This window comes from Gymnodraco acuticeps, unplaced genomic scaffold, assembly GCF_902827175.1.
Source record: "Gymnodraco acuticeps unplaced genomic scaffold, fGymAcu1.1, whole genome shotgun sequence".
Classification (NCBI taxonomy): domain Eukaryota; kingdom Metazoa; phylum Chordata; class Actinopteri; order Perciformes; family Bathydraconidae; genus Gymnodraco; species Gymnodraco acuticeps.
The window spans coordinates 964,072-1,028,041 of NW_022992041.1; the positions used below are offsets into that span (position 1 = coordinate 964,072).

General features: G+C 39.1%; 1 protein-coding gene across 1 annotated transcript; it reads right to left on the reverse strand.

Moving 5' to 3' along the window:
• Positions 1 to 2,326: 2,326 nt before the first annotated feature.
• On the reverse strand, positions 2,327 to 55,984 carry lmbrd1 (LMBR1 domain containing 1). Its single transcript, XM_034201907.1, has 16 exons — positions 55,913 to 55,984; positions 54,280 to 54,456; positions 53,468 to 53,531; positions 42,198 to 42,295; positions 37,671 to 37,738; positions 34,397 to 34,485; positions 29,972 to 30,045; positions 22,244 to 22,369; positions 21,283 to 21,435; positions 18,557 to 18,621; positions 18,329 to 18,431; positions 16,607 to 16,711; positions 16,379 to 16,528; positions 14,783 to 14,849; positions 4,067 to 4,158; positions 2,327 to 3,633 (listed from the first exon to the last, which is right to left on the reverse strand). Exons 1-16 carry the CDS (start codon positions 55,976 to 55,978, stop codon positions 3,523 to 3,525), a joined length of 1,608 nt encoding a protein of 535 aa, XP_034057798.1. The 5' UTR covers positions 55,979 to 55,984; the 3' UTR covers positions 2,327 to 3,522.
• Positions 55,985 to 63,970: the final 7,986 nt, after the last annotated feature.

Here is a 63,970-nt window from a genome sequence, read left to right on the forward strand (position 1 = left end):
GTATTGTAACACAAAGACCTGCACACTGAATAGTTTTGTAGTCTAACAGGAACTTCATTTGTGTTGTTTTGTGTTTTACGTTGCACCTCAGAGACAGTGTGATTATTGTCAGGCCTATAAAGTTTGGCAAAAAAAAAAAGTCAGCTGATCAAATGCATTTGCCTCACTTTGAGCTTCACATCCCTTGTACCGCAGAGTTTGCAACGTCATAAATAAATGGTGCCAATCTTCATTCAGATGTGAATGTGTAATCTAACATTTTCAGCAAGAATAACGGACAAAAGGAGTGCAAATACAATTTATTGAAATGTGAACTAAAAGTTATCAAGCATGAACCATCACCATTTTTTTTAAATAAAAACGAAATAATATACATAAGTTACACTAAATGTTAATCTGTTAATTGACAGGCTAGGCTTGTGCAGGTGGTAACAGCTATGCCCAGCATGGGCTAAGTTCTGTAGGTGGTGCAGGTCCTCCTCCATCAGGTCTGGTCCTCCTCCCTCAGGCCTGCAGGGTCTTTCCCTGCGAGGAGGACTCCTCGCAGGGAAAGACCCTCAGCCCTCTCCGGCCAAAGCAACAGACAGGACGTTCATAAAGCTGAGGTCTCCCCCAAAGTCTCTAATCATCCATCCTGTGAATATGAGAGGGGAACAAATAGTGTAATAGATGCTTTGGACAATAAGAAATATAAAGTTAACTGTTGAGTTGCTCAGTTTTTTAGATTGACAGGGTTTAATAACACAAATAAAAGGAGAGAAATAAAGATTGGTCTTTCAATAAATTGTGTTGATTTTGTCTTTTGAATTGTTTGTCTGAAGTCAAGTAGCTAGAACTGTTACTTATAGTTTGAATGATACAGTCTGGTTATAATGTGTGGAGGAGGCATCACAGGTAAGAGCACCATTTGTTGTGTTCCATCCACAGCAAATTGATGTGTGTGTATTTATTTATCTACTATTTCTTGAATTATTACTGTCAGTCCAAAACAAGAGATTTTGTTTTGGTAACAAAAAACATCTCTTTTTCACTACACTATCTTGAATACTTTAGTTTTTACGTCACTACATTTATCTAACAGCTTTAACATTGTAAATGTGTCACTTCGGACTAATGACAGCATGTCCTACTCAGCCCTAGAGTCTCTAGGGCTCTGGTCCTACTATTTTGAGAGTTTGAACAAACCAGACCTTCATCTATTAATGTAGAAAATAGTTGGCACATTACACCATTATGAAAGTAATGATTAGTTAGCTCATTGTTCAAAATGAGCTCCAACTACAACAGTTAAGTCAACTCGTGCATCGGTAATAACAATAAATCAAATGATATAATATAATAGTATAACTTGTGTCTACTTTAAATACTTCAACAACACTTTCCTAATTATACTAGCATACTTTTACTAAAGTAACATTAACATGTTTAAATGCAGGGCTTTTGTAAGAGAGTATTTCGTATAGTGTAGCATGGTCTACTTGACTTATCTAACCGAAGTGATCGTTACGTTACTTTGCAAACCGTCACCCCCAACCAACCAACCCACACACACACACACACACACACACACACACACGTTGTGATTCACTTCAATTAATGGTAACGGAGTTTGCTAACAGCAAGGCACAAGGCTACTTCACTCATTTAGCTAGCTAATGTAAGATACAAATGCTGTCGAGCCCTCACTGCTTGTAAAATAAAGAGCACAAACTGACTACTTACCCGAGCGGCGAGCCCCGCTGTTCTCCGTCATTTTTCTCCCGGGTTGTTGTGATCACATGACTGACAAAGCCGTGCTCTGATAGGCCAGAAGTCGGAGTTGCATTAGGGCTCGATTGCTTATCCTGTCTGCGTAGCCCGGATGATGCTGCATCGCAATTTTGGACGTCGAATTTTTGGGATCTGAATTTGAACATTCGAATTTTTTTCACTTGAATTTTTACATTTTTATTTCACATAGGTAAATTCGGAGCAAAAACATTTAGATACATGATTTTCAAAGTAATTATTTTCAATGCTATAAATTCGGTGTCTAATACAATTCAAATACTTCCGTCTCTTGTTTGCTTCCATATTGGTTCTAGTAATAAAAGTCATTAGAAATAAGAAGTGTTTTACCAAATCACTCTGAACTAATTAAATGAAATTTTGAATTTAGAACTCTAACAATTAGTACAACAGAAATAACTAATTCTAGAGCACATCAAATTTGGTTTTGATCTACTTGATTAAAACCACATTTGAATTAAACATAGAAACATTGATTTCCCCTGTAAAAACAGAACAATATTATCGTTCAATGACTACTATCTTTTTAAGAAAAGAGTGTTTTTGAAATGATTTTATTCAATATTGACACAAGAGCATTCTTATCACAGGCGAAAACGATAAGTGGTGCAGCTTTTGTCATCATGTAACCACATTTCTAACTGCAGGTAAACATTCTTTACCTCAAAGCAAAAACCAAACTCATCAGATTCAGGCTAGAAGTAGCACGTGCACGTACAGCAGTGTGTGCCCATCATGTTGCTATACATTCACGAGGCACAAGTATTTGGTTTCCATATAAATATGTTCAGATCATTTGTTAATTAAACTGTATTTATTCATGTTCACACTTCTAAATACACAAATAAAAAATAGCTGATAAAAAGCCATTAATAGTTCACAAGCCTGCTGTTTATTATCTCTAAAATAAAGTACTCTCTAATTAAAATAAAATCACATCCATATTAGATTATTCCGTTTCAATTTAGTTTTCACACTTTCCTCATGTTCTTTCAACACAGGCAGCTGTTGAAAGCTGTTGAACCAATTCCATTCAAAGTCAAGAATAACTCAAATCTTTTGCGATTGGTCCTTTACATTTCACAAAGTGCAGGTACAGGTACAGTAACGTTCGTCCAAATAATGGTCTGAGATAGCAAATGACTAAATGCGGAGAAAAAGAAACAGCAAACCATCTAGCACTGTATTTAACCTCAGACAAAACAAGCAAAACAAAGCTTGAATGTTACTTCTGGCAACACCTAGAATGATTTTATTTTGACTAAGAAACAATCTCTTAGTCAAAAGAAACAATCTCACAGAACAATTTGTGGATGTTTAAATGTGTTCTGTCTTAAAAGGTATATTAGAGCCAACTAAAGGTGGGTGAGGGGTAAGGTGGTCAAAAAGTAACCATTTCAAGGGCCTAGAAAGTGCTAAGAGACGGTACAAAGTTAGTTTAAATAATAGTTTCAAATAAAGCTTAAACATGTTTGTCAGTGTTCAAGTCAAGTGAATTCTCAAGGTAAGACTACGTTGGAGGACACTCCCAGAATCCCAAAGTTATTATTAAAATTCACCAAATAAGAAGCAATCATCAGTACCAGTAGTCTCATGTAGGGGAGGGATGAGTCAACTCAGACTAGAATCCACAAGACGCCACGACAATATCTCCTTAAAACCAATACATCACTGACATCCATTTTGAATTGCACCTTCTAGTCCCTTTTAAGTTATGTGGGGAATATAGACTGATTAGTGCACATATTCATCATCACTGAAGTCCGAGTCGTCGGCCTCCACCTCTCCTTCGATCACAGACTTCTTCCCTCTGCAGCACGACACCGCCAGACCGATGAGAAAAGCCTAAAAATATATAAAGGAGAGCACACAGGAAATATTTAATGAGGATCATTTGATCAATAGAATGCATCAACAGCACCAGGAGAGAGGCTATTAAATATTTTGCTGAGGAGATTAGCTGGGCGCAGAAAATCATTTTTCAGTAACCTTTTTTCCTGAGAAGAAATTAAATGATGTGCCTGGGCTCTCACACTGTTCCCCCTGAAGAAAATACTGTTTAACCGCTTTTAAACTTAATTACATTCTTTAATAGATCTTGTTTTTGTAAATGTTTAGTTGCTCAAAAGATAAAAAAACAATAATGTCAATATGTTTAATATCTAAGAGATATTGTCTGAGATTTTTCTCCCCTCAAAAAAAGAAAGAACATTCAACTATGATTCTCACTCAACTTTAAATTAAAGAGATGACATTGTGTATACATCCTTGGACTTACCCCGATAAAGGCCCAGTTACCAAAGTAGTAGATGGTGCTGAAGAACCAGAACTTATGGAGGAACAGATATGATCTTGTCACAGTGCACTGGTCTGAAAGGGACGGAGAAAACAGGAGCATTCAATCATTTCATCTATACAACAGATTTGTACTTGTATTCAACAAAGGGTCCCCTGATTGTTAAACACAGATATTCTAACAGAATATATTTAAATAGGGAAAATGTTAAATTAAGTGGTAAAGAAATGAGTTTCCACCTGTTTTTCTGGTGTAACATTTCTGCATGAAGTCAATGAACACCAATGGAAATACCTTATATGTATCTAACAATAAATACTAGGTAACTAAAGTTTGGCCAATATGTTGTTGGTTAACAAAATAAAAACAAAAAGATTAATTTGTTCATTTAATAGAAACAGATGAAGAAACGGTTTTACAATGATAAAATGTGATCGTCCACAAATCTGAATTAAAAATAATATAGGTTCATTCCTGTCCTTATAAACACTTATCAGAAACTCAAGTTTAAGTTTCTTTGCCATTCCTGAAGAAGGCTGCGATATTGCCAAAACCTTCAGCAGTTTCTTATGAGTGAAGTTACATTTTAAATCAACGATTCTCAGCTCATCAGAATTTGCATTAAAACAGATATAACTGTTATTTTTTAATTGTAAAAACTAAGCTGTTCCAGTTCAAAAGGCCTTTAGGTGAGTCTTAGCCAAGAATCCCATCCTCTTTAAAATGAAAATATTTTATTTAAACGTTTGCTATATCACACCTTGACAACCTCTGCATTTTTCTAGTTTTGATTAATTGATACAGAAACCCTTGAAGGAAGTAGAGGGAATCGTTGCAGAGAGAAGCACAACATAGATTTCTTCTACAGAGTGACTGATGGTTGTCACAGGTAGAGGAAGAGTGACGACAGGACGAAGACAGACAGACAGCCAGAGGAAACAGGGTTTTTGAGGTAACTGGTTCCGGATAAACAGCATGAGTGCAATAAAAGGTGACATATATTGCTAGATGGGGTTTATAAATGCACAAGTGTAGCTCTTGTTATACATCTTTGTTATAAATGGCTCTTCAGTCACTTAAGAGCCAAAAACAGGCTGCTATTACTATGGAGCAGTGCCTCGGGCAGATGTGTCACTATAACTAAAGAAGACAACCGGTCTGCTGAAAAGAGGAAATCCATGTCACTGTCAATGTGGCTTAACCAGTCGATAAAACAGGGATGATCTAACATTTAATAGAGCCTTGCATAAGAAATAACCAGTGTTACACATTTCAGAGGTAAAAGTGTAACACGCGAGGAGACACCAACAAATTGTGAAGACAGTGAACCATAGGTTATGGGTTATGCATGAAACCCCGATTCTCGGAGAGGGGATTAAAATGAATTTGGGACCCTCTCAATCTCTCAAGATTATTATGTGAAATGGAATTTAAGACATACTTGCTATAGTGTCCTCTTTAGGGTGAAACAACATCTATCATAGGGCTGGGCGAAGTGAAAAAAATCTATTATCTATGTTTGACCGAATACCTTCATATCCATATTTTTTACAATATCATAGGGCCGACCATTGAAGCTTTCACAGAATATTCACATAATAAGATCTTTGAGAAATATTCATCAATTATGTGGATTTGTTGACTAAGCAGTTCAAAGTTTATATTAGAATTGTGTAGAAAATGTGAGCATTTAGCTGTAATGCAGCCTTTAAAATCAGGAAAATAAACTTACTATATAACAATATACACAATATAAGTTGATATCAAGTCTCATACGACAACATCAATATAAAAGCCCTATTACATTAGACAGCCGAACTACATTTACAAGAGATCTCAATAGTCAGGATGTTAAATATTCAATAAGCTATAACAAAAATAAAAAAATCGTATTGTTGTATACGTTGGGCTCAATCTAAGTTCAAAATATGTGAAGGATGTCTTATTTTTCCCTTTTCTTTAGGACTACATGCTGATTGATGTCTTGCTGAAGCTGTTTGGATGCACCTTTCATATCCAACAACTACGTGCAGCCACAATCATGAATAAACCAGTCCTGACAACACTTCAGTTTACCTGTGATGTCCTTGCCACACAGTAAATGGAAAAGTTCCCTAGCAAGAAGTATGAAAAGCTTTCTCAGCAAGCTAACCTTGTTTACTAAGCAGACGCTAACTCACTTATTCACCAAAGTAACATTTGTTTGAAAGTGAATGTAATAAGTTAAATCTATTTCATAAACCAATTTGAACCTGACAGGAAGTTTTAAGCCATTTCTCTGAAACCAGCCTTGGTCGAGATAAACAAGCCTTTACTCTGAAATGTGCAATTACCAAGAACAGTTCAATCAATATTGACTAGGCTCTGTGATCATAAATATAAACACATCAAAACCAAAAACTTGTTTATTTCTTATGAAAAAAAACAAATAGCTTTCTGTGTCTGTGGAGCCGCTCTGTGCTTTATTCTCTTGACATCACCTTTGAGTCTCAGCCCTCCAGTTTTTAACAGAACTTGATCCTGCTATTGATCTGTCTGGCATAGACGGCAGGAATAATTTAAGAATTCTTAAGCTGAGTCATTCCCCTTTATGTGCATGCATGGGTATTGGCAGGAATGGGAAATGCTGATGACGGCAAGTGCCAATGATATGCATTCGTCTGTGCTCCAATTGTTTTTGTGTGAAAATACAGGGAAAAAATAACCAAATTGCCTTCAGATCACTTGTATTGATTAACTTACCATGTACACCGAAGCAACAAAAGAAAAAAGTGACTTCAATATACTCCTAATCAGACTTGTATTATTTCAACAGAACAAGGAAAGAGAGACGTTCAACAAAGTGGAGACGAAACGCTCTGTCTGGCTATGTTCGAGAGCCATCTGGAGCATTAACGCTAACCCTGCTATCACACTGTTCCTTCCACAGCTCTTCACACTGCCTTGAACCCCATGAGCAGTACAATCAGACCTCAGTGTGGTTTAGAAATGAGCCATTAAAGTGAGCATTTTCAGTGTTCCTCTTCAGAGTGTTCACCATTAGAGCAAATGACATAGTCACAGCAGCTGAGGATGTACCAACAATCAGCTCGTACTCCACCAAGATCAACACATAATAGAATAAGCTAGTCTAGCTGCATCCCCATGACCCCCTCTCTTTTCCTCTGGTACCTCAGCCATCTGTAGCTCTCCAGCTGCTCGCCTCAATTGCAGGGCTCCGAGTGGGACCTACAGATGGTTCACAACAGTGGTCTGCCTAAATATATTATCATGTACATCACTGACCCACTTCACCTTGAAATCATTACCGTTTCTCCGATAAGAGCACGGGCACGGTGTGCGAGTGCAGGAAATGTCACCTTGACTCATGATACCTGGGTGAGTGCTGCCCTGTGTAGCCTGATGCATAATGTATAACTTTCATCTCATTCAAATACAAACAGAAAACCCTGAACACACACACACACACACACACACACACACACACACACACACACACACACACACACACACACACACACACACACACACACACACACACACACACACACACAACACACACACCACACACACAACACACACACCACACACACACACACAACACACACACACACACACACACACACACACACACACACACACACACACACACACACACACACACACACACACACACACACACACACACACACACACACACACACACACACACACACACACCCACACACACACACACACACACAGTGCTCTTTATGAAAGCATCTCTATCAGCAAGGCCTTGTGTTCCTACACTGTATGCTTTTACTTTCTCTCCGCCTTAAAAGCAATAGAGCACTTTCATCGCAAAGTCCTTTGAGGATGTTGATGTTCCTTCCACTGAACTATTTTCAAATCGCTGGCTTCTCATATTGTCAATACAGTTTACACAAAAGCACATTTTTGCTTGTTCTAACTTGCAGCGAAATCTATTTAAGTAAGACATCCTTATAAGACAGAGATGGCAATAAAAAGAAAAATAATTGCTATTCACAATATGCATCTTGTTTCCTAGAGATACACTGAACAAAAATATAAACGCAACACTTTTGTTTTTGCTCCCATTTTTCATGAGATGAACTCAAAGATCTAAAAAAAATTTCTATATACACAAAATAACCATTTATCTCAAATATTGTTCACAAATCTGAAAGAATCTGTGATAGTGAGCACTTCTCTTTTGCCGAGATAATCCATTCCACCTCACAGGTGTGGCATATCAAGATGCTGATTAGACAGCATGATTATTGCACAGGTGTGCCTTAGGCTGGCCACAATAAAAGGCCACTCTGAAACGTGCAGTTTTGCTTTATTGGGGGGGTCCGAAAACCAGGCAGTATCTGGTGTGAGGGGTAGGGGTAGGGTTAGGGTAATGTTGTGAATGGAGTGGCCCATGGTGGTGGTGGGGTTATGGTATGGGCAGGCATATGTAATGGACGACGAACACAGGCCACTCGTTTCACAACATTACCCTAACCCTACCCCCCCAGACCCCCCCAATAAAGCAAAACTGCACATTTCAGAGTGGCCTTTTATTGTGGCCAGCCTAAGGCACACCTGTGCAATAATCATGCTGTCTAATCAGCATCTTGATATGCCACACCTGTGAGGTGGGATGGATTATCTCGGCAAAGGAGAAGTGCTCACTATCACAGATTGTTTCAGATTTGTGAACAATATTTGAGAGAAATGGTTATTTTGTGTTTATAGAAAATGTTTTAGATCTTTGAGTTCATCTCATAAAAAATGGGAGCAAAAACAAAAGTGTTGCGTTTATATTTTTGTTCAGTGTATATCTCCAAAGCAATTTTACTCTAGCCAATCACACAACTTGCCAACAACCCTTTCATTATTTAGAAGTTTCAAATATTCACTACATTTTTATCTCATTTTTGGTCTCCACAATCTCCTGAGGGAAATACATGGACCATTACGTCACATGCTCCACTATGTGTACCAGCTGCTCCCTAAGGTTTTCTATTTGCTGTTTTGTGCTTGGCAGGTAGTGGGTTTTTCAGAGCTTTTTTTTCAAGGTAAAAACTTGAAAAATACCAATTAGAGCAGCTTTCGGCAAAGAGTATCATTTTAATGACACCTTATTTGTAGCCCTGTTCAGAAAGTGTTTTTATTCTATTAGTTCACAGTAGAGGTCTTTTGTCAGAATACTAATCAAACAGATTTTATTTGAAAGTGTATTTTCCTTCAAAAGGTGTCTGTGGATTACAAGATGCTTAACGAGAATAGCTTTTGATTGACACATTCCATTGTAATCCAAATTGATGATGATCCCCTCGATACAAAGAAAATTACTATTAATTTGTGATGGGGTTCAGGGAGCCTCCTGTTGAAATTGCTTAGGCACCTGACATCTCAGAGGCAACACATACAATTATGACCATCTTCCCCCTGAAGCTCTTTCAAACTGCGCAGCGGAAACTGGCAAGTTGCTAGGAAACCAGCAGCAGTCCACAGTGTAAAAAAAAAAACCCTCCTCTTTATTAGAAAGTTTCTTCACTGGGATTCAAACTAGAAATAATGTGATATATCTTCTAAGCTGAAAACTGGACTTCAGCATAGTTACAATTCAGCTTGAACTTCCAGCGAGACATTTAGAGAATGGCTCGGGCGTGAGGGGTCGAATACCACAATAATTATAATTGTGTAACTGAAAGTGTCGACCTTAATGGTGGAAAAGAGCAAGAAAATCATTAGCAGGAAAAGTGGAATGATGACCCAGAGGGCATTTCTTGGTAAATGTAGTTACTGTGTCAAAAACAAAAACATGTGGTTGGATCTATTGATATGAAGGGTGAAATAAACTCTGCTGCAAAGTGTCGGAGCCGCTATTCCATTAGGAATTAAGTTGTTGTTGACATACTCAGGTTTTAAAATGTGCATTTTAATGTAAACAAGATGCACAGGGTTTATTAAAGAGTGTAACACAATCGACCTAAGATAATTGTTATGGGAAGACATTTTGTCAGGAGTGGTAGACAGAATGTCATTAAAATCATTAGTCAGAGACACATCATGTGATCATTAAAATGGACATAAAGACAGATAAATCTATAATGAAAGTGGTCATAATGATGTCAAATCAAATGCATCAATTACTGACATTAGAACTTCTTTAAATTCGTAATGGTCCATTAACATTTAAAATCCTCAACTTTAAAATAAGATCATTTGCAGCCAAAAAAAATACAACATAAATGGAAATCATCAAGTACAAGTATGTAAGGTGGTAGATGTTGAAGAACTTTGATGCCAGTCACAGTCTGCGATCAAAGCGCTTCGCCCACCATGAGAAGCAGCGGGAGCATCATGGTAGAAAGAATCATTTGAAAGAGCAGCCTTGTCTAATGCTGAGAAGTTTTCAGCAAGACTCCACGAAGACATACATCTTTCGGGGATTCATTAATAAAATGACTTGAAATAGAGTGATTTACTAAAACCACATTTGGACTAAGTGCAGCATGGGTTGAAGTGTGTGTCAATGGCACGAGTGAAAATGAGTGGATATAAAATGAATGGATTAAGATTGAACTTTTCCCTGTCTGGAATTAACAGTTGATTAAATAAGGAGGAAAGCAGTATCACTACTGTGCCGATACTCTGATTCTTCTTTTGCTTAAAATCCGTTTTATACCCCGTGCTAAATCACATAGTAGACTTCAGAGTTCAGGTTGTCTGGGGCCATAGCAACTAATTCCTAAGGATTCATTTCCATTTGAGTACATACTCCAAATGAGTAATGGTGTGGTAATGACCTTAGAGAAGATAATGGAGAGCTTGGCAGCGAGCACCTGCTCATCAAGATGTTGGCGTCATTACATCACTGTGACCAACCGGCCAATCAGTCAGCAGCTTGACTTATACCCTCTTTTGCCTTAGCTGTGGTTTGATCCAGTGCCACACTAAGGGTTATTACAAAGTGATGCTCTCCAGAGCCTCTTCTCAATCTGAGGCCATTTTCTACCCATTCTTATTTTAACATCTACAGCAATGTGTCAATGCATATCTAAGTTTGTGAATCTCTTGGTCATGCCAAATACAAAAAAGAAATCTCACAGGAGAGGGAGCATGGCATGGAGTATACTATTTCAATTTTTTCCAAAGCATACAGATAGAGTACGCTGCCTAATGCTTTGCTGTTATGGCTCTACATTTAAAATAGCAAAAGATGAATACAAGGAAACTGAATTTGAATATTATAATACATTATGTTACAGATTTCAACATGATAAGGATTAGAGAATCTGAATGTAGGTATTATAGGGTAAGGTTTTTGAACAGTAAGGTATGTGACCATACTGTACATACTGTACTCTTCTATGTATTTTGTATTGTACATTATTTTTATAATAACATGTACATAACCTGCATTGAACCACGTGAATGCCTTTTTCCTATCAGTGGAACAGCATCAGTTTAGGTCCTTAATAATGGGCCATGCAAACAGGAATTTAAGTATACATTATTTAAAGAGCACAGATTATTGATAGACATTCAGATGAGATGAATGGACTGACTGGCACATAGCCATTAAGTCTTCGCCCCTTAATCCCTCTCCGTGCCTTTATACCGCTACAGATAAATAAATAAAAAACGAATTTCACCACAGCATGATGAGGTGCTCTCTACTTTATGTAAGAAAGAGTTGCAGGAATGAAATATTTCACCTGTTACTTTCTACAGTGTATGAATCGGTTAGCTTCTGATTATATTCCCTTGCAGTCACATGTGTTGTCTCTGCATGACACTTCCTCCTCCTCATGGTAGGAGGTGCAACGGCTGTTATGAAAGCAGGAGCCATTTCCAAGATGGCAAAAATATGAACCTTTTTCCTAAACTGAGAGCAGAAATACTCGTGGCCATTGCCTGAGGGATCCTGGCACCTACTTATACTTTGACATGTGCTCTCAGTAATTAACACTGCTAGGGCAAACAAAAAAAAACTCATTCTTACTAATTGAGCATCCTTTGGTGCCAACAACAAATGATTATTATAAATGTTGTAATTTTCTTAAATCTAGCTCAACCTTTACAGCTTTTTTGGCTTCTCTTCTAGTGAAATACTCTACAATACAACTTCCAGAGAGCAATAAACAACACGACAGAGCGGTGCAGAATCATGGATGAATCTGTCGGGTTGGTTGTAATCGTTGTGGGACGAGAAACAAATTATTTGTTTGCGAAAAACAAACACCCAAATCAATTCATTTCCACAATTCTGTGTGAATAGTGATGTAAACAAGAGCATTATGGGGGATTGTCATTTCTGTAATTAATGTATGTTGGCAGCTTTGGCATTAGTGTACCAAGTAAACATAGCTGGATTAATTGAAAGCAAATGTATGTATCAACAAAAAGTATTTTATTTGCATTTCCTTTATAGTTTTAGTTGTTATTATATATATAATTATATGAGTTGTCTATTGTCTAGATAGGTAAATTATCCACAGTTTAAGGGCAACGTAGTGCCAAATGTTTTGATTTGAAAGAAACATTCATTTAAAACTAAATACCGTCTAGCCTTGGAATAGCGACGACCACCTTTTGTGAAAGGTGCCATATATTCATGAGAACTTGGTCCAAAGAGGTAAGCTTCTTTCAAATGCCAAATACATTAGTCCATTAGCACCTCCATGTTGTATAACCCTGATATCGTCGCCAACCATTAATTACAGCCTCTTCTGAAAGACCAAGAAAACATGCTAATGGCTTCTGGTTCTTTCTTCGTTTTGTCTGTAGTTTAGTTAATTGTCTGAAGTTATTCCTATTTAGTTTTGTTTAGTTTATTTGTTTATAGTGTCGTGGACAGTCCCCATTGATCAACTGTCACAAAAACAGTAAATGGAGCTTTAGCCAACATGGCTAATTTCCAGCTGTTGTCCCTGGCCAGATGATAATAGTCACCCTTAAAATCACAATATATCAACAGCATTAGTTATATGCAGCATTAGTTATATGCAGCATTAGTTATATGCAGCATTAGTTATATGCAACATTAGTTATATGCAGCATTAGTTATATGCAGCATTAGTTATATGCAGCATTAGTTATATGCAGCATTAGTTATATGCAGCATTAGTTATGTGTTTGTTAGACGAGCAAGTTTTTTAAAGTGCTGCATACATTTTATTTTTTTAAATAATTGTATCCACACTTCAAAAGGGAAGAACCTTGTGCCCACTAACAAATGGCATGTCATACAATGTGGCTTTGAATATGCATTACAGTGTTCTGAATTGAGGTAGATTCAGTTCAATCTATTCCGTATGAAGTATTTTTTAGCCTTGAAGACTTGTGAACAAATGCAGCAGCATCAGTACGCCACTACTCCCTATACTTTAACTTCAATATAACTAATACGAGCAGTAGCAACAACTTTTAAATAGTCCGGCGATTTAACATCCATTTGAAATTGAAGACAGCTATAGGCTAATGGCATATTTGGTAAAACGTTTTTTAAGCAGTTCTGCCAACCAACACTCACATCCTTCTCTTAATGTTAATGGGAGCTATTAGAGGGAACATCTTTAAGGGGAACTCTTCAGCAATAAATGAATTACTGGTGGGATTTGCCAGCTGTTGCTTTTAGCTTACAGTAGAACAAAACTCAAACCTCTATGTAAACAAATAAAATGGAAACTTAATCAAAACGTAAGAGTCCGGAGAAGGAAAGTATTTGTAAAATGACCAAACAATATTTATTTACACAAATATATAACTGTTATACAATACTTAAGGGCTGGTACAGCCAAAATAAGTATATAGGAAATATCATATATGCTTAATATTTGTGAGAATCCACCACTTTTATTTAACTGTTTTAATGTGACCTTTACTCAAAATATGAATTAAATATTTGACATTTAAACCCATCATCACTCATTAGCTACTCTAATTGCAATGCATTTCCGTGTCTTCTGGGAGAGCATTTATGGACCAACACCTAGTTTCATTTCAATGAAAAAAGAATGACTCCCCACACTAATAGACCTCCCTTACAAAAACAAACATGCAAAACAGTCAAAACACTAACAGGTTGAAGATAGAGTGGGGACTGGGGTAAACTGATGGGGGGGGGGTTATATGTGTTTACCAAGGTGCAACAATCTATGCACGAATAATTGATATCATAGGCTGGACTTATAAGTGAAAGTGATTCTATTCATTACATTTTTTGACAGACAGACTGCCACACAGACATAATTAAAACTATCTCTGGCTTTATAACCGAATATGGCAATTCAAACTTATCAGCTCCCGCACTGACAAGAGCCTTATTTTAGCTTTCTGGCAAATTAATAAATGATTGTGATAAAGCTAACTGGTAGGATGTACATTCACACAAAATCTTATAATAATGTTTTTCATGGCTGATTTACTCTAATAAGCGTTGGCATGGAGACGGCAGGAGTACAGCATTAGTAAATATTTGTCCTTGGTATTATTCCCTCTTCTGAATAATGAATGGTATTAAGACAACTGAGCTGTGTTCTATACGGAGAGGCCGGGTTGAACACTGTCCTTTGCTTCTTCTGGTATAGACTTGACTTGTGAGCGATACATCTTTGATGCTGTGTTGTAAGTTCTTCCAACATCTTACTGTTGGGCCACGCTACCTTGCTGTGCTAGCAGTGAGGACACACTTACCCTCAGGCGCATCAGCATCACAGATCCTTGTGGTGCTGTTCCCTGATGCAGGACCTGCTGACGGCATCTGAGAAAAAACACAGAAGGCACCAGCCTGTTTAGAAAAGAATCACTTCCAACTACTTGATGCCGTACTTACATATTGTTGCTTTGAAAGAAGCGTCAAAAGTATAATATCTTGAAGTCTATAACACTACAATAATACATAAACATAAATGAAAGAATGAGACAATAACAGAAAACCACCCGAAAGTTTGAAAAATTCACACATTTTACATGTATATTCAATTTAATATTGAATAATCAATTTCTTGCACAATTAATGTATATATAATACCCTGCATTATATTTGTTACTGGAAATGTGTATTTCCACATGTATATTTTCCACATTTACACACATCTTTTTTTACTTTTTAATGCTATTTTATTTCTATTTCAGAAATATTTTTGTACTGTTTATTTCTAGTGTCTTGATTTCTCTTATGTACATTGTCTTGTTTTGTATGCTGCTGCAACACAAACATGTCCCAAATTGGGATCAATAAAGTACTTATCTATCTATCTCTCCATATCTATCTATCTATCTATCTATCTCTATCTCTCCATATCTCTATCTCTCCATATCTCTCTATATCACTCTTATCTATCTATATCACTATATCACTCTATCTATCTATATCTCTCTATCTCTCCATATCTATCTATCTATATCTCTCTATCTATACCTCTCTATCTATCTATACCTCCATATCTATCTATCTATCTATACCTCCATATCTATCTATCTAACTATCTATCTATCTAACTAACTATCTATACTGTATCTCCATATCTATATATCTATCTATCTATCTATCTATCTATCTATCTATCTATATCTCCATATCTATCTATCTATCTATATCTCCATATCTATCTATCTAATTGAGATCTAACAGAGGAAAATAAGCCTTTAAGTTTACATTTAACTATAAACTGTTAATTAGGGTGTACTTTAAAGAGGACATCACATGATAAAGATAACCTAAAAATTAATTTAAAAAAAAATCTCCCTGTGCACAATTCTTATTTCCCACTGCATACAAGCAACATTGTACAAGCTAGCAAATTATGCATAATGTATTCAGATACTGTAGGTAAAAAGACTGCAGCCGAAAAGGCATGTTTACTTTGAGTCATACAGAAAAGGTTTTTCTCTCTCATTTAAAAAGAGTTTGTTTCAGAAAAAACAACACTGTGGTTCCTTTTAATTATGCTGTCTAAAGGATTTTTGAGACACACAAGGGTGGATCTAAAGCACATGCAAACACACCCACACAGAGAATGCAGAGCGACATCAGTTCACACAGAGGCTATACTTTCGTTCTACAGATCCACACAGTAAGAGCCCAGTATCCTAACACAGACAGACAAAACACAAGAAGAACAAGAGTCTGAAAGCCCTGCTACCAGCCTGCAGAGACCATGCTGCTGGATCAAAGTGCTTTCAACCCGCCGACTGACCGACACTGACGTCGTTAGAGCCTCAGAGTTGGCAATTATTGATGACACTAAAAAACCATAAATAAGGGGAATTGACTTCACTTTTGCTCACCTGTACGAGATATTTCTGGCTGCCATACATGACATACTGTGGAGCCAGGCTGTAGATCATGTAGCTGGTGTGAAGGACGATCAAGAGAAGAATCATACAGAGGAAGAGGAGAGCCTGGGGGCGAGTTTTCTTGGGTCGGATTTTGTACAGCTGAAAAACAAGAACATATTGTTAATGTTGATATGGTGGTACGTTTATAGGCTAATACACAATAAGGCCTTTGCTTACCCTTATCCAGAAGAACCAGATGCCCATGTTGCGAATGCCAGCCATGGAGGTCACTACAAAGTACATGGTGATGACTGTGATCAGGATGTAGTCCAGCGGAAAAACCTATGACCACAAGGACAGAAGGTCAGCTATATCTCTCACAAAGTAAACATTATTGCTGTTAATGGCTGGTTTCCTCCCAGGGACGCTTGGAGCTGTTAAAGAGCAACTTACACCAATTACACTTTCTCCAGGCAAATTAGTCTAAAGCACATCGAGCTGGTCCAAGCACCTGTTGGTTATTTTACCTAACCTTAGAATTAGCACAGTGCGTGTGAGTATTACACCAATTATGTTCTCTCATGTTCTGATTTAACCTCAAACCTGATCCCTATGCAGTTTTCCATTCTTCTTGTTATGGGGCACTTATTTCTTAGATATCAAGGTCATACTTCTAAACACTGGCCGTAGACATTTAATCAATGCCACTATCTATGAGGCCATTCTTTAATGTCTGAGCTGTCAGTCAATTTTTCCTCTAAACTCGGCAGTGGAATACTAAGTTTAACAGATCGTCTGATGTCTTGCAGCAGACCAGGAGGAAAGAAGAAAAGGTCCTGATGTAATGTTGTCTCAAAAGTTCACATTTTAAAAACTCTAAGGCAATGCTAAAATCAAAACTTTATAGAGAAATAAACAAGATTATAACATTTCACTGGAGAGAACACAACAGTCAAGAAAAGAGAAGGAATACATTGTGGTTCATTCATCAGACATCCATGCAAAACGTTGAGGCCGTACATATCATTTAATGAAAATTACACAAATATTGTAAATGGCAAAACAGAATATTTATGGGCGATGCAAAGATTTGTTGTACCTTATTAACATTCATCTTTGTTATACTCCACTATACTTTTACACCTTTTATTTCCAATTGTGGTTTACAGAGAAATGTAAATGATGAAACGTTATTGATTGACCCTTTGACTGCAAAGCGCACAGTGGTTTTAGATGAGTTAAAACAGACAGCCTGGTGATGTTAGGGAAAGTATGTCATCATCATTATTATTTATAAAATATAAGGAGGCAAGGTTGTTGTATAACACTGTATTGTACTGTAGGGTTTTACTATTATTTGTATCCTTTGTGGAAGTTACAATGACAATAGGTTTTTTAAATACTAACTTCTGCATCACTGAATAAGTGGTTTCAGAATCAGATCAACAGCTTGTTTATGAAAACAGTCTTTCTGTAGTAACTATCCTGCTATCTCTCTATCGCTGCCATTTAACATTTAACATGCTCCGACTTATAGCTGTGTTATTAATGGTGTTTTCATTTCCCTCAGCCTTCCTCCCGTGGAACATTACATTATTTTGAATTGATATCAGAATGCAAAATCAATAGTGAGTTAATATGGGTATCATTTCCCTGTCTGTAATGTTGCTACCTTATGATTGCTGGACTAAGTGGTGACTGTAAGAGCATATTTAGGAGTGACAAACTGCTAATTGTTTCATAAAGCCATGACTCATTGAATGTATGGAGCCACTTTTGCTGTTGAGATTTTGTTATTTTAAAAGATCACCTGCACTACATTAAAGCAAATACACTTTTGAACAGATGGAATTATGCTTAATTGAGGAAGATGATGATGGAAACAAAAAAATATGTTTTTAAGCACATCTTAATTGAGGATAATCATCATTGTGACATGACAGATGAGAGGATACTTACCGGCTGTAATACTAATAGTAGTTCATTCAGAGGGTTGGTGATGTTGGTGCCAAAGATTATGAACCCAGAGCTGATGCCAGCAGAGTGGAGAGCTTTATCCAAACTGAAACACAAGGAAATACTTAAACACGTGTACTTGGGTCCAGATTTACACATAGCAGAACAGAAAAATGCTGGTTGATTTTGTGCCGTACTGCCTGCCTTTTGATTTGTTGTGTTATGACTTACTTTGAAATGAACAGGGCAACAGTGAACAGCAGTGCAACCAGAATAAAGAAAATGCCCAGCGTTATCTGCAGAAAAAACAATCCATTATAGCAGTGATTATGTTCCCCCAACAAACGAACAGGGATCACAATGAGCCCAATGACTGAAGAACAGGGATAAAGGAAGAGGTAGGGCTGCTCAATTAATCCTATTTTAATCGCAATTACGATTTTGGCTTGCAACGATTATGAAAACAACATAATCGAAATAAAACAATTATTTTCTTTTTTTTAATACATTTTTTATTTTATTTTATTGTTTTTTCAGTTGAATTATACTTAAAGTTAATGGTAATCAACTGTGAAAAACATACTGTTCACATTTTTGTCTTCAATAAATGGATGTTTTCAAAGTAAATGGATAATCGTGATATCAATTATTGACCCAAATAATCGAGATTATGATTTTTGCCATAACCCGAGCAGCCCTAGGAAGAGGTATGTTTACAAAGGCATCTACAGGGTCAGCAAATATAACCTTTCTTCCATGTCTTTTGTCAAGGAGAGACCATATGGCACAGTTTGGCACTGCTAACTGAAGGGACGGGGGGGGTGGGGGGGCAATGGCACGGTCCACACAGAGCAGGGAGGGGGACACCAGGAGGCGCAAGGTGGATGGCAGCCAAAAATCAACTGCTCGCCTTCAGGGGGGGCTTCATAGCTAAAAAAATACATTATATTTTATCCTGTACCAGCCATAGGGAACTTAAAAACAGGTGAACAGAATATGTAGTACAATTAAAATATATGTTTCAGTGACATATAGCACAATGTCTAAAGAGATTATAATAAAAAACTATCTTTCAAACAAATTAGCTAAGAACAAACATTACTTAATGATTGTAGTTAAGCATCAATTACAATCAAGGAACGGATAATCAACACACACTTTGTTTTAATTTTGATATTGCCTCGATATAAACACAATTTAAAAAGTAATTTGGCTAGACAAAGGAAAATATAGTAATTCAATGTACTGATTAAACTGGCCTCATCTTCTTAATCCAAAAAACAAATGTAAAAAGAAGAGATATCTTTGTCATGCAAAAACAGTTTGGCTATTAAATTGGAAAATGCAAAGACGAAAGCATTTTGTTATGATCCCATCCAAAACACAGTAGCTATTTTTCTGGGGTCCAAGCTGTTTTGAACTGTAGATATCTGCATGTTCAAGAAGTCCTTTTCGCCCACCACCAGAGTTGATATGAAAAGGACAGCATGTGTCGGAGGAATGGTGGTGCAACTGCTCTGGAGAAATCACAATCATTTGGCTTATCACTCTACACCAGTGCCTGAGTATACAGTAAATACATCTCCCAACTCATTACTGTTCACATTTGGGTCTGGGGACTGTCATTAGCAGCAACCCCTCGGTTAGAGACAAACTGTTACAGACACTGGTTTAAAATGTTTGTGCATACCTGCAGTGCAGTCAAATACTGGGAAATGAATAGCAGTGGGAGGGAAATGTGAACCAGGAGCATGATGTTACAATTGTTCCTGTCCATAACACAGATAAATCACAAAAATAGTTTTAAAATGAATAGTTTGGCTTTGCAATGCCTTTACTTCATGTATGAACGGACAAAAAGAACGCATGCTATTCTGCTCAGATAGTTGCAATGCACCTAAATGTGAATGAGCGCTGGGTGTTGTGTGGTGAGTCATTAAAGTAGCATGTCGTCCCAATACCCTTTTTATACGAATTTAACAGCTAAAGCAGGAAGTGTGTGAGGAGAAAAATATTATTGTTGTCAGAAAGATCCAAACAGGTAAGATACAGTACAACACATTAAAGGAAAAATAAATAACTGACCCACCGACATCACATTCAAGCAGATATGATCAGCCTTTATTCTGTTATTCAAAGATTGGTCAAGACAGTCTCTGGGTTATTTAAAAATAAAATTGGGTATTTTTTGTTAAATAAAAAATTCTAATCTGTTGTTTACGCCTAAACTACTACAAAGATGCTAATAATCACAGCTGGTGCATCATGGTAACCAGGTGGTTAGGGATGAGGATACAGATGTATTCTGCCTGGACTAGGCCAGTAGATATAGATATGAAGGTAGTACTGCTTTTTAACTTTAAAGCAAGTGTTGTTATAAACCAGCTCCTATCCCACCCCCTTTTGCAACTTTTAAATATGGGCACAATGATATTAAATTGCATTTATAAAAAGGTCCAAGTTTGGGTTAGCCCAACCCAAAAAAGTTGTTTTGGATGATCCCAGGGGAACCGTGAGATCTCGCCTGTGAAATGTGAGACTCCCTGAGAGACTTCAGAGTAAATTAGGTGAGGAGACTACCCGTGGGAATCGTGTAAATATGCGGTTGTGTAAAGTAGAACTAAAAGTAAATCTAGAGCAGTCCAGGTTAGAACTTGAGCACCAAGAAGAAGTTAAGGAGAAAGATTTTGAAGTTGTCGAAAAACGAACAACGGCATGATACGTGGCTTAACATGAATCCTTAAATTACACAACTATAGTGAAGAAACACAACATTAGCTTTGGTTTATTGTGTAGCCTTAACCTACCTCTGATCAATAACACAACAGTGCCACTTAAAACAAGGCAACAACACATAAAGTCCATCCAATAATCATGTGCAGACAATAAAATACAGTTCATATAAGAAATATATTTCACTTCTGTTAAATGGACCCAATTTCACTATGTAGACTCACCTTTAAAGGTCTGAGAGCACTGCCCACTTTAGTGCAGCAGTTCCTCTCTGCGATGTCAAGGTGTCTCCCCCTGCGCCGGAGGACCTGCAGTTTGCCCTCCAGCTCCTGCAGGTTCGCTCTGTCCCTTGAGGAGAGAGGACGTCCGTCTTCACACTGACAAAACACAGACACACAACCAAACATGTCAATTCATACATATTTAAAGGAAAACCAATGGGTTGTATGTATGGTATTATCTGTTGTAGTTGGAGTGTCTGGTGTGGATAATGTTGAACTGTACAAGAAATGTTCAATACATTTCAATAAGAAATATATAATCAATACAAAATAATAAGGTATAAAGGTTCAGTTATAACAAATCTCATTTTCACCTTATTTATCATTTCAGAAAATAAAATCATCAAGTAAGAATGTCGGCTTTTGAAATTCAAATAATTTAAGCAAAATATGTTGTGTATGTTCTATGTTGGACTTTGTCCTTTTTGTATTTACTATGCAATTGATCTGTAAAACAACCATTCCTGTGTTCACTAAATATATATAGCGAAGGAATGACGATTGCATTGTGACAAATGTTGTTTTGCGTTTAGCTTCACGTTGACCCTGGCAACTAATAGCAACACATAGACCTGTGTACATGTGTTTCCCTGTTTGTGCTGCCTTCATTTGAGGGGGGGGGGGGGGGGGGTTGATAAGCACAATGCAAAGCATCTGTGAGTGCACGCAAGACAGGGACACTGCAGACGGATGAAGTAGAGGGAATGGTGCATGTTTACCTCTATAAACGCATGACTAGACACCCATCATACACAGTGCAGAGGAGAATCAGCAAGCATTGTTCAAATATTTTTGGAATATTTGCTATTAATAAATCTGTTAATCTTCACTTCTAGGTTTTGTTCAATTAAGTGATCGCATGACTTATGTCACTATTGCAGTATGTGCCATCTGAGATACCAACCTTGGATTTCAGCTTTTCTATCTGATGCTCGACATCATCAATGTCCTCTGTGTTCTCCAGGCGTTCGTACACCACACTCCGTGTGCCTTTTATCAGATTCAAAGGCAGTACAGACATACCGTATGCCTGAAAACAAGAGCAAAAGTACTATTATAATCACACAGTATTGTCAGAGTGGAATGGCACATATGGCACATGCACCCACCCACACATATTTACGCCTGTTTGATGACAAACCATCACAATGCAAGAAACACGTCAAATGTGTAAGCAAACAAACACAGGGTATCGTACAGTTACTGGGCCATGTCATTTTTGGTTGAGGAAAAAGGATTAAAATGGTGGAATCTATAATTGTGCTGAGGTTTATTGGTGAATTTGCTGCAACCATTTTGTGTGGAAGTCACTGCCTCATATCGCTGTGATGCAATTTACAGCTTAACAGTGCCCCCATGTGACAGCACTATCCTCTATCCAGGATTTGATCACATTTTTATAAGTGGAATTTTAGAGAGAGGTATCTGGGTTAAAGGAGGGGCATCCAGGGGTCATCAATGTTGAATGGTTACCAGGCATACACAGAACATCAAAACAGTGGCAGCAAAGAGAGACACAGAGAGAATATGTGCACGAAAGTAAAAAGACATGTTCAGCTTTCAGTGGGAGGGATGTTGAACTTCAATTCAAATGAGGGAAACAGTATAATGAATCAAAATGAAAATAAAAGCAACAGGCCTGTGCTTTCTTGCTCTCCCTGCGCTGCCTTGCCTTAACCAACTTCAAGAAGTGCCATTTTATGGCTTGATAATAAAACAAAGTGGCCCTCTGTGCAGAGACACTTCAAGCCCTGTCACTGTCCTCTTTATTCTATTTTCCAAGTGCTGTAATGGCAGAGCCTATATTTTTCTAAAACAACTTTTACTAGTTTCTGAGTGTTAGGAAGCATTAAGAGAGTCGCATGGGATACTAAGTCAGGCTTTACTATTATTAGTCTCTGCAGTGGATCTCTGCTACGGGCGAGTGTCGCCTCCTGCAATGAATCATGGAGCTCTTAAGGCCGGAGCATGTCCCGAATATCAAACACACTCATAAAAGGAAAACCTGTCCCAGATCCCAAGAGAAACATTTCCCTTTGCTCAAATTTGCAACTACATGGGAGAAATATAAAAGAAAACCCACGGGTGTCCCTATGCTGGGGTGCACATTGTTAGTTGACATATAATCATGCTTGGACATTTAAAGTTATTTTAAAACCCACTGTAGTCAATAATTACCAGATATAGCTTGTATTGGAGTAAAGTGTGTGTGACTCGACGAGTGTGTAGGTTGAGAGTGGATATAGTGGCTGAAATCACTCAGTGAGAGTCATGTGACTGCTGAGTGGGAAGAGGGAAGACTAGATGGACATAGGTCTCTTACACAAGCCTCCTCAGTGTTGCTCTTTATTCTAGTGGGGGTGGAGTCAAAAGGGAAGAGGACGGAGAGAGAAGAGGCTTTCCCAACGTTATCAAAACCTTTAGCTTAAGAGGTCATTCTAGTATTATGTACTAAGTATGTTAATAGAGATAACAATGGAGGCTTTATTAGTGTGTATTCTTGTATGACTGAGCTTCAAACTTGTGTTTCCTGCCGTATCCTTCCAGCAGCTGTGTCACTAAATCTCATCTGCCTATACAGTATAACCTTTGAGACATAGTGTAGTCAGTTTAGTAATAAGGAATACTCTGGTTTGTCAGTGACCAATGAAGAGACTGCCACACATTTTTAGTCAGTAAATAACTTGCCCTATGTTGATCCCCCCCCCCTTTCACATGGGTTGGCTGTGTGTAAATGAAAGGTTTTAATTAACGGAAGCAATTTTACCAATTTCTCTACAGCTGAAAAATCAAACTATGTCGCAGTTCTGACAAGGCCTTCCATGCTTCTCGAACCTTAAGTGCGCTCTTTTGGGTTTCTAAAGACATTGTACCACCTATGACCTCTTCTTTAATTACAGTAATTGCAGTAAGCTTAATGATCCATTACAATCAGTGGTGTGCTAATCATAAAGTAATTGCACATGTGAGCCTTTGACAAAAAAACAAAACAAGAAACCTTCCAGAAAACCATGGATTTGGACACACCGAAATACATCACTACAGGTACGGTCACTTCACAAGTGCCTTGGTAAAGCACTTCCAAGAAAAACAGCATGGTGTGCCTGTGGAGTGGGACTGCGTGCGCAACCAGGCAATCAAATGTGTGATAACAATTTATTGAAGCAGTTGTCAAGCTCCAACTTGTATTTTAATAATAGGGTGACCTAGTAGATCATTTTAATTCAAAAATTAAAAATGTTATAGATGCCATTGCTCCAACTAAGGTAAAGGAAGTGTCTGGCAAGAAAATATCTCCATGGAGAAAGGCCATGACCGTGAAAACAGAAAAAAGAGAATGTCGAAAAGCTGAACGCAGGTGGCGAAAAAAAAATCTCCAGGTTCACTTTGAAATCTATAAAGAGAGACTTGGCCTTTATAATTTGGAATTGAAAAACACACGACAATCGTTCTTCTCTGACATCATTACCAAAAACAAAAGCAACGCACGTGCCTTGTTTGCTACCGTCAACAGACTAACTAACCCCCCAGTGTCAGTAGCCTCTGAATTTCTATCCACCAGGGCCTGCAATGATTTTGCCTCCTTTTTCACTGACAAAATTCAGAAAATCAGACAAGCAGTCAGTGCCTCTGCATCAGGAACAGCACATGTGTTGTCTCTGTGTCCACTTAAAATCAATTCAAACACCATGACACAATTCCATCAGATTAATGATAAAAACCTAGAGGACATTATACAACTTCTGAAATCCTCCTCCTGCTGCCTTGATATTATTCCAACAGGATTTTTCAAAGATGTTTTGCCTTGCATGGCCTCACATCTACTTCATATAGTAAACAAATCTCTTCACTCAGGTATTTTTCCACAGGCCCTGAAAACTGCAGTCATTAAACCGCTCTTAAAAAAGAATAATCTAGATGCTTCAGTAATGAACAATTACAGGCCCATATCAAACCTCCCATTTCTAGGTAAAATCATTGAAAAAGTTGTTTTTCAACAGTTGAGTAATTTCTTGCATTTAAATAACTGTTTCGATGTGTTCCAGTCAGGCTTTCGTCCAAACCACAGCACTGAGACTGCTCTTGTAAAGGTCTTTAATGACATCCACTTAAACACAGACAGTGGCAGAACTTCAGTGTTAGTATTATTAGATCTCAGTGCTGCGTTTGACACTGTTGACCACAGCATATTACTAGACCGACTGGAAAACTGGGTGGGACTTTCGGAAACAGTTCTAAATTGGTTTGAATCCTACTTAAAGGACAGAAACAACTTTGTTTCTATCGGTAAATACACATCTGAGTTGACAAATATGACATGTGGGGTTCCTCAAGGCTCCATCTTGGGGCCTCTTCTCTTTAACATCTACATGCTACCACTGGCTCAGATAATGAAGAACAACAAAATAAGTTACCATAGCTATGCAGATGACACAAATGTACATAACAATTTCACCAGGAGACTACGCTCCAATTCAAACACTGAGTAAGTGCATTGAACAAATCAATGACTGGATGTGTCAGAACTTTCTCCAATTAAACAAAGATAAAACTGAGGTAATGGTTTTTGGAGCCAAGTCAGAACGTATAAAAGTTAGCGTTGAGCTTCAGCCTGCAATGTTCAAAACAACAGATAGAGCCAGAAATCTAGGTGTAGTCATGGACTCTGACCTGAGTTTCAACAGTCACATTAAAACAGTTACTAAATCAGCCTACTATCACCTAAAGAATATATCTAGGATTAAAAGACTAATGTCACAGCAGGATTTGGAAAAACTTGTCCATGCTTTTATCTTCAGTAGACTCGACTACTGCAATGGTGTCTTCACAGGTCTCACTAAAAAATCTATTAGAAAGCTGCAGCTGATTCAGAACGCTGCTGCTCGAGTCCTCACTAACACTAAGAAAGTGGATCACATCACTCCTGTTCTGAAGTCTTTACACTGGCTTCCTGTGTGTCAAAGAATAGATTTCAAAAATACTGCTGCTGGTTTATAAAGCACTGAATGGTTTAGGCCCAAAATACATTTCTGACCTCCTGCTAAATTATGAACCATCCAGATCTCTCAGGTCTTCAGGGACTGGTCAGCTTTCTGTCCCCAGAGTCAGAACTAAACATGGTAAAGCAGCGTTCAGTTATTATGCTCCAAATATCTGGAACAAACTCCCAGAAACCTGCAGGTCCGCTGCAACTCTGACTACTTTTAAATCCAGGCTGAAGACTTTTCTTTTTGTCGCTGCTTTTAATTGAACTATTCATATCTTAGACTGCACTGTAACTTTTATCCATGTATTTTTTCTTTTAATGTTTATTTTATTAGCTTTTCTTTTTAATGACTGATTTTAAATGCCATTTTCTTAATGTCTTTCATTTTTTGTAAAGCACTTTGAATTGCCTTGTGTTGAAAAGTGCTATATAAATAAACTTGCCTTGCCTTGCCTTGACCTAGTGTTTTGTAGTTGCATTTTCCACTGTCCAACTGTTCAAACCACATATTTTAGCATCAAAACAGTAAGGAGGTAGGAAAATAGTAAAGGCTAACTTCTACTTGATATGATTGGATGCCTGGAACAAGAGTAATACTAACGTGCTGTGTGACTTGACGCATTGCGCTGAATGGTTTTAGAACATTTAAGGTTTGTTTGTGTCTTAAAAACATTCCAAAAACAAGACACGCGGCACAAGAAAGGAGCGCATGCCATATACGCTCTACCATGAAAATTGTTTTTATGAATCCTGAATGACCTCAATTTGACCACATATCAAAAGTTGGGGATTTTTAGCCACCTCAGAATGTTATTGTGATTGTCATGTTCATTTTTTTTTAAACCTTCCCTTTTAGGCAATTGTATTTTGCTTTTTGAAAGTTTTGAAAACTAGAGATGAAACAATTATACTGCAGTGAAACTTTCATGCCATGTTTCATTTGAAATCCAATGTCTAACATCAGTTGAAAAGTGCTAAAGAAATATAAATTATATAAACGAAGCATCAAAGGATTTGATAGTTCTAAAGTAATACGTTTTAATGACACCCTCTGATTCATTCAGAGACAACATCTTCCCAGGTCAGTCTCAGGGCCTCTGATTAGATCTACAGACATTCATCTTCCCAACTTCAGATCAGCATCTGCCGGCTGGCAATTTAAGAGAAAGAGACAGGTAGGCCCACGGGAGAGAGAGATGTGAGAGTCATACGCTGACCTAGCTTTTAAATAAAGTCAAAGGACTTCACATAATGCACCACCTTTATGTCTCAGGTCAAATCTGATCACAATACAGAAGGAATATGCACGTAAACATCCCAGGTGATAGGAAATAAATGTACTATTATTATAGATAGGCATTGTCAAGTTACTTACTCATCACCATTAAAAAATGACAGCCTCATTATTAAGTGACAAAGGCTTTCATCACAAATCCAATACAAAGCGTATAACTATTCAAATTATTTAAGGGACAACCTATTCATTTATGTTACCTGCTATTGCTCAAAGTGATTGACAGGTGCTAAACAATTAGTTATAAAACCACACACCAACTGTAACAGTTTAGTGACTAAACAGGACTTTATTTTTAAGTCACAATCAGATAATGCTTTTGAAATTTGTTATATTTCTGTGTACTTTAATTCACTTTTATTCCTTATCTATTATAAGTTGAAAGTGCAGGGATGAAAACTCTGATGATTAACACAGTATGTTAATTATATAGCGTGGAAAAATAAATCTATGTATTTTATCTGGAGTTAGAGTATAATTATAGTATTATCTCCTCTAAGGCTGAGCTCTAATTGATGAACTGTAATAACAGTATGCCACTGTAACAGACAACAAGCTAATTGTATTATTAGTGGTGAATTGATTATCTATGATACTTTTCCCAATAGAAACATTTAGTATTCAAACTATTAAAATAATGTGTTAAGTTTAGCAAAAGGATGGATAGACATACACCAAGCCTAGTCAAATCAAAAACAGTGTCACATTTCTTTTACAACAGGATATCTCTGTTTGATCAAATATGTATTACACAAATATGTTTCCCTTATGCTCCTTCTTTCTCATAAGAGAACATGGCATAAAAAGTTCAAAAGGATGTCAAAGTTGTTTCACTTTGTATTCATTTTAAGTGCACTGGGCTGCACTGATATATACTGTTTACATCACTGAGTTTTTTACATTAGGTGAAGATGGCAAGTTCTGTACGCAGAGTCGTGATAAATTAGCACAGGAGTAATGGACAACATTTCCGCTGCTTATAGTACCTGTCACTAAGATTCCATTTAATCAGGCTTAATAGTAACACATAATAAAAAATAATAAATCAAACAGCTCTTTGCAAATATGGGTAGGCTGCAACTAAAAAGACTTTCGCCGCTTGAAGAAAGAGGAGAGAGGAAAAAAGCGAGATAGTGAGATCTCGTGAGATAAAGAGAGATTCTGCACTTGTTTCTGTGAGAATAAGGGAGTGGCAGACGCTGTTGTCGCCCAAAGGCTTGATTTATTCGACTGACTTCATCAAAACAAGAAAAAACAAAGTCGCACTGGGTGTTTTGACTTCTACAGGGCTTTTGCAGAGTCAACATCAACAAGGGGTCAGTGCAAATCTGAGAACACTTCCAACATGCACTGGGTAATTATGCACCCTTTAGAGAACAGTGGACACACTCCCAATGGAGATGGATTGCATGTCCTTAAGCGAGACTCGTTCTACAACCTCCTTGTCTCGGTTGCGTATTATTCATTAGGAGTTCCACACTCAATTGTTGTGTGATTTGTCAAATAGGACTCCTTGAGCTCCACAGAAACTGGAAAGATTGGGGTTGGCTGTTACTTTTACTCTCACTCTCTGGGTTTATACAGGAACACTTTTTTTTTTAATATTTCTACCCAGTAGGCACTTTTCTGTGTAACTCTCACAATGGCACCAGTGCCCCCACCCACAGGGAATATTCACAGTGTATTCACCAAGATAACAGCTATGAAAAATGGACAGCATTAAGAAGTGTTACAGCAGTCAATTTTTCTGATATAGGAAAAAAATTGAAAAAGTGCAGAATGCTGAGGGAATCAAAATATAGGCATATATTAATGGCCACTGAGGTGGATCTATATATATATATATTTATATATTTATAAATAGACGGCTGATAAGTGGTAGATAAGCCGGTGAAGGGTGCACAACATTCATCATGCAAAAGTCTCAGGCGCTCAGGTGAAAGACAGCGGTCTGAGTAGTTTGAGCAATTGAATGCCAGAGCTCTAACATCACAAGGCATTACAAATACTGAAAGGCCACTCCATCACCAGGTACATCTCAACTCAGAAGGTGAGAAACCAATTGTACAGGAAAAACTTTAAGAAACTGCACTGCACCTTAAGTACATTTGTGGCAAAAACATGCTTTTTTAGCCCTGACAGCTCCACTTCGGAAAATATAAGTTAAATGAATCTTTCTTAATACTTTAAACATTTGATGAGTCTTGATACGCAGATGTTCTATTGAGCTACTGGGCTGGCAACGTTTTTGGAAAACATCCCATTGGATGATTTGACTTCACCACTGAGTAGATATAGCTCCATTAAAACACATGAAACAACATCAACACTTGTCTCAGGTCCCAACTCACCGTGTAAGTGATCACTGCCAACATGCCAATCAAGGTCAAGGAGCTGATGGAGAAAGAGAGAGCGGGTAGACCATCTGCAGGTAAAAGAACGACAGGAAAGCCATTAGAGATGTGTCCTTGGCCTCTGAAAGAAATATCAAAGGACTCTTTGCTGAATGCATAATCTATCAAGAGCCATTTGTACTGTGTACACTTTGGCCGTATGTCAGTCAGGTGTGGGTTTGTTGTCAGTTCTAAAGATGCTTCTGAAATAACATTGACGCACTTCTGTACAGTGCAATGGGACAATTCTGGTGGAAATCATTTAGATAGATAATTTAGGTAGGTTGATTCTGATATATTTTTTTATAAAATACTAATTAAAATCCTTAGAAAAGTCTTTGAGATATCCTAAAATATTGTGTGTGAGTTTAGGTGGACACTCCACTGTGAAGAAGGTCCTTTTAGTGTTCATGTGAGGTGGTACTCAGCATGTGAACAGTTGTATGTTCTCTGTGGCCCTGGAGAGGCTTTGTCTTAGGAGAAGACCTTGATGATGTCATAGTGATATTATTGGGGCCATCCCAGTGCGAGTATGATGTACGAATTTACTAGATGAGGAGGATCTTTTGGGGCATTGTTAACCATGTAGGATCCAGGGAGGAGAGCAGGGTATCATTTTATCTGCTGCTTACATTTTAATGATTCTTTTTTAAACCTCTCTGTTGGTAGTCCCTGGGTTACCTCTTTAAATTGTTGCAGAATTCATTAAACATCTGCAAAGGCAGTAATGGTAGCTAGATATCCTTGAGGTAGGAGCGAAAAGTATTTTTTTTGTTATTTGGGTTTACTGATCTCTGAAATGATGTCTTGAATGTAATTACGGAGCCCCAAGAATTGTGAAAGAAAATGCATTTCCTTAAAGTAACAAGAAATTAAAAATGTAATAGTTTTGCATCTTTTCTTGCCAAGAAAACAACCCATCTGGAACTGCAAAGAAATCACCTTCCTGCTAATGTTCTTTCAGTGAAAACTCCTGGGATTGGCTTACTTGAAGGCAATTGGGAGGAATATTATTCACAAGGACAAAGAGAAGGCATCGTCTTGGTATTCTGCCCTTGGGTTTTAAATCCGCCGTTAATGAAAGCACAGTAGCAAAGTCTTCCTCTGGAGACACATATGGTTCACTTTTTTGTCATCATTGCCATTTCATACATTGATCATGATGGGTAACAGCTGGGTCTTTCAATGTATATAGGCGGAGATGATGTGTGTCACCTTTGATTGAGGCAGAAAGGGGACCACCCATCAGGCAAGGGCAACAGTAGGTGTCACACCAGCTGTCAGAGTTGGAGTTGTAGGACAGGGATTGATGGAGGGACTGATTGCTTCAATCCCCTGTCAAGCTCCCACCTGTTATAGGGCTCCACGCAAAAGATACACAGTTGTCCCTTTATAGATATCCTGCATCCTCACAGCAGCATCTTTATCGCGCCCGGGCCACCTGTCAGCACGGCCATAGGTGGCTCCCTGCTTGCCTTTCTCCTTGACAGCGGCGTTTGATTGAAAATATTAAGTCCGTATTCAGGGCTTGTATACTTTGTGTTGTTTATAACATTTATCACTTTCTTTTAGAGGCATTTACACGCAGCGGAACAAAGAGGTGGAAAATGGAGATAAATTATATGCCTGCTTCCTATTGTATTGTATGCAAAAAGGAAAACTTTTAAGTCTGACAGCTGGGCTGAACATTACAATTTGAATACATTTCCTATTCCCGAGTGTTTCACTGCGATTTTGTTGCCATTGTTTAGTCGTGAGCTTTGTAAAATAGACAATAGCTCCTTATTCTGCATGGAGGACATTTTGTTCGTGAACTCCGCACAAAGCAAAGGATAGATGTTTGCTGCCACTCTTCTTGGTCGCCTTGAGCAGATTTTCCGGGGATTATACAGAGGGAATATGGTCTATTATCGGTGGGGCTTCCACATTTGAACAGCTTTGAATCCAGCAGCAAAGAGGTGCTCTTATCTGAAGCTGCGTATAGCCCTTCAGGCTTGTGTGCATGCTTGTACAAATAGGTGTTAATTAAGGAGCTCCTTTAGCACGGGCCCATACTGTGTAATGATAGAATTATCAAAACAAGTCAAATGAAGCTTTACGATCATGGGATGCGATAACATGTACTGCAGAAATGACCACATATTGCCAAAAAACAGCATGTGGAGGCCTTTAGCAAAGTTGAGAAAGTTGAGAGCCATAATTCGTTGTTCCCTGTGTGGGTAAAGATGTCAAATCATTTTAAAAAAAATAGGGTCAGATACTAGCTTGTATTTAAGAACATAGTTTGGACATATTTTAGCTTTAATCCCACAGTTGAGGGACAGCAGGAATTGTCAAACGATCCATCAAGATGAGATCAGCAGCGTCACGTCAGCCCCCTCACTAGGCATCTGTCAACTGAAGCCTCAAATGCATTTAAAATAAACGAATGGCCTCTATTTTTACCCATGCTATTTTAAAACACGAGTGAGCAAAACACAACTGTGTATGGCATGCCAGGTTTTGTAAATGTATTCATGTACCATTCATAATTTATGATTAGAACTATAGTTCATTTCCAAACTAAATTTCAACCCCAATTCTCAACATGGACTACAAACTCCAGGACCCCACCAGAGAAGGTTGGATACTCTTTGTGGCATGGGAGCTGTCTTCTTCAAACCAAGAAGAGCTCATACAGGAAAACACAGAATAACTTGGGGCTTATATTGCATTCCTATGGTTATCTTCTGTATGGTGGTTGAGGAGAGAAAGAAACACTGCTAGAAATAATTGATGTGTTTAAGAATTGCTCAAACACATAGGATATACAGTACACGTTGATATTTCACGGTCAGTGTGAGTTTATGTGTTCTTTTCTCACTGATAATGAGCATACGCAGTCATTCTTGCCCAAGTACGTTTACAAGTTAAAGTTGGACTCCCACCCACTCTACTCCAACCTTGAGGCATGGCCCGGAAAATGCAAGAGTCTGCTGTTGAATACCAACAATAACAGCTACTGATGTAAAGAACATCTAGGCTTCATTGGACCATTGTGTATAAAAAAGGTAACGCACACCAGTGAATCACACTGCCGCTCCATATGCATGTATTTTTTTATTCGGATGATGTTCCGGCCCCAAGGCCTCTTTCAAAAATGATAGTTGATCCTGAAGAAAGCCCGAGGGCCGAGACATCGTCTGAATAAAAGAGACCTGCCAGTACGGAGTGTGCATCACCGGAACAGTGTAATGTTGGAGCCATTAAAGAAAGAGATGTAAGGGTCTTAATGAACCAGCGTTGCAAAGCAGTCAGCAGGGTTACGGGGCAAAAGTGCCTTTCCTTTACTCAATTAACCCCCCCATCTGGAGAGGGGAAAGGATGAGGAATTAGAAAGGGGGATGATCCTCACATTTCCTCCTCAGCACCCAAGCTATTTCCCCCCGTGCCAAGGGAGGAAGGTTAGGGAGAGCATGCAGGGGTCCACTATTGAGCCGAGGACAGGCAGATGGTTCAACTTCCTCCTTGATCCCCAGATGGCAAAAGGCCAGAAGACTGTTAGGAGTCCATATTTGGCAATGCTCCGTTTAACTAGTGAAGATGCTCAAGGAGGGTCTTTCCGCAGTGTTGGGATCACACAGTCAACCATCATTACCAGATGATTATAACTGGCAAATTGAATTTCTTACTGCACTTTGAAATTGAGGCTATAAAGTCACTTTTTATTGCTGGTAAAGTGAATTGATGGAGGAATCCAAAGCATGTAATTGACAATAACATTTGTGAGTCTCATGTTCGGTAGTTTCTTAAATAGACTACGAGTTGTTAAGCCCAAACGTATTGTTGACATCAGTATCACGCCCTGTGATGTTTGACAAATAAAATCCAGCAAGATGAATGCTTAAATAATTACCAATCAACGTAAGAAGTGTGGTGGTGAACATGAATAAATAAACGCATGATGTAACAAGTTTCTTTTATCTAACATGCAGTTAGCTGACAGTTGACACGTTGAAGAATAAGATTAATTAGGGTCATAAAGCTGTGGGATGAGTTTAATTTTTTTGCATGAGTTGAAGTTTTTTCAAATTCAACACACCTCACCCAATATGCCCTTTCTTTTGACAACTTGTTTTTTTTCGTCTGCTATGTCAACCCATCTCAAATATGCTCCCCATTAAAACTGTAGACTTTACACAGGTCAATGTTGCTGGAATAAAATATGAAAAAGAAAAAGAAGCAAGAAAGTATACGGTTAGAAGAATAGTGGGATCGCTAAATGTTACTTTGAACTAATAAATGTATCTGATAACACAATAAATAAAGGAAAGACAATCTGATGAAGTCGCTGTAACAACAACTGTAAAAGGGTGAAGAATTCCAAAAAGAGGCTGTACTTACGGCTACTCCCAAGCTCTTCAAAAAGGTATTGTACTTTCTCCCATTGGGTGGAATTCTGACCAGGTGGGGGCTCAAGTGGAATGAAGGCTCTGAAAGCAACAAAAGAATAATTTAGCAGAAGTAACGACCAGTGCATAAGAGTAACTCCTTGGATGTGTATTATGTAATTTTCTGTGCCAAATACAATGATACTGCCCCTGGTACAATATGTTTACAGCAGACAAATACAAATATATAAAAAGGATAGCATCCACTTTGATACTGCACTTGAAAACAAGATGAACCTCTTTTCTTCATTTTATTGTGAAAATAAGATCCATGTTTGTTCCTATTACTATTTACTATGTATTAAGAGTCTTCAATATTTAGCACAACCAAACATGATTGACATGGTTTGTTTAAAGTCAGCAATTCATTTACCCATTTATTCAAAGAGGTAGATGATTTTGTGTTTGTTTTTTTGAGAGAAACATATTTAGTACATTTTTAAACAGACCTTCTCAAGATTCCCAGTATTAATTTATTCAAGCAAAAAGAGGGAAAGGTTCACCAGTATTGATACAGAATTTTATATATATATTTATTTATATTTGATTCTGAAATGGTTTTCCTTTAATCATGAATCCTTCTTGACAGACAGCAGAGACAGATTCTTTGAGGAAATTCAAAAACTGGTCCTTCAAAAAATAAAAAGCCTTCACCAGGGGAGGTCAAATACATGAAATTACCATCTCTAAGACTTCTCTTTGCCTTACATGCAAAAAGAAAAAGGTCTGAGGTCTCAATAGCTTTTATCTGCCCCACTATCATGTTGCTACCCTCAGGGCTCCACACTTAAGGCCATGCCATGTGTCATTTTTCATTCTAGGAAAGCACACCTCATAAAAGTGACCTAAGCTGTGACAAAACTCTCTACAACTTTTTCTGCAGTGAAATGTAACTTTTGCAAACTCTAAGGGGTATTTTCTTAGAATAACAAACATAAATGCTTTTGTCTATTCATCATGCATAATGTTCGAGCATTCTGAAATGCTCCTAGCCTCCTCACTCTAAGACCTTGAAACAATAACATTATGTAATGATTTTGATTCTTTATGTATTTATTTTGTTTCAGTTGAAGCAGAAAAGAAAATCATTCTAATTTAAAGCCAATTTAAAGGCGCGCGGCTCGTTTATATGTAGGTAATAGAGGCATTGGTATTACATTGAAAATGTTTCATAACAAATTTAAAGTGTCTTGTAGTAACTTTAACACCAATAACAAGAGAGGGTAGGGTCCTAATGTTAAACAAAGTTACTTGCAGTGGCAATATTACAATTAAAATTAGCATTAAAATATAAATAATACAATGAGGTATACACCTTGCAAGGTAAAAAAGACAAAATATAAATCGCATGAAGAAAAGACCAAATGAATTAACAGAAACCTACTTCAACCATGATTTCTCCTAGTATGAGAAAAGCAGGCCAGTATAAAAGCCATTATTGTGTTACCACAGAAACAATAGCCAGAACAAAGCCTTCTAGTTCTAGTTTCCAGTTCATGAGGTAAAAGAGGAGCATAATTGCTTTAGTCTCAAATAAATCCTAACTTCCAAACACTAACTGTGAAAAAGTATAGTCATTAGGGGTGTTGAAAATAATCGTTTCTACGATGCATTGCGATGCGTACGTGGACGATTCGGTCTCGATGCAGTGACGGAAGATAATCGGTTATAGCGTAGTAACGTTGCTTCCTGATTTTCCGGCCGCGGCTTTACTATAACGTTTTTTTTTTCTGTCACTTTAATATCAAATCGGTCGGTGACGCAGAGATCAGGGAACAGACGTGACAGCGGCACAGCAACACCAAACACGGAGCAGTCTGCTTTATCCACCAACACAAGAACACCAGTCCAGAACCAACAGCAGAAGGACCCGCTCTGAATCACTCCGTGTCGCTGCGGCTCAGAGATTTATGTTTTTCAAAAAATAATCGCGTTACAATCATGTCAGGTTTTTGGTGGATTTAATTAAGTCTTGGATTGCAGAGTATGAATGTCCTCTAGCAATTTTCAGACGATAAATACGTGTGTAAAGTTTGTGAAGGCAGGAGGAAAAAAGCTTCCGCGATCACCGTCTCCTCTCCGTTCCTCCAAGCCCCGCCCCCTCCCTGAAAATAATGAGTGACAGGCTGATAGTGACCCGATAGAAACTTTATTATTCACTTAATCACTGAGATATAATGAAGCTAATTTAATCTCATGGCATTTATGTAACAGTAAGACAGAGAATGTAAGTGTGCACCCACATGCAGTATTTTAGTTGTTATATGCTGTTAAATACTCCTGTTGTCTGCTGTGTTCAGACTCAAGTCATGTGTGTGATGCCACATTCAGGACATTCAGTGTCCTTTTTTAACAGAAGACCGTTGCTAGAAGCTGCAGCTAGACTGCAGAAGCATTATTTTTAGTTTTTGAGGATGGAACAACTTCACACACAGATATAGGGAGGCTAGACCTATACAATTAATTTATTTTGGTTTATAAATGAATGTCAAGACATTTATGTTATTGATTTCTGAAGCACTTTCTAAATAATAAAAAGAGAGTTCATATGTATTTACTGCATGTATGCATTGATGAAAAATAAGCCATGTGCAGTAATATAGAAAATTGAGGATGCAACGCATTGGTATGAATCGTGATGCATCGGGATATCGAATTGAATCGAATCGTTGACAGGATAATCGTAATCGAATCGAATCGTGAGACCAGTGAAGATGCCCTAATAGTCATGGGTCCTTTATTTTTCTAAAACCAAGTAAACCTCCAATGTATCATTTAACGGCTGAGAGAGCACATTGCTTAGTTTAGGTAGCACTCGTGGCATGTTGCTGTCACGGCTGCAGAGAAGTCTATTATGTACTGCAGGTACAGGAACAAAACTAGTAGAAAATTGCGGGATAAATGGGACATGGCTGAGAAGGTACATCAATATAGATTTGTAGATATAACACACAACATCACAGAAAAGCCTCAATATTCCCTCCACATGAGCTTTGTACATAGATGACACATGCTGGTTTGGAATCAGATTGACAAGAACACCACTTTTATTTAGACAGAGGACGTCTATAGTTTTTTTATTTTAATGGCTTATCATGGCAAGGCAAATGATATGGTGGCTGTTTGAAGGGGCCTTCCTCTCATTAACTCCACGCAATGACAAATCCACGCCCTCTTCCACCTATCGTGTACTGAAGCCAAAGAAACCAGCCATTTCTCCAACTTACCCAATTAAAAGGAGCACAACGCAGACAATGGCAAACCCAACTGTGTACTTCAGAGCGTTTTTCACTTGCTGGAAAAGAAGAACATTTTACTGGTCAATCACAGGCATGACATTTTATTATTCATTTTTAATGAGGGAACGGGGTCATATACTCCATTTAGATAAGGACAATAGTGAGTGACAGCTATTCAGAGTCAGTGTAGATCCAGTTTGACCAGGCAGAGATAAGGTGTCACTACCAGCGCTATTCAAGGTGCTTCTAAAGTTACAATACAAAAGACTTCATTGTCTGTAAGAGAAAATGCCTCTGTCAGCTCAAAACTAACACATTGAAATTAGAAAAGGGCACTTTGTGATCACTGGTTTGGTACAATACTCACTAAAACAAATTTTAAAAATCATGCTCTTTTTAGGCAATAGCATAGGTCTCAGATATATAAATATATATAAAACATGTCTATGGTGACATTGGTGAGAAAAATATTAATACGTGGCCACGAATTAGTTATTACGTTCCCACGCATTAGTAATTCGTGGGAACACAATAATTATTACGCAATAACTAAATCCAGATAGTCTATAGAAACTGATGACTGAGTGACAACCATAGACAACACTAGCTAAACTCTGTACCGTAGCATGGATCATTTTGATTTGATTTTCATTTGGGTATGAATTATAAGGATATTCTGCAATCCCTTGCAGTTAAGCACAGTGTCATCCTTAGCAAAAGGCACTTGATTCGGCTGCTGAAAATGCATGGTTTGAAATCTTTCAAAAAAAAATATTTTAACGCAATTAATTCAAAAAATGAATTACCGCCGTGAACGCGATAATTTTGACAGCACTACTAATTTGTGGCCACGCATTATTAACTCGTGGCCACGCATTATTAACACGTGGCCACGTATTATTAATTCGTGGCCACGCATTATTAATTCGTGGCCACGCATTATTAACTCGTGGCCACGCATTATTAACACGTGGCCACGCATTATTAACACGTGGCCACGTATTATTAACTCGTGGCCACGCATTATTAATTCGTGGCCACGCATTATTAACACGTGGCCACGTATTATTAACTCGTGGCCACGCATTATTAACTCGTGGCCACGCATTATTAATTCGTGGCCACGCATTATTAACTCGTGGCCACGCATTATTAACACGTGGCCACGCATTATTAACACGTGGCCACGTATTATTAACTCGTGGCCACGCATTATTAATTCGTGGCCACGCATTATTAACACGTGGCCACGTATTATTAACTCGTGGCCACGCATTATTAATTCGTGGCCACGCATTATTAACTCGTGGCCACGCATTATTAACACGTGGCCATGCATTATTAACACGTGGCCACGTATTATTAACTCGTGGCCACGCATTATTAATTCGTGGCCACGCATTATTAACACGTGGCCACGCATTATTAACACGTGGCCACGTATTATTAACTCGTGGCCACGCATTATTAATTCGTGGCCACGCATTATTAATTCGTGGCCACGCATTATTAATACGTGGCCACGCATTATTAATACGTGGCCACGCATTATTAATACGTGGCCACGTATTAATATTTTTCTCACCAATGTCACCAGGGGGGCTCCGTATCTATGAAGTGTTTTGCTCAAAATACCAAACAGATCACCCATTCTAGCCATGCCTCATATCCCTCTATTTCACTTCCTGTTTCAAAAGTGCTGATTTTGGGTATAAAGCATTAAAAAAAAAAGAAAAGATTGATAACAATTTTTAAAAAAGGAGGGGGCTGAGCTCATGCGGGACCCGGCAGCTACTGTCTAAACCAGGGGTCACCAACCTTTTTTAGGATGAGAGCTACTTTAAAAAAATAAAACAAGTCTGAGGCTACTTTTACTCCTCTTTTTTTGTTTTTTGCAGTGTATATATTTAGCACATTTTAACATTATTATATGCTTACCTTTAACCTGTGTGTGCTGTTTGGGTCTGTGGGACCCGTTTTCAGTGTTTACTAAAAGAACATGTATGCAATTTAATTATTTTAACCTGCTTTATTTGGGGGTGGTCCTCACCTCTTCTAGGGGGGTCTGGGGGCATGCACCCCCGGGAAGATGTTTTTTAAAATGTTGAAGTGAAATGCATCAATCTGGTGCACTTTGAGCACAAAATGAATTTATGGATACAGCTCTCAACACTCATATGAAAGAGAGCTGTATACTTTTCAATAATCCAATCATCTTTAGAATATTATCACAACCAATAACAAATCATTTAAACTTGTTTATTCTTATAAATATCTCTCTCTCTCTCTCCCTCTCTCTCTCTCTCTCTCCCTCTCCCTCTCTCTCTCTCTCCCTCCCTCTCTCCCTGTCTCGCTCGCGTGCTCCTCCGTGGCGATGACGGCTTGCCTTAAAAAAAATAAAACATATTTGTAAAGTGGGGGGACACAAACGGGATTTCGAAAAGTGCGGGGGACATGTCCTCCCCCCCTGTCCCCAGTGGAGATTACGCCATGCGTGTGTGTGTGTCAAGTGGAATAAATATATATGCATGTTACAACACACAGAGTAAAACTCTGCCCCTCATGTGCAGTATAGGCTGGCATGACTAGGCTGTGTTCAATGGGGCTGATGTGTTGTGTATATTCTGCCAGAAGGAAAATCAGCGGGGAGGTGCCACATTGCTTTTCTTCCCGACTGCAACGCTGGTCCCGCAAATCAAGCAAGAACGTGATTGGTCGATATTCATTGTCGGGGTGGGGGGAGGAGGGGTGTTAGATAGATATAGAGTTGTAGTAAGTAGGCTAGATAGAGTTCGCTATGATTTAGGTTTTGTTTATGCATAGGGTAGATTATTTTAATTACATTTCCTTTTTTGTTTTGTGTATTTTATACATTTTGGATTTGCTTGGCGAGCTATTTTTAGAACATGCCCCGCGGGCGACTTACGTTGCCCCTGCGGGCGACTGAGTGCCCGCGGGCACCGTGTTGGCTACCCCTGGTCTAAACTAAATACTGCCGTGATGAAACCCCATATCATGGATTATCAAGGATTATTTCTGAAACAGTACGGAGCTCAAAGGCTTTCTCTCTTGCCGGTTATACCACAAGGTGAGTTCCTTTTTATTTCCTGCTTCTTCACACACATGCTCTGTGCAATACAGGTTAGCTCTGAGTGTTAGCGATGCTAATGTAAACATGAACCGACCATATTACGTCCAAAACAGTCGGGCATTGTTTCTGATAGGGCCGTGGGTGTAAAGCCAGCCTACATTTCCGATATTACGTTATATCGGACGCAAATCTGGATCAGCTCCGTTGTAGCCCCATTTTTAGATTTGGAGATATTTGGGTACGGAGGAAAAGAGAGAGGGTTTTATTTTCTGACGCTGCGTGAGTTCCCTGACACACCGGGGACACATATTTATGTATAAAAGACATCAAAAAGTGCATTTTGCATGATAGGTCCCCTTTAAGTTATAATGTGGGGTCTATGACTTACAGTATGAATGCAATAGTATATATGTATTCTTACATATATAAAGATTGTTTAGCCAGTTGTGTTGGTTTTGGTAAACAAACACACATTAAGTGCGTTATCTGTATCTTCATGGCCCTTAAAAACATTCTGACTGAATATCCTAAGCAAACATGGCATTATACCATAGAGAGTAATATTTATAAAGATTTTTTTTTTAAAAATTAATAATACTGATTAGCCTGTTAAAGGTGGGGTAGGTAAGTTTGAGAAACCGGCTCGAGATACACTTTTTGTTATATTCCATGGAATGCTCTTAACATCCCGATAGCAATGAATATTTTAAGTGCTTTGACAAAAAATCCATAAAAAAATGTCATCTGTGGAAGCCGTAGTACTGTAAAAAGCACGACCAATCATTTTAGCCGGCCCGGCTAAAATAAGTGGATGGCCTACCTGCCCGTCAGCCTTCCATCTGTGCACAAACTTATCTCGTGCCCTCATTGGTCATGTGCACGTTTGTGTGTGTTGGAGGAGGGGCTCTGTAAGGAAGTGGCAGATTTTTTCCGGCTGTGTATTTTCAAATTCTAGCGCACTCGAGCTGGTTTCTCCAAAATGACCTACCCCACCTTTAAGGTTTCAATTTTATGTATGTCATTTAGCATGTACAAACATAGGTCCAATACAATGTGGTTTCCTCAGTGCCAGGCCCCCAAATATTAAACAAAACCATAAAAGAAACATTACAGCAAAATGACCAGTTTGACTTCAAATCTGTCATGCTCTGTGTTATGACAAACCTGATTTGACAAAGGAGTAAACAGAAGATTGGAGTAAAGACTTTGGTATTTGGAAAGATGGAAATCATCTCTTAGTGTTTGTCATATAAAATGGGTGGAAGCGAATGGTTTCATGTTGCCTTAAACTACAACAACAAGACATTTTGCATTTACCATATTGGTAAGCTGCACCTGAATCATTTGAATGAATTTGGATCCTTCAGAACCAAATCTAAGCAGATTGCAGTGCTGTGTGTATAAGAAGAAATGTGAGTTCTTACCGAGCATTTGTTCATGTTGTCGTCATCCCTTTCTTCATAGTAGAAATAAACAAAGGGGATCCATAGGAAGACGCAGAATAGTATGATGGAGTATAGTGCTATATGTCAAGAAAAGAAGAATTGAAATCCAAGATTAGTCACAGACATCTACAAATCTATAACCCCTTATGAGCACACAGTAGGGCAATGTGTTTTATCATGACGTCAAAATGTAAAAGCATTGCAGAGCATGTATGACAAGTATGGTACATACATAAATGTAATGTGTTATATTCAGATTTGAAGTTGGTATTGCAGTGTTAATTATTTACCTTGATCATCTTAAAGGCAAAGTATATTAAAAAACTATTTCTGTAAAATAAATCTCCCTTCTCAGGTCTTACTACAGTCATAAACTAATATAATTCCCCCTGTCAGTAACACCATTTCCTCAACTCAAACACTTCAGTCATCAGAATTTCTGAGACGGCATGACCCCATTTCTTAAAAGTCTTCTAATGACAAATCTAGGGCAGGGATCAGTTATTCACATACCAAGAAACATTGAGACCAGAGAGAAACCTTAAATAACTTAAATGCAGTCATCCTTAAAAAAACACCTCTCATTTAACTTTCCCCACAGAGCAAATGTATCTCTTTTCCTTAACCTTGAACCAGTTGTGTTGCTTTTCTCTTTTGTCAGTACTTCCCTAATTCCCCCTTGAAAACAGACTGCATAGTATATCAATGGCTGCTCAATGTCATATGTTGCATCACTTTTACGCTGCTATGGACAATTTTGCACTCCCATTTGCACTATGTACATCATCTTTTATATATATATCCTGCTTACTTGAAGTAGACAGTTATATTGTGTTTTTTTGTATATTATTGAGTGTTCTTGCATCTTAATGTGTGAGTTTTTTGTTATACCTCAGGACAGTGGGGAACAATATTTCGATCTTTCTGTGTGTACAAACATATTTTGAGATTGACAATAAAGTTGACTTGACTTGATGTGTGACTATTGGGCATTGTCTTAGGTTGTCAATGTAACCCCTTTGGACATTGCATACAATACTGTAGAATTAATCAATCAATGTAAAACATTGTTACCAATAATACAAATGCATACTCTTTTAGGCAGCCTTATACTCTTCCATTATAAGGAAAACACATGGGGTATGGGTATGATACATATGTTACACAACCCAGCTGTTGCTGCAATTCCCTTAGCTCAAAATATCTAGAGATCCAGTAGGGTCAAAGCAAAATGGGCATTGAAAAAACACAACAACTCATATCTCATAATTTAGGATAGCGACATATCTAGAGAAAGGGTCATGAGATTGAGGGAGCAATAATCTTTATGAACTAATTATTTTGGTTGAAAGCGTGAGTTTCAAAGAAATGTTCCCTAAAACAGCTTAGGGGAAGCTTCCATCAGAGTAAATGCACTGTAGACATTTTGGGCCAGCAGCAGGTAATATGTTTTTGAAATGAATGTTTTCAGTGAACGCTTCATTTAGCAGTCACTGACCACCCTGTAGAGCTTTTTGTATGCATTTAAAAGTTTCTGGGTTGGTTTGCAAAGAAAAGTATTACATCCCTTCATTGGATGTTCTGATATTGTACAACAACAGGAGCATCTTATTTTATTGAGGAGGTATGGTTATCTAAATAAACATACAGCAATTCCATAGCACAATAGCAAAAAGCAATCTTCGTTAGAAAATAATTTCATAGATCTTCTGTATGAATTGGACACAGTGAATGCAATAAAGCTGTTATTGGTTTAAAGAACTCGCTCTTCTGTGATCCAAGTTGTTTGTTTAGTTCTTCCTGAACAATACACTTTTTAAGAGAAAGACCAACAGTCGAAAACATTAGGAATTCATAGAGTGGAGGCGAGTCAAAAACACTAATAGAGAGATGCTATTTCAAGCTAGGGGCTTTTCTTTCTGCGGCAAATGCATGCCAGTGAAGACAGCCCAGACAAACCCAAAATAACTCAAAGGAAAGCATGTAACAAACACGAAGGCACCCAGCAGCATGGTTGGCATAGCCCAACGCCTCTTTGAGGTGATAATGTGAATCATTAGCACAAGTCACATTGTGATGCCAAGTAAAACATGTGCAGAAAGACAAACAGCTAACCACAACAAGTCCCTTTTTCCTACATGTTGAATAGAGATTTGGTTTGACCGTAGCGATTTTCAATACAGGAGTAGTCTTTGTTGGAAGACAGAAACAAAATAATGGATAAAATATTAAGACCAACACAAAACAACATCTTATTATTTGCCCTAAGCAGTGCCATACTAGCATATTATAGCAAAACAATTGTGAAGCTGCTCCTGATAACATTTAATCCAGAACATCAGTACCGTCCCTTCCCTACAGGCCGATCACGCAGACTGCATGGGGCCTCACCTTGCGGAGGGGACCTCACCTTGCGGAGGGGGCCTCAACTGAGCCGCAAATGCGGCACACTTATGCGGCGCAATTTGTGTGGCGCGGCGTGGTTTCGCCGCTGCGAGGCTCCACTAGCACACCCCCCCGTCGACGCTCGCGAAACAGAGGGCCTCATCATATAAGGGACTTTCAGTACCACACTTCAGTGTACATGTGGAAAACAACTGCTTTATATCAGTCAATAGTGCATGGCCTCAGGCAAGTATAAACATGCTTCCCTGTGAAATGGACTACATTTCACAAAATGCTCTCTCTGCTTCAGACAAATGAATGTCATTGTTACAGTGGCTTTCGTTTTGCCAGCTGTGGTTGTGACAGGGCATTACTTCCAATAAACACGTATTCATAGCGCCACTAACATATCCATTTACACTCATTTACAGCCAGACAAAGTGAGTCTAGGATGATGCCAGAAGCCAATAAATGCAAGCCATGCACTGTGTGCAGCCGCTGACATATGCTTGCGGGTTAAGGCAATGGGTAAAATGAATCAAAACACCGGGAATATTAACATACTGAGAGAATAGAGAATGGATGATACATGGTAACTGCATTACCATTGTATCATCCATTACTCTAAGCACATCTTCTACCTGACCAGGGATACAAGTTTAGCACACTTATCCTCCTGACAGAGTAGAGAATAAATAATACATGTCCTTCCTTCACCCTTTATACATGTTTGTCTTCATAGTACTCCCCTTACTGAAAGGAAAGCAACAACATTTTGGAAAATTGGTTGAAGAGATGGCTGAAAAGAAACCTTCATTTACCAACAGCTGGGGAAACAATGTGAGTAAATCAACACAGGCAATAGTCAAAACCTCATTATATTTTAATCATCATTTGCAGAAATGTACAACAATTATAAATATTCCAACATATCAATCAAAGAAAGTAGCTTCACTCTAAATGAGGAACATTAGAGCCTTGTCTTCACCTTGCTATGGCTCTCCACAGGGGCATTAGCACCTGGACTCTTGGCACCAGCAGACAGGCAGCATTACAGTATTACATTTGAAGTGAAAATGAAATGCCATGGGAGATTTCTCTCTGAAACAGTCTCTGACAAAGGACTCCAGAGACATATGAAAATATCTGTCTACAGACACTCGCTGAAAGGTATGACACTGAGCTTGCACTCTTATTTCCAGTAAACATCAGGGACGTATCCATTTTTAGGGGGTCGAACCTGGAATAAACACTAGTAAATATTCAAGTTCAATTTGACAGGTAGCATTCTTCTGAACGTATGAATAAACAGATGTTTGCTAACATACAAGACAAAGGAACTTGATAAGCTAACGGCGTATCACGGCTTTCTGCTGTCAGTTTGTTTTGATTCATTCTTTGGAGTTGATCAAGTTTTACAACTATTTTCAGTTCAAAGATGATAAGAAGTGTGTAACCCCTGTTTTGAATAACAGTATGAATATAAAATATTCAGATAGCTCACCACTATACAAAGAAGAAAGCCTTGTTTATCTGGCTGGCAAACTCTATCATAGCTTTGAATACAAAAGAATAGATTATATCATATAGTAACCTAATACCTAAAGAAAAAGCACTTTGAGAATGAATGTTTGTGAAGTGCATTATTAGCATTAGCATTGACTGACATGTCCTCTTGGTCTATCAAAGTCACTCAAGTGATTTTGACTGTCATTTGCTTGGCACACCTTTCCCTCACCGACCTTCCACAACACTGACACCAAAATGTAGATTTATTGACTCCAAGCTGACGAGATGGCAGCAAGCAGTAACGCCGACTGCAGACTTTAAATGGACTCTGTGGAAACCTACAGGTTGTGTTGCAGAGGCTGGTCTGAATGTAAACATCGTCCAACCGCGTCTTTATATAGTTTTTACCATCTGCCTGAAAATGGACTGTCACAACATGGAACATCCTGTTAAATATGCCATTTTGATTCACTTCATAGCTCAATGGCATGTTTTGTCTGGTTGTAAAGAAGTCGTCATATCCCAAATGGACTCCACAGGGCCCCTTATGCATTGTTACAGGAAGTAGGGACCATCAATTTCAGTAGCCATGAAGGACATGAATAGTGAACTGAATTTCTTAAATGGAGGAAAAATATCTTTGCACTGCATTATCAAATGGTTTCTGAACCAGAAGACCTGTGTGCTAAAAAACATTTCTAAAGCTTCATTGAGCAAAACCAACATTACCAAAAGGAGTTCTCTCAGAATATATTTGATAGAATACAACTAAATTATATTACAACAAAGGCTGAAGTAAAATTGGTATTTGAAAATGTAGCTTGTTAGCAAAGGTCATGCACCTTTTTTACAATAAAATTGGGTCTTTTATTTTAGCAGAGTTACAAACTTGATTTTTTCATTTAAAAAAGATTGAAAATAAAACGCATGGTAATATCTCAACGCAGAAAAAAACCTATATTATATTATGTATTATATTATTACTAATTTCAAAAGATGAATTGCGAATATTGCTATTGGGATGTATTCTGGAAACAATTACAATATAGTAAAATATGACCTATGGCCAATATTATATTAATATTATAACTTATAACAGAAATATGGGTGTTTGTCTATTTCTGCACCAATAACAAGAAATGACATGACAAAAATACCATAGATATGATTAGCCTTATTAGGAATTAATGCAGAAATAACCTAGTTAGTCTGGTTTATATTCCAAATGTAAAATGTCCCGCTCACTATATTATTTTCCAAAATGAATGAACCTCATCATAGTAACTTGATAGTCACAGAATCAGCCTCAGAAATCCAGCATTTGTGGTGCTAAAAACAACAACAAATGAACAAATGGTTAAAGAGGTAACTACAGGCTTAAAATACTGTCCACTGTCTAAATGTCTGAATCCCTGTTTTGTATGTTTGGAGTTAGATTCAGGAAGTAGAAGTGAAGCACTATGGGTTTTAGTTTTTGCAAATGGTGGCAAAACAAGTACCCATTGTTCTTATTCACACTGGACAATGTTCTTATCGTTGAAGGCCCCTCTGGATCACACAGAGCTGCTCTCAAAAATCAAACTGCAATTTGTCAATGTTTTCAAAACAGTCTTAAAGAAGCACTTGGCTACCACTTTCCTCCAAAATCCAGTCAGCACATCAGGGTGGAAAAGAATCACAGTCAGAAGAAAGTACTTGCAGAGTATTTACTAGATGATCCCTTCCTCTACAACTTCTCCTCTACAAATGGCATTAAAAAGGGCAGTGAGAAAGCAAATGATTTATTCAGAGGTCCCAGGGGTATTTTGCACTGTTGCTTAAGGGTCTCATGCACCAGTGCTTCGAAGTACTGAGCAGTCCAAGGAAATGTATAAATGGACAGAGGCTGGAGATTGAGAGGCTTTCAAACTTAGGGTTCATCAAAGATCACAGAATGCTATTTGGGCTCTAAAAGGAAGTGGGTGTTTCGGTTGCAGGCATCCATCCTCTGTCAATTTGAAGATACATTTGATTGAATACAACACTGTGTAGGTTAAAAAAACTCTGCAGTGCTCTCTACAGGAAATAACGTTTCACTATAACAGAATATTTTCATATCCGTTTTTTTGACATTACAGTCGATTTTTGAATATCTGTTTCTCAGAGATTTGTTGTTCAGCCTTGAAATGAGCCCAAAAGTAAATGACTATACTCATGCACACATAAATGAATTGCCCTTACCCATCTAGGTTTTGACTAAATGCATTTATTTGACCTAAATATGATGCCATTGTTGATGCAGCCATTATAGAAATAGCAGAATGTGAAGAAATTAGAGATTTCACATACATTTGGTGTGCTTTAACAGAAGCACACATGCAGTTTAACAAATAATAGGGCGAGATAATCTATAAATATCTCACTTCAAAAGCAGTGTTGTGCTAGTTACTGAAAACCAGTAACTAGTTACCATTACTAGTTACTTCATTTCAAAAGTAACTCAGTTACTTTACCGATTACTTACACATAAAAGTAATGCGTTACTGTGAAAAGTAACTTTTTAGTTACTTAGAAAAAGGGCTCCCATTAATGCCCTTATAGCCTTCATTTCAGTACTGTTATTGCATTGGAGAATAATACAATCTGTTGATCAACTTGACATGCATTATATGCAATCTGGATTGCATCGATATTAGCTGGCTTTCCATTTTTGTATATTCTTTCTCCAGGTAGTTGGAAAAAGTTTTCCGTCCCATATGCCGTGTGCCGCCTGGACATGCTATCATGCTAACTAGCTCCCTGAAAGCGGGTGACTCCACTGTAGCAATAGCCTGCATGTGTTCTACAACATACCGTGCAATGGCTTTATCGACTTTTCCCTGGCTAGCAGTCCCTTGGTTAAAATCCAGCCGCTGTTGCTTAGGTGGAGGTGGAGTGGCGTCGGCTGAGTCTCTGTGGTCTTAGCTACTAGCTTCGTCCCAGCATGTTGTTTTTGCAGATGTTTTAAGAGATTTGAATGACTGGTTTGGGCAGTAGATAAGATCTTTGACCCGCCAGGACACAACTTACATTGAACTAAAACGTTCTTTTCTTTGTGCTCGACAAAAGTGAAATAGTGAGAATATCTCCAGGTGGAGAAACTAGACTTGAGCTCCACCGCCGCCGCCATGATAGTCTTGTTAGTAAACAACACAAACACGCCCACAGCGCGTCTCCGCATGTGACACAGGAAGTATCTAAGTACATTTACTCAAGTACTGTACTTAAGTACAGTTATCATCTCTGTTCGCCTGGCTGTTGACTATATAACAAAAAACTAACGGAGTAACGCACCATGTAGTAACGGTAACTGAGTTACTGAATTAAAAAAGTAATGCTTTAGAGTACTAGTTACTGCCAAAAATAACGGCGTTACAGTAACGCGTTACTTTGTAGCGCGTTAGTCCCAACACTGTTCAAAAGTAACAAATCCATAAAAAATAACAATGTAGAGGTGTTGCAATTTCTCGACTATATACAGTATTTCTCCACTGTGACCTGACTGTGCATGTAAAACCTTTCAGGGTAATCATTATAAAACAGAAACATTGTGTTGTGGAATATTTTCCAAGGCCCATAACTTTGACCCAGTGTATCAGTTCAAACTGTCCTGACTGAGCACAGGCACCTGTAACCTTGGCTGCTGTGCTCTCAGTGTTTTGTCTCCCTGTTCCTGCCTGTTGGCGTCAGCTGATAGAGGTGTTATCATTCTATCTTGTTATGCAGCATGTTGATGATGCTCTCGGAACTAGCTAAATACATGGGTCTGGGGTAGAGTTCTTCAGAATTGACGTGGCAACTCTACCGTGAAGTCAGAACCTCTGACTCTTGGACTTGTGATGTGAATCCTCCGGCCGTTAACTCCAAATAAACCATCATGTGTTTGACATCAAAGCTACTGCTCTTCCCGTGTCTCCTTCCTGAGTCGGTGACTCCCACTGCATTGCTACACAGAAGTTTCCTCTACACATTGATTCAAGCGGCTGCAGAAATGTTAACAGTGTCAACTTTAGGTTTGATTAAACATGTGGCATATACCCACGCTTATTAACTGTGATCGCTACTGAATGCAAGTCAGTCACCTGGAAGAAAAAGCATGCGTCAGTGGAGGAAATAGGAACAGGGATCAAGCCTATAATTATTGTATTTGTGAAGAGACATATGGACAATGCTGTCAAATAAGGTTGTGAGAAAAAAAATCCACTTTAAAGGTTAGATTTGTGAGCACACTGTTCATACAGCACACATGGAGCTTGGTCTCCACCTACTGGCAAATAAAAAAGCAATGCCTTTAGAAAGAATGGGGGAAAGAGTCTCTAGTTTGTCAAAAACATCGACAACAGGATAGTAAAATAGACTTTGTAGCCAAAATTGAATTAATCACATTTTCAATTTTGGCGTATTACTTTAGCCTGCAGTAAAATATGACTTTGCTTAGACTCAGCACACAAGCCACTTCAAATGTCATCTTCACAAACATCTCTTCACTGCAGTGACACACATCACATAGAGACGCATCATGATCCCATTTTACTTTGTAATTAAAAGGTTTAAATCTCACTGAATATATAACAACTACTTTCAGAATAGTTTGGGCATAAAAGAAAGGAACTCTGAATCTTATCATAAAAACAGTGCACTGACCTCAGGAACATGTCTTGTGTTAAATGATTTCTTCTCTCTCAGAATGCATTCACACATTTCTCTCACCTTGAACACCACAATACCAATCAGAGGGAGAGGTTGGGAAATGCAGGGATTGTTTTTATTTTAGGAAGGTTTAACAAGCAATCAGCCTTGCTTATCAACAGCCTGAGGTTACAAGACAACAACAGATTTCAAGCAGATCTTTCACACCACACTCCCAGGGCTACGACCACATAAGAAAATATATATGGGAATACAAATCCCTTATGGTCTGCGAATGGCATGAACAGAACTACTTTTCCTTTATGAACTAGCATAGCACAAGTGCCACAGTATGTAGTCCTGCATTGTTCCCAGCAGCTCTAGCAGCCATTATAGAAATGTTCACACAAAATCGTTCTACTTTACCAACTACCTGACCTTTTCCTTTGACGTGTGACACATTTCTTTAAGTGTAACTGTTGTACCATGACAACGGTTTCTAGGCATTTTGGCCATAAAATAAATGAAATACCTAGCGGGACATGTCAATGCATACATAACGATACCTAAGCAATTATGTTTTCATTGTATAAGACTATATAAAGAAAATGTACCACTAAACAGGATGTCATATCCAAACTATAGATAGTGACAGAGAAAATCAATCTTGTGTATAAAATCATCTTAGCCAGTCCAGAGACAGCATACTAAGGGCTTTGAATGCTGGATTCAGGTGCAGTGTTCATAGTAAGCACATTTTCTTATGTCATTTTACCAGTGGAAGAGATTTCTTTGATTGGGCTGTCTGGGCAAGTAAACAGCTTGTCTTCTTTGCATTTGGCATTTCTGAACAGACGGTACATAACAGTGTTGCTGACAGGCACTTTAAGCCAGCATCTGTTGGAAAACGCGTGATCTAGCGTCTTTGGCATGACTGAATTAGAAATCGTAAAAGACAACAAACTCATATTATCCTTTAATATGACAATCATGAAGAAATGTCAGAGGCACTAATAGCTTTCAGCTAGGAATAGAACAGCCAAACGGGCCTGGATACAATCCGTCCGCATTAATTGCAACTGAATTTTCGATGGGGGATGGACATGCCCACCCTCATAGCAAGAGAATCAGGCAAGAGAGTCCAAGATGCCTGACTGGACGCTCAACAAACCTACTAATGATACAACTAAGTATGCTAAAAACCAACTGTCACAGACTTAAGGGAAATGTGCATGTTGGCTCGATGGCAAAGCTTCAGAGACACAGCCATAATTAAGATTATCAATATCACCTGGGCTTTATCCTACTATGACAAGGTCCATCAACGTGTTGTCATGCTTGAAAGGCCCTGTACACCGACACAGGTGTTTTTACTTATTCTGGCTTATTGGAATTGGCTTAGGTTGAAGTTAGGCTGAGATATGCCTGAATTACCAGGGGCCACCACATTTTTTGAAAAATGATAAAAGGTGTAATTCAAAACTATTAGCAGGATTAGGCCGATGTCACTCAAGCACTGTTGGCACGTTCCAGCGGCACACTCGTTAGACAACGGCTGAGTTAAGTGGAAGCACCTGTGCTCAATCAGAGCTCAACACAAACCACACCAACATGTTACAATCACTCACAATGAAAAATGCTGTTTTCATCACTGCTAGAGTAACTAAAAAGTTATATTAACATGGTTATTTACTTGATCTGTAAGCTCAGTATTGTCCTATCTTGTTAGCTACTTCACATGAGTTTATTGCCAGGCACAAACAGCATCAATATACACAGCAGCATACTTGATATATGGGTAAACAAAATAGTAAAGAGCAGCAAAGAAAATATAATACATGCCTGTTTAAATATGGTAAGTTATATATAATAAAATAATTGCAAGGTTATGAAAGCATGGAACCAAGCAAGGCATGTCAATATTCGCATTATTAAAACATATATACAGTATATAACCAGTTCAGGAAGAGACCATATTAGCAAAAGTGAACAAGACTGCATCTACAAGAAAGGCATTACATAAACCAAACAAAGATCTGAGTGAATCATCATCACTCTCTCAAGAACAGTGTTAAAAGTATTAATGATATCAACATGTCTGAATATGAGTGTCATGAAAACCATTCACCTCGTGTTCTCCAGTGATATAGCGTGTGCTGCACAAGTCACATCCAACGTTAAACTTTCAGCATAATTATGCAACACTAAATGTAATTTATTATTGTCAGCTTCAGTTGACTAATGTAACCTGCCTGCTATTTGACAAATTACATTCATTTTTATGCTCATCCTTGACATTTTGCCAGGAAACACTAACTGTTTGATATCTCTGATATATGACATCATCGTGGAAAACATGACCGGTCAGTCTATAAAGATTACCCAGTTAAAAGGGCTTTTGACTATCTATTATTTTAACAGTACTGCCTAATATGGATTATTGTATTATGACTGTCTTTATTTTAATCATACGTGCAAACCTGAGCTAGACTGCTCCAGGGAGAATAAGATGTACTACAAAAGTTGCTTTATAGATTCCATGTGTAAGAATGACTTGCAAAACAGCTTAACTTGATGAACATTTTTTTAAACAAAAGAGAAAAATTAGGGAATTATAGATGCATTTTCCTTTCAATTCTGCAATAAATAAACCTGATTCTATTTGTTTTATGTGAACACACAATGAGATATAAAGAAAATGCACTTACTGTAATATCCATACAGCACAGTGTCTTCAATGTGCCCTCTTGTCTCATTGTTAGCCGCCCAATCCTAAATGTTACCAAAGAAGGACCATGGTGAAAAATTAAAATCAAGTTAAAAAGTAAAAGGAATGAAGTAGGTATAATACTCAATGACATCAAGCTTACATTTAAAAAATTAAAAAAGAGTACAACAATGACTATAAGAAATAGTGTTATTTGAACACAAATACAGAAGGTGTGTTGTATTTTCATATATAACCCTTCAAGATAGAGGTATAAAACAAATAATGCATTACAAGACCCCTTTTCAGCGTCTTGGGTTCATTCAAAAATGTATTTATTGTCGAGAAACTCAAAGGACATACATGAATGCATACACAGACTTTTCCCTATTTTGTTAGATTGCAACATTTTAAATCCAATAGATTATGTTTGTAATTTAAGGATTGAGTCCCTGGTGAGCTAACATGTGCATCTTATGTTAGGTCGCCGTGACTGAATTGTACAAAAAACCATTAACAGCTAAAAGTAGAAAGCACCTCCCAACCCACTGAAAGAAACAATTACCTGCTCTTCAAATGAAGATGCCAATACACACTTTGCTATATCTTCTAGTAGATTGAAACAAATCCAATGATTTTGCACAAAATTGATGAGCCAAGAAATGAATTCAGCTTTTAGATTGGACTAAAACAACGTCCACTTTGTCTAATTCTAAGAAGATTACATAGCAACGTTAAAAGCTGCCTCAGGGAAACTCGTTAGCATTTCACAAATTGATTTTTACTGGCGCAGTTAGAAGAAAAGAGACTTACCTTATAGGTACCATTGGGAAACTTCATAAATGAAACAAGGAATATGTCCACGGGGAGAAGTGCAGAGGTTATCAAAGCAATGGCCAGTGCACATATTGCTGTGATAGTTGAAACAACTTCACTCTCCTGACGACTTTGAAATTTCCGAATGTAGAACCAACAAAAAGTCAGGATTACCTAAACAAGGGAAAACACATTATGTTAAATCAAGTTAAAATGATACCATCAGGAGGGATAGTAAATACAATATAAATACACTTTCCTTTTCGATTGGCAACACACTTAATAATGTATCAGTGTTGTGTAGTGCTATATTTCTATTGAACTTCATTATACTGTTTTCACAATATTGTGGCGTCTTCTGCCTGTTCAACAGTGCTTGGAAGCGATTACCTCCATGTGTGTCTTGATGATTGCCAAAAAGGAAATACTCAAACCAAGGTGTTAACACAACACTGGGGGATTATAAACCAGAATAGCCCGACTGCAGGTGATAGAAAAAACGATGATCTGATTATATCATAATCTCTTATCCTTTCAGCACAAGTGTGAATGTAAACTCACAATAATTGTAAGGACTTACAAGAAATAACACAAAGTTAACTTTTCATAGTTAGTTTTTTTAAACTTTGAATGAATGAATGAATTTGCTCATGTATTCTGTTGCAGTTCATTGGAACAAAGGGGGGAAGAAGAGGGGAAAGGGATTGTCCTAGTAACATGTAGGCAACTCAATAGGGACACAAATAAGGGTCTTCGAAATGACAAGGTCATATTCAAGGCACACAAGCTGTAGGAAGTGAGGACACTGCTAAAACTAGTCCCTTTAGATCAGGGGCTGCCATTCACAGACAGGATCAATTAAAGTCCAGCAGCCTTAAGCCTCTGGCTGCTTGTTTTGCCAGGCTTTGCATCCAAATAAGATCCACTGAAAGGTGTGTTCTAATAAAAAGGGCTGTAAGTAGGGGTGGGGACGCAGTATTGGCATCCGGGCATTCTCCTGGACGTCTTCTGATTAAGTCACGTGACTCTGAGTGACAGCTGAGATAATGGGTGCTAATTTGGGCAGCAGATTACTGAGACCAAGTTCAAATAAATCAGTTAAGTAACGCTAACGTTTAAAGTAGAGTGGGTCAAAATCTGTTTACATAAACGGAAAGGTTGTATGTGTTTGAAGAATATGTGGTTACAGCAGCCTTATTAGCTTTTCAAGCAGCACCGCCATGACATATGTGAAGCGCATTTTAAAACCATGTGGTGAAAACTAACTACGCATTAGAGCAGGTAGAAGCTGTCACCCAGAAAAGTTAAAAGGAGATTAATGTTGTGTACATTAGAACATAGTTGACAGCTATTTTCAAAATACTGCTGATTAACACTACCCCTGCTTTTAGTATGCAATTTAAGCGAATATAATTCTACATTGAGCACAACACAGCCTGTATGCTAAAGTGTGTCATGGCTAATGTTAGCTAAAATCAATCCCAAGCCAATATTGACGTTGATACACTGTAGCCTTTTCGTTTCGTAACCCCTTAACCACGCCAGTTCTTGACCTGCTAAAACATCTCAAAGTATTTTTATGACAGCTCACAACTTAATGAAAACACTACACGACTGAAAATATGCTTACCATAAGTATAAAAGTGAAAATAGACCACCCGAGCATAGACTCGGAGAGAAACGACTGACCCGCCATCTTCACTTCCTGCAATAACAAACCCACGTGATCCCGCTGACGTCATCACAGTGGAGGGCGAGCAGCAGTCGTGACGTGTCCGCAGAAAGTGCACAACGTCTGTATATACTATACCTCGATTCTCCACATGTATGCGAATGATTTTTACAGTAGTTTTATTGGTATCACACAGCTTCACCGGTGGTGGGACAGGACGGCAAAACAGAGGAGCTGACAACTTTAAAGACCAGAAGCTGTCGATAGCAACAGTACCATACAAAATACCATCTTTTGCATAAAACCAAAGATCTGGGTCAGCAATCCTCGAAGTTGTCGTTTTATTAAAAAAAAACACCATCAGTGACAGATGAAATAAAATAAAAGTAGTCATGCCATCACTAAAAATATCAGTTTTATAAGTTAAAGTTTGACTTTTAGAACTACAGAAGTATGATCAGAACATTTTTCTTAAATATGTCATATATTTCAAATTGATTATATCTATTTTTATAGCATATAATATTATAAACAAGTTTGGTCATTATAATGTCTAAACATAATGTGCAGAATAACACAGTGTAAGGTATTCCCTAAGGCTAAGCAATAGTTCTGCTGGTTCAATTTGTATGTGAAAGAGTTACCCCACTTTAGCTTATCTGAAAGGCTTTTTTTGAAAATGTTAATATCGATTTGGCATATGGTCCGACCGGTCAGCACCTAAGCAAACATTCAGTAATCATCCAGTCTATCCAGAAAACTAATGTGTTTTATTTCAGTTTTCAATTTGCTGAAAAGCTAGAAGTAGGTCGCTGTAAACTAGGTGCAGTGCACCTGTAGTTGCATTCCCATGTGTAGAGCAGATCATTGGGGTAATACTTGTCATCAATTATCCACCGCAGTGGCCCACACCAGTCAACAGCCACTGTTTATGGGGCTGAAGCTAATCCCCATATGATATTGTATTCCTCGTAAAAATTATATTGTTAACATGCCAAACTTTTCCATATTAGAACAGCTGTCCAAGCAGTGGCTGCCTAGAAGCCTGTCTACGCTTTCTATACAATTGACTTTTTCAGATGACTTTGTCTTCATACAATACGTATTTACATTAGGGTTATGGTTAATTTTCTTTTGGTCTCTCCTCTTTAGTTTGTCATTTTAATATTCTCTGTGATGTATTGCTTACATTTCCAATAATAAATATGCATAACCAATGTTTATTTTCTTGTACCTCATACTGAAAACAATGTTTTGGGCATTTCTTCTATATTCTGTATCTCGACAACAAGAGAGTAGATGAAAGTCTAAACTCAACTTGAAATATCTATTTGAAGTGTAAAAAAGTTATCCATAACTAGACCACATTTGACATTTTTCAGTGTAACATACTTAAAAGAAATAGAAATGACACTTTAGAGTCATGATATTATGTTTCATTCAGCAGGGGATCCAGACTTATTCAGCAATGGGATTATATAAACTTTTCAAGACTCTATGAGAAGTGTATCAATCAGCTTGGGTTTTTTGTGCATGCTGAGTTTCTACCCATTTGCCAGGCACATTCACCATTTCTTCCATTTCTTATCCAATTTATCTTGCATTCATACCCCATGGTATCTAAATATAAGGATTTTTTTTCTGGCTTTATATTCCACCTCTCACTTCACAGTTTTAAGTATGCACTTTCAGGAGAAGCCTACTTCATTCATGAAGTATGTTGTCCCTTAAATTACAACAGTATTAGAGTGTGCAGTCATGCTTCACCATGTCTGGAATTATTGAGACCAAATTAAATTATTACTCGAGTAATTACTTTTGCAAGTGACATTGAGGCTTCAAAGTTTCTGAAAGTAATACTTCTCTAAATTATATTGCAAGAAATTGGTCTGTTACTAATTTCAAATGAAGAACACCAGTTAATTAGTCGGTCACTATTGGACACTTTCAAATTTAAATCACTAAAATCAATAACCATATATCTAAACTTAATTTATTTTACTGTCTTTTAATTAGACTAATGTAATTAATTCAACCCATTATTCACATGCACAGGGGAGGTATAGGTCATCTTAATTCATGCAACCTTTCATAGGCCTACTGTAGCTTCATATCAGGAGGCTTGGCAATGTGCCCTAATGGGAATCATGTACCTTATAAGGCCTTAGCTGAGAAAAAGGTATGAAACATCCAAATTGTTGTCAATCAAGTAATGATTTGGGCTAGCCTAATAGTTATAATAGCTATAGCCTGCCGTCTAATTCCTCGGCTCAGCCGCCATCAGCGTCTGGCGCAGTTTGAGGATTGCTACGTCTCGCCGGTGGAGGACCCAGAGCTTGACGTGGTGGAGATGGAGGACCACGAGGAGGGAGTGCCCTTCGTGTTCGCCATACCAGCGGACCGGGCGGGTCCGCTCGTCGGGGAGAGGTTGATTGATTGATTGAAAAGTTTATTAACAGCTTGTATATTGGGTTCAGTACCAACCCAGTCTCACGGCATTTCGTGTTCACCAACACGATTTTTAATCTATTGATTCGTGTTCACCAACACGATTTGCCCCTTTTTTTCGTCTTGCACAGCACGATTTTAAAAGCAATGTATTTCTACTGCATGCAGCACGACTTTTTCTCCGGTCGGATGGTGGGAGACCGGAAGCTGTGTGGTTCATAAAAACATGTTCTTACTCAATATCAAGCCACAATTATTGCTTTTATTTTAAATCGTATAATTTCGGACTTTTGTTGCCGTCTGTGAGGAAAATAAATGGGGCTCAGAGCCTCAGAATACGGAAATCTGTATTTTTAAATATTTTTTTCCTTCTAATTCGTTATTCTTTTCAAAATAACACACTGTTATTTACTCACCAATAAAACACAATTATCCTTGCTTTTATTTATTGGTTTAATTCCATAATCTCGTTTTTTTTTTGGCGTCCGTCAGGAACTGAATTTCAAAATAAAAATAACCGGAAACAGATGTAGGCATTTCGAGCGATTACCCAAGATCCTCAGCTATGGTTTTAAACTCGCTTATTGGATGTTGTAGCCGCAATGCATGCTGGGATTTGGTGTTTATATGATATGAAATCCGGAAAACATTTTAAAAGAATAAAATAATACTTAATTCCGAGCGCTCTTGCTTTTCTCTTTGAAAGTCATCACATAACGGCATTGTAATACACGGTTCGGCTGCATTGTATATTACAGATCTGCCGTAGTTCTTTATTTATAGAGCCCTGATGAGAAGACCTTTGGAAAAACTGAGAAAATGCCGCCGAAACTGAATACTTGACGTGGATCATAAATATATTCAAATCGTGTTGGTGAACACGAATCAATAGATTAAAAATCGTGTTGGTGAACACGAAATGCCGTGAGACTGGGTTGACAGTACAGTACAGCTCAAAATATACAATTGTTAAGGGGATGCAGACCAGAGAAAGACTTTCGTCTTGTTTACATCAGGGTCCCCCATTTCCAATTCATCAGGGACGACGATGGCGACACCTCGTCGTCTGATGTTTCCGGCGACCGTCAGGAAGGCCAGCAGCACAGGTCTGCGCGACAGGACTTCCCGGCGTTGATGACTATGGCGGTGGTGCGTGCGGGCTTACCGCTCCCCACACCGCTGCCACCGAGGCCGGTGAGCCGCCTACGTCAGGGCTTCTACGGCCCGGCCCTTCCGGCGCAGCCGGCCTTCGTTTCACCCCCCCTGCCAGATGTCTGGCGGAGTGTGGAGGCGACATGTTTGTTTGTAGCCTTTATTTAACCAGGTGAAAGCCCCTTGAGATCAAAAGATCTCTTTTTCAAGGGTGACCTGCAAACATGGCGACAGCCAATGAGGACGAAGGCTCCGGTGGCAAAATGCGCTGGAATCCTCAGGTGCAGGGCCACTCGGACACGGAGTGGATGAAAGCCAGGATGAGACCCCTGCCCCCGCTGCCGCGTGACCGCAAAATGCTTGAATATCTGGATAAAATATTCAGGCTCGGGGCACAGATGGCGGCGGTCAGTAATCTTGGTGTGTTGGGAGTGTCGCTGATTACCCCTCAACAGGACACTCCCGCCCCCCCCGCCTGAGGGCAGGAGTGATTACTCGGACCTCTGCATTGGCCAGATGAATAATCTGGTCCACAGTATGGCTACCGCAGCCGGTCGTGTGATGTCCGTGGCCACCGTGGTGTTGCGTCACGTGTGACTAGGTCTGACCGCACTGGCCAAGAAAGACCGAGACGATCTCCTTGGGGCCCCCGTTACCACGGAAGGGCTCTTCGGATCGATATCCTCGGTCACCCGGCGCTTCAGTCGCCTGGAGGGAGAGAGGGCGCAGCTCAGCCGTATGCTGCCGCTGGCTCGCCCTCAGGCCTCTCCGCAAGGGAGAGAGCGCCCGGCGGTGGTAAGGCGGAGAGTGAGGCGCTGGTACAGAGCCCCCAGGGCGCCCTCTGCCTCCGTGGTCCGTCCCGAGGAACCGCCCCAGTACTGGACCTCACAGGGACAGGCTGACCGAACCCGGCGGGCTCCTGCTCCGGCCCCCGCTCCGGCTCTGCCTCAGAGAAGGGGTGCTGGGTGGGGTGCACCGTCCTCCAGGAATTGACTGGCGGCGGGAGGAAGCATCCCGGCGGAGAGAGGTGATTTCTCCGGCCAGGACGCGAGGGGGCGAATCCCGCCTCCTCCCTGTTTGATCCCACTGTGGCAAGGTCATCTTTTGTAAACAATAAAAGGGATTGCTTGTATTCCAGTCTGAGTGTCTTTTCTTTCCACACAGCCACATAATGTTGACCGTACAGATTCCCCACTCGCTGCCCAGGTTGTAACTCCAGTAAAGGACGCAGCTAGTGCACATGCACGGGTGAGAGTGATAAACCGCGCTATGTGGGTACAGGGACATTATGGCCGGCGTAGCAGTGTTAGGAAACATTTAACGCTGAGTGTAAAAACTCCGCTTGATGCATTTCACTGTTTGGGTGAAAGCATCATGGTGGAGCGCATGCTCCCACGAGAGTGCGGCGCATTCAAGGTCCTCAGTAGAGAGTCGGCCCTTTCTGTGTCGACCCCCCATGGGCAGAGCTTCCCTTTACGGGGAGTTTTGCGGTGTGACGGGTCACCAGAGAGTACCACAGCTTTATTGCTGGGGCCCCGCAGCTGATTGCACATCCTCTAACATAGTGTTATGGGGAATGGAAGCGCAGCTGCGTGTTAACGGAGTGGACGGACAGGACGCTGAGACTGGGTTATTCACTCCAGTCTTGCAGCATCCCTCCTCCGTTCACAGGCATAAAAGAGGCAAAGCTATCATCCCCATACCTCACCAACAGGCGTTGTATTTGGGAGTGGTGCTCGATGCAGGCAGGCTACACGCCACCCTGTCAGAGAGCAGACAGGAATCCTTGCTTCAGGCAGTTTGCAGACTGTGACAGGGGGCAACAGTGACCGCTTTGACTATCATTCAGACCCTGGGTCTCATGGCGGCTGCTCACGTTGTGGTCCCACTCGGGTTACTGCATATGCGTCACCTGCAGAGGTGGTTCTACAGCCTGTGTTTGGATCCAAAGAGACACAAACGGCGTCTGGTGACCATCAGTGGAGGGCAACCTCCGGTTCTGGGGGTCCCCGGATCACCTCCGGAGGGGGTCCCCACTGGGATGGGTGACCTCCTACATCACCGTGTTTGCAGACGCATCCGGAACAGGATGGGGAGGGACCTGCCTGGGGAGAGCTATAGGTGGGCGCTGTTCTCTCACAGAGACACGGCACAGCAACCTCCTAGAGCTACGGGCGGTAGTGTTGGTCCTCCAGCATTTCAAACCCTTAATTCAGGGGAGACATGTAATGGTCAGGAGCGACAACAGTACCACAGTGGCATATATCAACAGGCAGGGAGGAGTCCGCTCTGCCGCTTTGTTTACCACAGCGGAGAAACTGTGGTTATGGGCTTCAGAGGTGGTGTTATCTCTGAGAGCCCTCCACATTCCGGGTCTGGAGAACAGGGGAGGCAATCTCATGTCGAGGGGCCAGGCGAGTGGGTGCTTCACCCGGAGGTGGTGAAGCAGATCTGGGCCCGGTTTGGGACAGCAGAGGTGGATCTGTTCGCCAGCCGGCGCAACAGCCACTGTGCCCTGTGGTTCTCCATGGCACTGAGCGACGACCCACCCTTGGGGGTGGACGCGTTTGCACACGAGCCATGGCCAAGTAAGCTGCTCTACGCCTTTCCACCGTTGTGTCTCTTTCTCCCTCTCCTGGGGAGAGTGAGGCGAGAACGTCTGTCAATCATCCTAGCGCCGGATCGCATCGGGGCGCCGTGGTACTCAGAGATGACACAGATGAAGGTGGGCCTGCCCTGGGCGCTTCCCCAGTTCTGGGGAGCGATGTCTCAAGAGGCAGGTGCAATCGGGGCGTTAGCCACTTGCCAGGCACATTCACACACTGGCTCCTGAGAGGGACAGGCTAAGACAGGGTGGATTGTCTGATAGTGTTATTCAGTCTATCCAGGCAGCTACTGTATAGCTGGATCCACCACAGCCTGTTACAGGCCGAAGTGGCTTGGATTCCAGCGATGTTGTGAGGAGCGGAAAATAGAGCCCCTATCTTGTGAGTTGGGATCTATTTTGTCGTACTTACAGTTATTGGTGGACAGAGGTAACCCTTGTTATATAAACACAGGCAGAGCCCTCTACTTAGGGGCCCTGTCTGTCCTATGCTGCTTGCTGAAGAGAAGTGTAGGATGACAGTCAGGAGGCGAGGCCTCCTTTTATGCGGTGAGATGCGCGCGCATTCAGGTAGGCCCGACCCGGGGCCGGCTACGTCTAGAAAGTCTCAGTGGATGAATGCTTGCATGATAGGATCAAGGGGAGTACCCATAGTCCAGTAGAGGGCTCCGCCTGTGTTCATATAACGTAACCCCTCGTTACCTACTCCATGTTTTATCACAAGGATGATAATTCATAGTTTCTCCTCCACCTCTCATCCACTCTTTTTCTGACATCCTAACCAGCTTTCTCATCCAGGCTGAAAAAGCACAAGAGACGCTGCAGAAATAGCTTCCAATTTGTCCAAAAGCTTTGGCCCTGAAGCGCTTGCTCCACTATCAAATGTGTCCTTTAATTCTTCAAATTAAAATGCACTGCTACCATTAAATGTGACCTCCTCCAACAGAATGTGTCAGTGAGAAATGGCTGGAGGGCATGTGACCAGCAGACAGTGATAAAGTGCAGTGATTTTCGGTGTATGTTGTCATCAATGTGATGTGTGATGTGTCGATATAGCGTCAGTTTCTGATGCTTATTTTCTATTTAGAGTACAAAAAATGAAAGACATTAAGAAAATGGCATTTAAAATCAGTCATTAAAAAGAAAAGCTAATAAAATAAACATTAAAAGAAAAAATACATGGATAAAAGTTACAGTGCAGTCTAAGATATGAATAGTTCAATTAAACATTAAAAGAAAAAATACATGGATAAAGGTTACAGTGCAGTCTAAGATATGAATAGTTCAATTAAAAGCAGCGACAAAAAGAAAAGTCTTCAGCCTGGATTTAAAAGTAGTCAGAGTTGCAGCGGACCTGCAGGTTTCTGGGAGTTTGTTCCAGATATTTGGAGCATAATAACTGAACGCTGCTTTACCATGTTTAGTTCTGACTCTGGGGACAGAAAGCTGACCAGTCCCTGAAGACCTGAGAGATCTGGATGGTTCATAATTTAGCAGGAGGTCAGAAATGTATTTTGGGCCTAAACCATTCAGTGCTTTATAAACCAGCAGCAGTATTTTGAAATCTATTATTTGACACACAGGAAGCCAGTGTAAAGACTTCAGAACAGGAGTGATGTGATCCACTTTCTTAGTGTTAGTGTACATCAAAATACTGTTAGTGCAACACTGTCTTTTGATTGCGCTGCCATTTAGCATTGCAATTACTATAGCCCATGTATTGCTCTATACATAAAATGATTTAGCAAACTGTTTGGATCTTTGGCTGCTTGAATGTTTACATTTCCAGCTTTCTTCACTTTCATTCAAAC

Bases quoted from the DNA above. Each gene is read 5' to 3' on its own strand.
- lmbrd1 (XM_034201907.1), bottom strand. From the start codon at position 55,978: ATGGCGGGTCAGTCGTTTCTCTCCGAGTCTATGCTCGGGTGGTCTATT. The intron at 21,436-22,243 runs GTTGGTATCTCA...GTGTTTTGTCAG, and splicing joins TAGAAAAGCTGAAATCCAAG to TGTGAAGACGGACGTCCTCT. The intron at 18,622-21,282 runs GTGAGTCTACAT...TTTTTTCTGCAG, and splicing joins GTGCTCTCAGACCTTTAAAG to ATAACGCTGGGCATTTTCTT.